Below are 51,700 nucleotides of genomic sequence, written 5' to 3' on the forward strand. Positions count from 1 at the left end.
CCCCCCCCCAGGTAATATACCCCTTTTCCCCTTGGGCAAGCAGGTCATGGTGAGATCCCTCATCTGCAATCTTACCCTTATCTATGGGATCCCTTCTCTATGGCATCTATAATCCCTCCCACCACCAAGGTCTGCTGTTTTATTATAAAATGGAGTTTCAAAAAGTATGTGATGGGTGCGATCATACTTACACTAATGCACAAGATCCCATCAAAACTCCATAGTTAAGTGCGCTTGGGCGAAAGTAGTACTAGGATAGGTGACCCCTTGAGAAGTCCTCGTGTCCGGATCATTTTTTCGCTTCGAAAATAAACCGAGTCTGGAGGCTAGCGGTGCCATGCAGCATAGTAAGCCCTGCGCATTGAGTTCTGCACCGAAACGGCCCCGACGATGCGACTGCCCTGCTGGTAGGCCGACGAGAGGGCAAAGCTTGCCGAAGACAAGATTGAGTCGGCAAAGCCGAGGCCTCGGCCGTGTAGACTCAGAAGATGATCCCGAACACCCGCCTATCCACATCTAGCGAGGCCTTCTTGGCCGCTGAGGAGAAGGTCCAAGAGCATACCGTGTAGCTTGGTCAGGCCAAGTAGTGGGCCGCCGAGGCCGAGGAGAAGGCTTCTGAGGCTATGGAACAGGTTGCCCGCACCAAGGAAAAAGCCGCCAAGGCAGTTGAGGAGTAACTTGCCTCGGAGCAGTTACAAGAGGAGACCATCGAGAATGCTACCGACGCCTTCAAGATGGGCCTCGAGGAATGCCGAGCTTAGGCTCAGTGGCTCTTCTCGGGGATAGACTTCTACGGCCTCCAACTTGACCTCAGCAAGGGCGACGACGACGATGTCAATGAAGGGTGAGGCAACGACGACGATGTCGATGAAGGGTGAGGCGATGAAGATGGCGGTGGCAGCGAAGATGGCAATGGCGGCGACGGGGAAGAATGAAGTCTTTTTTCTTTTTCTTTCGCTTTTTGCTCGAATAAATCGAGCTCGATGTACTTCATTTTTTGCTCAGTTTTTACTGAGGTTGATACACATCTCTTTTTGCTTGGCCTTTGCCGAGGTCAATATATATACTCAAAAGAAATAAAAGTAAAAGTTTTTAAAAGTACCTAACCTCGACTTTTGCTTGCGTTGTTTACTTTTCTTTTGAGTTCGGCTCATCGTGCCAAACTTTGATTCCTCTTCTTATATTCGATTCTGACCAGAGAATCGGCGAGGGTCTATCTTAAGCTCCCGATAGGTCTTTAGATAGTTCGAACTAGAGGATCAATAGGGATTTTTGGCCCATCTGGGGCACCTCAGTTGATTTTCTGATGATTTTGATTGGGGGATCATCGAGTGGTTTTGGCCCATCTAGGGCTCCTCGATTAATTTTCTGATGTTCGCCTTTGGATTTGCTTCGAATTTCGAGTGAGCTCGGCATAAGGAGGTCTCGAAAGAGTCCGAGGTGTCTCCATGTAGTTGGTTTCATTACTAGACTATCGTTGACCTCGGAGATCTTAAGTCGAGGCCCAAGTGTTCTCAAGGTGTCTCTTAGGTCGAGGCCTAGGAATTCCCAAGATGTCCCTTAGCTTGGGGCCCAAGCATTCCCATGATATCCCAAATCGAATATGCTTGTCATAATTGTCCGCTCTGAAAGATGGAAACACAATGGGAAGATCTTCATTAGGAATAAACTTGGAATACAATGAACCTTACTAGAAATAGATACAAAGATTGTCAAAATTCCAAGTCCATGGATCAGAGTGATGTTGAGGTACTCTAGCCTATATGTTCCTAGTCATACTTCTTTGGCTACCCGATATGGGCCTTCACAATTTGGGCTTAGCTTTCCAAAATTCTCTGGCTGTGACACTTCAGTCTTTCTCGAGACTAAGTTGTCAGGTCGAGTGAGATTACCCTTAACCCTCGAGTTATAGTATTGAGCTGCTTTTCGTTGGTATGCTGCCATGCAGATTTGAGCTTATTCCCTAGTTTCTTCTAGCATATCAACATTAGCTCAGAGCCAATCTAAATTTATTTGGTCGTTGAAGCTTTCCACTTGAAGTAACAGAAGCTCAATCTAACTAGTAAAATCACTATCTTCGTTCCAAAAGTAAGGTTGAAAGGCATCTTTCCGGTGGGAATCCGATGTGTTGTCCAGTATGCCCACAAAACACTGCACAACTCTTTGGCCCACAATTTTTTGCTTGGTCTAGCCTTCTAGAAAAAGTCTTGAGCTTTCGCCTCGATAATCTATGCCATTGGCTCGACTTCTCCCTATTTGGTGAACTAGTCCACTACCACAAAGAGGAACTTATGCTGCCTAATTGCCACTGAGAAAGGTCCGAGGATGTTGATTCCCCACTATGCAAATGGCCAAGAGGCACTGATTAGTGTTAATGGCACAGCTGGTTGTCGTTGGATGCTTGCATGGCATTGACATCGGTCACATCTCATGACAAGGTTGGCCGCATCCTTTTGCAGGGTCGATCAGTAGTATCCTTCCCGTAAGATCTTGTAGGCTAAGGATCTGCCCCCCAAATGATTGCCACAGATGCCCTCATGCACTTTTCGAAGTGCATAATGTGCCTCAATCGAACGAAGGCATGTGAAGAGCGGCAATGAAAATGATCTCCAATATAACTTGTCGTTGAAGAGAGCATAGTGGCTTTAGTCAAGTCGGCAATCTCTGAGGTGGCTTGTTTTGACAGCAGGTCGGCCCTTGCATTCTCCGTCCTAGGGATCTGTTGTATGTCAAAGTTATGAAAGACTGAGGTGATGTCCTTTACCTTTTGTAGATATTGGATTATCAATGGCCCCGAGCCTTAAATTCTCCTCGTACTTGGCCGATGACTAATTGTGAGACGCTGAAGATATTCAATTGTTGAACCCCAAGCTTCTTAATTTATTGTCTTTCTGTGGCGAAGTTTCTCTTCTTCTGTCACACAAGTCGGTGAGTCGGGTCCATGTTGAGCTCGTGAACCATCACCTTGGGGCTTATACTCAGCATATCAGTGGCCGACCAGGTGAAGAAGTTAGCATTGTTGTGGAGAAAACTGATCACCTTGGCCCAATTCTCTTCATCTAGTCTCGAGCCTATCTGCACAACTCGGTCAGGTTCATCTTTTCTTAGGGGGGTCTGCACTAACTATTTGGCCGGTTTTCCTCACTGCCTCTTAAGTTCGTCCCTTGTGTCTAGCCCTTCAATTGGTAGAGTTTTTACTGTAGTAAAATAATAGATGGAGAGAAGGAAGAACTTATCAGTTGAGGCGTGATTTCACTGTTCTTAAGAATAGATTACGCCCCTCGGAGAATGAATCTCGGTGGAGCAGGTAATAGCGGCCTATCCTCCAGGATACAACAACTGGATCACTCCAAGTGCACACTTGCAGATGCAGTGATCTTGTCGAACAGCCCAGAAGATGCGACGTTTTATCAAGAGATAAAACAAAACAATTCAAAAAATAAAACGGCAAAAAGAAACCTGACTCAAGCCCACACCCGCGGTGGGGGGGGGGGGGGGGGTCTTGGGCCATCATGAGGTGAGGCACTCCTCGACACCTCTCGCTCCTCGCATCCTCTTTTGTCCCCTCGGGGAGGTCTTCTACTAGCAGACTCATGATGGGAGGCCATGGCTTCCTCTGCGTTAGCATACTTTTTAGCTCATGCCAACATTTCAGCGAAGTTGAAGGGAAGCATTTTCCTAGGAGAAGAGAAAATATGACGGCCATAAGCCGCCCTTCATTATGGACATTGCGACCAACTGATCCAAGTCTTGAACCTCCAATATCGCTGCATTGAAGCAGCTAATATAGTCTTGGAGGAAATCTTTCTCTCTTTGCTTGATGTCGAGCAATGCATCTAAACCATAATGCCGTCTTCAGCTAGGGACAAAGTGTGTCACAAAAATCAGGCCGAGCTACTCGAAGAAGTGGATAGATTCGGGCTGAAGCCCTGAGAACCAAAATCGAGCCACCTTTCGAAAGGTTGTAGGAAAGTTCTTGCAAAGCACGGCGTCGGTGGCTCGATGTAGCATCATGAGAGTTTTGAAGCTCTCTAAATGATCGAGAGGATCCAAGGTACTATCGTACGACTCTACTTGGGGTATCTTAAACCGAGATGGGATCGATTCCCTCATGATTTGCCTGGTGAAGGAGGGTTCCGAGGAGAAACTGAGATCGTTGTTTGCCCTTCGAGCCTATTCCCTGAGGGTCTGAATCTATCGGTTCATCTCCTCGACTCTTCTATCTAGGACGGCATCCTGCTGAGGTGGGGGCTCTGCATGGAGAGGAGGTGAGAGGCTTGGAGAAGAATTCTTGTTGGAATGGGGGCTTGGAGTACGATGTTTTCTATCTTGACTAGGACTTCTTTGTTGGGTGTGCTAGCTCTGGCGAGACTGCTTCGAGTCCTAGCCTCGAGAGTGGAGGCTAACCAGGCAATGTGGCACGTTGGTTGCTGAGAGTGGTCGCTGGGTCGTCCAAATTTCAGCAAGATTGGTTCCAGTCGTGCTGCTGCTTGGCTTAAGCCCTAACTGCTGTGGTCAGTGCATGCACGTGTTGAATGAGCAGGTTGAACTGCTTATTGTTCACCGGCATGGCGGGTTGTTCTGGCGGAACATGTTCTGGAATTTGCAATGACCCTCATGAGGCTGGAGCACGGCATTGCAAGGTATGAGATGCACCACAAGCTCCTCGCGACCTCATGCTGGTGATTTCTCTCTTCACTTGATCTTTGGTATAGTTGGAAACCTTCCTCTAGTGCTAATCTGTTGCCACTGAATTTCAGACTGAGGTCAAAGTGCATCTCGGATGACCTTGAGGTCGGCAGCAATCAAAATGGATGGGGTATGAGAAGTCGATTTTCTTGGCGAATGGCCTGCAAGAAGTCCACTTATCAGAGAGTTTTCGACTAGAGACCCTCTGATACCTAAGTTAGGATAGAGGGCAACAGTGGAAAGAAGAAATTTTAGCAAAGTTGAGTTCTCTAGATGAGAACTATATAGCATAATATGAGCTTACCTGAGGGCTTCTGGACCACCCCTTTTATATAGGGTGGTCTGTTTTGTTATTACCTGGGTTGATATGATGCACGCTAGTGCTCAGTCATACGTTTATAGCATGGGCATCATTCCACGCGGGAGGTGTGCAACATCGGTCGTGCGTCGAATACAGAGTTGCCACAACTGCTGGTTATCGGAACTGTTAGTTCTCGTCGGCACGTGCCGATTGATTTCTCGGCTAACTGGCTTCTTGACCGAGGCTGAAGTTGTTCACCTCGGTTTATACCGAAGTCAAGAAGGTCGATCCGGTCTAAGGTCAAGGTGTCCAACACTTCCCCCATCATGTTAGATAAGCAAAATCCATCTCCTTGAACCTTGTAACTCCAGTGATCGTTTCTGGTCTTCATCTGTGTTAGAGGAATCTATCTTGCCTTTGTTAGATTATGGCCCCACAATTGTCACAAATTGGGCCTTTAAACTAAGCCCATTAAGCCAAGCCCATTATCTAGAAACCTGTACTACAGTTTCTCATACGAATGAGATTAACTGTACGGGCAGTTTCTTTGTATGGGATAGAAACCGCGGATGGAAGTTCCGTAACTTCCATCTTCCTCTTTAAAAACCCACCCTTGATGGGAGGATTCGGATCAGTAGTACGAGAGGAAATCAGAGAGAGTTCCCTGGCCTTGCAAGCAAGAAGCCCTGTTCCATCGTTGGCGCTTGAGAGAGGCTAGAAGATTTCACCCTTCTCTGTCGAAGGATTGAGGCCGCATCCCGCTTGTGGATCGACATCTCCTTCACGGCTGGAGGTATTTTCGACATTGAGATTAAGTTATTCATCTCACATTTGGTATCAGAGCCATTCTTCCTCCCCGGCCTTGCCTTCTCTCAATGTTGCCTCAGTTTCCCCACCTCTATCCTTTCCTCACATTTGGTATCAGATCCATTCTTCCTCCCCGACCTTGCCTTCCCTCAATGTTGCCTCAGTTTCCCCACCTCTATCCTTTCCTCACATTTGGTATCAGAGCTATTCTTCCTCCCCGGCCTTGCCTTCCCTCACTGTTGCCTCAGTTTCCCTGCTAATGTCCACAAGTGAGCCAAAGCCTCTAGCGGACGCTGGCGCTAAAATTGTGGCATGGCGTGATGGGAAAGGGGTAGGTCACGTCGAGGACCATGGGGACAAGAGAAAGGTCGGATGTTCATATTCATGATGAACAGTAAAATCTGATTTCACTGTTCATCGTGAATATGAACAGTGAAAATCAGACTTCACTATTCTTATTCATCGTTAATATGAACAGTGAAAATCAGACTAGATTTCACTATTCCCGAGATGAACAGCAATACCGAATGAATTTCACTATTTCCAAATGAACAGTAAATCAGATTTCACTATGCATTAGGGAACAGTGAAATCACGTTGGAAATCTGAGATAGTAATCATGAAATCGCGATGTGAAAAGTCGATTTCACTAAAATCAGATTTTACTATTCATTCACGATTACTGTTCATTCATTATTTTACTGTTCATGTCTCAATGTTCGTGATGAACAGTAATGCTAGTGTATATTGTCAACTTATGTTATACATTCAACTATGCACAAAATCAACATGCTAGGGTAAAATGCAAATATATATTAATCAATTTTTATCACTAGAAATTAAGTTGTATATTTGATTGGTCTAAGAGTAGCCAAAGCATCTTAAACGATGATAATATACATATTCAGTGCTTTTAGTGGAATCAAAATTGGGATTGTCTAGAAGTTTGATAATTTGGCCCCAAAGGGAGATTGTCAAATTTTTTATAGATGTATTTAGGTTTATTATTGAGTTTTCATTTAGAAATTTGTGATCTAGAATCCATAACATGCTTTCTTACAAAACGGTGTCTAGAAAGATCTGTCTAGGTAGCTTAATACTTAAGTGAGCCTAGTGCTCCACCTCCTATCTGGGATCGGCCTGGCTGTCTAGTACTTGAGTACTAACCAAATTTTTAGAGATCAAATATCTAGCAAGATAACTCTATTAGGTGTTAATAAGATAATATATTGACATTATATTGGAAAAGATACCTAAATACCCAAAGGTAAAGGGTCTTATTCCTTTCAATATTAATAATTTGGGTCTTATTAACATTCGGTCTTTACAAATAACTTGTGTGTTATAACTTTTACCCAAAGGAGAGTTATAATGACACTGAATTTTTGTTTATAGAAATCTCAACATGGGTTGATTTTTCAAACTAAAGTTAAGATGGAATTTTGTGTTTCATAGTACTTAGTAAGCAAGTTTATTTGTTTGCAGTCATTACACTAAATGAGTCATCACGTCTCCTTATACTAAGTGGTGATAATTTTTCGAAATGGAAAGAGAAAATTCTCCTAACTTTAGGGTGCATGGATATTGATTTGGCGCTCCGTAAGGATGAACCACCAATCCCAATGGAATTAAGTGCGACAATCGAAAAGAGTGCATATGATCGGTGGGAGCGGTCAAACCGCTTGTGTTTTATGTATATGCAGAACTATGTGGGAAAGAGCATTCAGGGTTCTATCCCTAGATGCACTAAGGCAAAAAAATTTCTCAAGGCTGTAGAGGAACAGTACGAGACTTCTGATAAGGCCTTAGCTAGCACTCTAATGAATAAGATGTCATCCATGAAGTATAATGGTACTAAAGGGATCCGTGAGCATATCATGGAAATGCGAGACATCGCTATACAACTAAAGTCTTTGGAGATTGAGTTTTCTGAGTCATTCCTTGTCCACTTCATACTTAACTCCCTTCCTAAAGAATTTGGGCAACTTAAGATATTTTACAACACACATAAGGAAAATGGTCTATTCATGAATTATTGACCATGTGTGTGCAAGAAGAAGAGAGGTTAAACCAAGATAAACTGGAAATTGCCCATCTAGTGACTTGTAAGACCGGACAAGGCAAAATGGAGAAAAGTGACGCCAACAAGAAGAAAGGCAAAAAGGTGAAGGGCAATAAAGATACTTCAAAGTGCTTTTTCTATAAAGACAAGGGTTACTACAAAAAGGATTGCCCCAAGTTTAAAGGATGGCTCGAGAAGAAAGGTAAACCATTCTCCTTAGTGTGTTTTGAATCTAATTTAGTTAATATACCTCATAATACATGGTGGATTGATTCTGGATCTACAATCCATATTGCCAATACCATGCTGGGTTTCATAAATCGAAGGAATCCGACGGAAAGTGAATGATGCATCTATTTAGGAAACCGGATGCGTTCACATGTCGAAGCAGTTGGAATCTTTAGGCTTGTCTTTCACTCCGGTTTCGTTTTGGACCTTGAAAGAACTTTCTACATTCCATTTTTTTTCCAGAAATCTTGTTTCCATTTCAAGACTAGTACCTTATGGTATTAGTTTTTCATTTGTGTGTTCTATTTGTAACCTTGTAAAAGATTCTGTCATTATTGGAAATGCAAATTTAGTTGATGGTTTGTTCAAACTCCATTTGGATTTAACTTTTGATCTTACTCTTATTACTACACATGGTATTATTGGCAAAAAGCGTTGTGTTATGGATGAGAATTCTTCTATGTTATGGCATAGGACATATCTCCATAGAAAGAATCAAAAGGTTAGTGAATGAAGGAGTACTTAGTGCTCTTGATTTCTCTGACTTTGGTACTTGTATGGAATGCATTAAAAGAAAGCAAACCAACAAAACCAAGAAGGGTGCCAGGAGAAGCTCTCAAGCATTAGAGATTATACACTCTAACATTTGTGATCCTTTGGTCTATTTATAATTAAGATCCCGAACATTTTGAGGATCGTATCATTACAAACTCAGCATCGTGCTGCAACAACTTGTTGACATGGTGTAACAACTCAGGGATGTGGTATAACCACTTGACATATGATGGAATTGTTGGGACCCCGTAAGCATATGGGCGAAGGGATCGAGCTGTCTCTGTTGTGAGAAGGTACTGCTTGGCTTGGGTTGGTTCGTCTGACCGAATTGAAAGACTTTACCTTTGAAGGTGGGCTATTTCTGGTCTCTTCGTCCCAGCTTTTAGGTCAACTAGGGGATCTTTATCACTTTAGAGAATCTCTGAATGTGCCTCAATTGCCATATAAATTATAAGCTAGATGAATCTAATGATGCCGCATCATTTTGGTCACTTATTGCAGCATCATGATTTATAAGTTCTCGTTATTAGACTCATGCTCCAACAGGAGAGAGAACCGTCCAAGGATGAAGATACAGACGTCTAAACTGATTACAATCACGGCCAGAAAGTTCTGCACAAAGTCGAGAAAGATAGGGGAGTCGTGGTATAAGCGATTCTTGCTGTCTCGAGGGCTATTTCAGTGTTTAAACTTAGAAGACCCTTTCACAGCACAGTAAGCTTTGGAATTCAAAGCCTGGTCAAGCCAAAGATGAATCAACTCAGGCAGCATCTATCTATTAAACGACGTACAACTTCTATTCCGAGAGTTTATAATAAGAGCATCATCTTTCAGTATCCAACGCTAAACCTTTTTCTAGCTAGCGCATGCACTAAGAGATGGGATGGCAACCAAGGAATGGGGAAGCTAACATGGCTTTCCTTTGCCACTGATAAAAAGCATATATGGCAACCTTAAATCATATGGTGTGATATCTGTCCAAAATCAGGACCAACAACTGGGATACCAGAGCAAATCCTGCTGATATCATCATACCTAACATACTAAACTTTTTTGTGAGAATTGTGGTAATATCGTGGAGACCATCAAGCATGTTCTTCTGCAGTGTCCTAGAGCACGAGAGATATGGCGGAGTTCTCCGGTCCCCTTACCTGACGCGGTGGGCTCAGTGCAGGATCTGTTGCGGGTGTTGAGATATTCCATATGTAGGCCCAGATTGGCGGTGGATGGGATATTGAGGGCGTACCTGTCCTATCATATTTGGTTGGACAGGAACGCCGATATTTTTAAGGGGAGGCGGTTGCTTCCGAGGATGGTGGTGGACAGAGCGGCGCGACACGCGAGGGAGATTATGGCGGCTGCCACTGAGTTTTCTTTTGGGATGGCTAGGGACACCTGGGGTACTCCTCACGCTGCTTCAGCACCCCGTTTTGCCCTTGTCTCTTGGGTACCCCCATCCCTTGGCTATCTCAAAGTAAACTTCGACGGCAGCAGGTCATTGGATGGTGTGACTGGAGGGGTAGATTTTGTGATCAGGGATCACTGTGGTAGGTTGATTGCAGCAGGAGGGCGGTGCACACCAGGGCTTACAGTTGTTGGGGCGGAGTTGCGTGCTGCATGGGAGGGTTTGTCCTACGCTAGGCAGGTACTTGGCGTCGAGTGGGTGCACCTTGAGGGAGACTCTGCGGTAGTGATCGACTGGATCCGAGGGGCAGACAGGTACGGTGATGGTCATCCCCTAATTCGGGAGACTTGCAGGTTGGCTCAGCTGATGAGCGGTTTTCAGGTTGTCCATATATTTAGGGAGGCGAACAGGGCCGCTGACTGGATCGCCTTTTTTGTAGCCCGGCATTCCGGAAATTTTCTGTGGACGTCTACTTCAGATGCTCCTTCTCCTTTGTTGTCTATCCTTTGTTGATCCTTAGTTCTTCCTCGTTTTTTTCTCTCTAGAAGCAAGGCGAAGAGAGGAGAACAAGATCCATTTGGACTGCACCAACCAAACAAACAACTTCTACCCTTTGGACTTGACCGAGCTCACTTCAAAAGCCATTACAACTACGCCCTCGCACCATGAGGTGAGAGGTGATGCCCTATATACTTGGATCTCTTATCTCAGCCACATGGCTCACATCCTTTTCCTCAGCCATATATCTTAGGCCAGCTCCAGCCCACAGCACATTCAAGAGAGAGAGAGAGAGAGAGGAGGCCTTCTGAAGACAGCTTGCCAAAGAACCCACTAGTACCAGCACCACAATTTGGATGCTTCTAAAAGGCCTAGTGCCACAACTTAGAACCTCACCCAAAATCACTAATCATAAGATATTTTTAGATTCCTTAGTTGTGTATGAGTACTCAAGATCTCTCCGACGAATAACTGATGTGGGATTAAACATATATCTATATAAATCTGAACCAGTATGTAATTGACCCAGATCTGAACCAAAATTGGGTCAGATCTGAACCAGTATGTAATTGACCCAGATCTGAACCAAATTGGATCAGATCTGAACCAGTATGTAATTGATCCGGATCTGAACCAAAATTGGGTCAGATCTGAACCAGTATGCAATTGGCTCAGACCTGAACTAGAAACTTGGATCAGACCTGAACCAGAAAATTGTTAGACCAAAATCAGAGCGTGGGTCAGACCCAAATTGAGGAATTGAATAGACCTAAATCAGAAATTGAACTAGGTTAGAGACCTAAGAATGAAATTGAGTCCTATAGATGGATTGTAAACTGGGTAATTAAGAAAGATGGTAATTAAATGAAGTCGAATGTGTAATTAACAAGTAATTTAATGATGTTGTTAGGTAATTGAAGAATTGGCACTCAAACCTAAGGATTGGTGGGCCAACTAAGGTAAGTAACCTTGAAATAATCTTATGGTTTATCAAATACTTGTGATTACATGATTATGAAATTTGTATATGATTATTTATGTTTCTACAAAAATTAGGATCAAGCATGAGTTAGCAATAGTTGCATGATTTTAATTAAATGACATTCATCATGATTACCATATTATGTATATAAATTTATGGTGGTACATAAGTTGCACGAAAATCAAAGTTTTCAACATGATCATGAATTCTATTTATCATGATGCCATTATCCATTTTCCAATGTTTCTATGAAATAAGAATTATGAAAAGCATGATATGTTTTTAAGAACTCTCAGATCGCTATGTATGACCCCCGCCAGTGGGTAACAGTAACTAGGCATATAACCCCCGCCAGTGGGTAAAAGTAACTTGGCTTTACGACCCCCGCCAGTGGGTAATAGTAACTGAAAGATGATCCTGCAGTGGTAAAGGCCTTGCCGTGGGAATAAGAGCGGCCATAGCTGCACTACTATCTGAGAGTACGGATATCAAAGCATGGAATAATGGCAAAAGTTTTTATGATGCATAATCATATTTATGAAGTTGCATGAATGGACATGCATAGTTTTATGAGTGGTTTTAATATAGAAATGCTTTCTTTATTTAAAATGTTTGTTCTTCAAATGGTGTATTAGCATATTATGCTTGATCCAATAAGATTATGCTTGTTTACCTACTGGGCTTTATAGCTCACACCATTTTATTTATGTTTTTCAGATGAATAGGAGATGATAGGAACAAGGAGCGTGACATGCTCCAGGGTTATGAGAAAGACAAATGTTAAATGTAGATATTGTTTTTAGAAGCTTTGTATGCATTTTAATACATGAACATTTAATGACTTTCATGAATATAGTTGTTTACAATTTGAAGTATTAAAGTGGATGCGTGTTATTGTATGCTTAACTTGGCAATAACACGGCCGTGTCATGAACCGAATTCGGGGCGTGACACAAAGTCTTTCCTGAAATAGTAATATTTGTAACTGGCTCTACATAAAAAACCATTAAAGTTGTTCCAACTTACAATCTCAATGGGTCCAAAATTTTTATCAAACTAGATTCAATGTAGGATCCTTAAGTTATGTTCCTGCTCAAAATAAGGCTCAAAAAGTCTCAGCAAAATAACCCTACTAGGAAGTTAAACATGTCTACACTTCTCATGAAAGAATTAAAGAAAAATCCTATATTAACTGAAAATCAGCAAATAAATACGTTATTTGGATTTTCTTTCACCTAGATCAAATATAGTTTGCCATTAATGCTTGGTTTTTTTATCTTGATTGTGTCAATTTTCCACAGCAAAGGAATTTTCCATGGCAAGAAAAATGCCTTGGCTTGGAGCTCTTCTTCACTTTGGTGTGACTGATGTTGTTGGGGTCTTGGTTTCCTTGAGAAGAAGGCTAATGTGTTCCTCCTCTCAAACTCTTTAAATTTACTTGGTATCTCTTCATGTTCTTTAGAAACATCATCTTGTTCCTCATCTTTCCAAATGGGATGGGCCAAACACTTGGTTTCTTATCACTTTCTTTTTTAATTGCAGCTTCTAGGAAATAGTAAAGCATTAGATTCGCGCAATAAGTTTGACCCACTATAATAATGTCAAAAGCAAGCTTTTGTTCTTTTTAGAGATTGGTCAGGAATGCAAGAGCTAAATTAATTTTGCAAATGTTTTTCTTGTAATATCCTTAAGCTAATTGAGAAGGTTGAATGAGAAACATGTGTATAGGAAGACCTCAGTAAATAATATTTTTGATGCTTCTTTGATACATGCATATATATTATCTTAGTTAAATTTATTTTCTACATATACCTTCTTTTTTCTTCTTTTCATCAACTCAAATACTTGGACATGCGTCCAAATCCAATTCTTGTGTCCATGTTCATGCAACACAATGCCTTGTTACACTCCAGATTAGCCACCATTTTGTAATTTTTTGAAGAAGCCTTCATTCTTGATTGGACCTCTTGTGGAAAGCCTAGATCCGAAAATAAATAATGAGCAGATTCTTTCCATGATCACTTTCTAGTTCATATCAATGGAAGACATCAAATCCTAGCACATTATAAAGATTATTTTTTGCAATTACTTCCCATATGTTTAAAATTTCTTAGTTTTTGGCTAAGAATGCATGTGGAGATATTCACATGTAGGTTCAAGGTAATTCTAACTTCTAAATCCATAAATAGAGGTGTCTTAGTATTGTGAAAGCCATCTTGAGTTCCATTTAATTGTAAATATTTTTCTTTAACTTCGCAATTTTTGAAAAAAAATTCTCTGTTTTTTCCCTCCTATCTTGCTACCCTATTCCTGAGTATATAATCTTTTGCACTAAATATATACCTTTATTCCTTAGTTTTGAAGCTATTTTGTTGGATTTTATCATTTTTTATTTACCATTTTAAAAGTCTTTAATTTTGGCAGGTTCAGGAATACCTTTTTGTTTTACCGTGTTGCCATTTTTTTTGATGACTTAGAAGAATGGTGCATCCTCTTCGTACTTTGTGAAAAGCGGTAACTTTTTTATATACACCTTTTACGTATTCAGGTTGATATCATATTATCTAAAAATGACGTTCTTATGTTATCCATCTTCATGGCAATGTTAACTCTCCACACTGGAATTTGTGCTGTTAAAAACCTACAGAAGATCAAGATTCACAGTACTATTCCAATACCATACTGCTACCCAATTGGTAGAAGAGAATATTGAACGATCATGTCAATAATAAATTACTATAACTTTATAATGGGATGCTTATCTAAGAATCCTTCTTTAGACTTAAATTTCTATTCCCTGAGGTTTCAAGGATTCATCATATGGTGGATTTGATATTTTCTCTAGCTTATTATGCTGAAAAAAAAGTGTGCTTTAGTTGAAATGTTGATGAGTGAAGGATACAATTATTGTTTATCTTTTCAGGTGGCCACCTGAGCTATGACTAGCAATGTCCACTTCAATATGACTTATCAAACTTTACTTGGTAGTTCCACCAGTTGAGTAGGGTCAAGCAAGGCCACCTCCCCAGTTTTTGTTTTCCCTCCTCTCTACTCCTCACTGTCTCCTTTCCTCTCCTGCCCCATGGTCAGGTCTAAGTAGGTCAAGACTCATTAGAGATTGTATTTGACCATTGGTGGGTTAGGTTGGTTTTGCAGTCAAACAGATCAGGCTGATAGAGATTGATCCAGCTCGTACCTGATTTAATCAAACCCATTCCCATACGCGGCCTAAGAGGTTGCTTTAGGTGTGTGGTTCTTCAAGTGCCCTGCCTAAGGCCTAGGAAACTTATATAGGAACCATAGACATTGGGCTGCCTTAGCGCTCTGCTAGGCATAATATGGGGACTTGGAGAACTCAAAAAGCCTAAATGGATTGGTGGACTTTGATGGGTTCTGTTGGCTACCAGCAGCTCTTTTGGGTTATTTTGTTGTTCTCTTGGCAGAGAGCAAACTTAGCAAAGAGAATGGAGAACATAGGCTGCAATGGCAATTGGACAACCAATCCACTGGCTATCAAAGCCATTGGGGATTGTAACTGTTGCTGCTGCAGCTGCTGCATTAGTTGAGATCATGTTTCTTGCAACTACTGCAATAAGCCATGATCCATGACTCCAAACCTTTTTCATCCAGTCTGGGGGCTGGCATTAGTGGTGTTAACTGCTGATGAAGGGGAAACTTTTATCAAATCCTTTGATGCTGCTTCCATTCCTCTTACCTATGCCTTTTTTTATACTGTGTATACATGCTGTAATGGACAACTATGGATAAACAAATGCATTTATTCTTCTTAATGTATTTTGTGCGAGATTAGAACAATCTCACAAATTATTTTTTATTTCTTTTTGATTTCATTGTTTAGTTGTTTTAGTAGGTAATTGTCTTATTTAGCACAAGAAGATGTTCTGTATGATCAGGTTATAATTGTTTACTTCAATTAAAACTTAGTCTGCCCAACCCCACCCACAACATCAGGTATCTACTAAAAGGAGAACAATATATTGGAATAATTCCTCTATAAAATGAGCTTGTTCAATAAGATGCTTACGTGATACATCCAACGTGCAATGCAATTCACATTTCTTTTTTTGGAGTCATTCATGATGGTTTGTTTCATTTTTTCTCTTGCATAAAAATTTTCAAATCTAAATGCTAACTCCCTTCTAGTACATCAGTTGCCTTTACCGGCTCTTGTATCTCCTTTATCTTCTTTGCCTTGTTCACTTCACCCCATTTATGTAGTCCAAAGTCTCATTTATCACCTCAAGTAGGATGTCCTTGCAAGAGGTGACATCATCTCCTATACTTGTCAAGTGACTTATTTGAAAAACATCCTTAGCATGGTTACTGAATTAGGCGGTACGGAATGTACCGAATCCGTACCGGTACACGGTGTGGGGGGCATACCAAGACACGGTACGCCGAACCGGCTTCCATATTAGGTGTACCGACACAGTGATAGGGTGGCACCGGTACGGGCTCCGGTACTAAGATGGCATACCATGGTCCTTAGTAATTGCACTTGAAGTGATTGCTATCTTTGTCTATCATTCCAACTTGAAACCTTTTCAGTATCACCATCCAACGCTGCTAAAGGCATGAATCAATTTAACTTGACAGAATCAAGACCAATCAGCAACGTTAAATATTTCTGCATTAATGAAATTGTTATTGTGATAAAGTAAGATAAGGACAATGAAATGCATACCAAATTGTCAATACAAGAAGACATGAATTCTTATGGCTTATGACTGTAAATTGACAAGTCTTTAAAAAAAAACAAAGAAAATTTACCCCAAATTCATGGCCCCTTACCCTCTCATTTACTGCTATTTACTTTTGAATTCAAATATATGACCAGTTATGAAGGAATAATGTCCTTTGGGAAGAGATTCTCGGAAGCCCGTCCACGAAAATTTTGGTGAGGGACTGCCTAAACCTGAACGAAGGCTATTAAAATCATGCTCTACCAGCAGCAGATATACTAAACCAAATAAAGAATGCAATCACTTATTTCAATCAATTCTATCCTTGAGAAAGGAAGACATGTTCTCCCCTTTCAATCAAAACAAAAGGAAAGAACAACGAAAGGAATAACAATGAGAGAGTCATGGATTCAATGTAAGATTTCAGGTGCCATTCCAGTTACCATCTATGATTGTTGGCAGATTATATTTAAGATCTCCATGCATCTGAATCACACATAACAGAATAAAATAACCAAACAATGAATTTGAAAGGGAAAATTATTAGATGTTAATCATTTTCTCTCTTTCTCTTGTGCATTCATCTTCTAGCTTGAGATGCTAGACTTGGAGGTTAACTTAGAAGTGATTGAGGGCAAGCAAAGCGTCTAAGTGCTGCACTGATGCTTGTGGAAATAACAAGCCCATGAGAAGTGGTATCAAAGCCAAGCTCAATGTGCACCACAATCCTTGTGAGTCATTTTAGCCCCTCTCTAGGGGATACCTAGGTCGAGGAGGACTCTTTAGGGTCGAGTAGGACCCAGGCTATGGGTGCAACCCCCTCCCCTCCTCCTTTTTTAATCATGCAAATAGAAAATCAAATTCACCATTATAGCGTAATAGAGGTTAAGATTAATCAAAACAATAGCATGTCATTTTGTCACATCTTAATTTGCCAAGTCAAATATAGGTGTTCAGAGTGACAATGATATCACATTATTAAAATTTAAATATGAAAAATAAAAATATGACAATTCTTTGAAAGAAACTAAAGTTTATAACTTATAGTTGAAATCCTCTATTTGCATTAAAAATTGCAACTAGGAGAAAGAAAATAGAAAATAGACAAAAGTATGGATGAAAAGGTAGGAAAAGAGGAAGAAGAGGAGAGCAAAAGATATTCCATATGAGAAAAGAAAAAGAGAGTAACATGAGAAGAGAAAGAGAAAGTAATGTGAGAAGGGAAGAGGAAAAGGAAAGGAAAAGAGTAAGTATGAAAAAAATAAAATGAAAAACTTTTAGGGGTCTTTGGACTAACAAAAATTGCTGAGTGCCTCCCGGAGAGTGTTGGGCTCCACAAGAGCCTCTGATTCAAGGTGCATAGGTGAATTGGTTGATGATAGCTGATTGAAGGCTAGTTACTTGCCCTAGCATTGAAGATGAGGGAGGTGTTGAGTGGGGAGAGATGGGGGAAGGAATGACAAAACCAAAACAAATATAAAATTTTGCTGACTGCACTTCTAGTTTAACTAAAATAAGTTTATTTTAGTCACAACAGTGAAAATAAGATCAAGTGAGAATAATAAAAGTGGAGCCTATGTAACCTTTAGCGTAAGAATGCCTAGTCGGACACTGCCTAGGTGCCTAGGCAATAGCTGAGATACATAGAATTATTTATCCACCATGACATGCAACACAAAAAGGTAGGATGTATAACATTGCTCTTCAAGAAACAACATATAACACTGCATAGAACGAAAAACACACATACACAATCATGCTCTTCAGTTTGCTCATCTTCGATGCTCTCATCATCATTATAATTGCTTTCAGTTGTGCACATCATGGTCTCAAAAAATGGTTTGTCAAATGAGAGATCCCCAACTTCAAATATATAAAAACACATATCAGAGGCTTCCACAGCATGCAATTAAGGAAACCTTCCTCTTTCTCTGGTCTTCTCTTATCTTTGCACATACAACTTGTCTAGTGAGTGAAGAGATGGAAGGGATGGCAAATGCAAGAGATTTTGGTGCAGAGTAAATTGGTTTGTTGCTGAGCTATTCAGTACTTAACCTGCCTTACCTGTTAAACCTTTCTGAGCATTTTGGACTGCCTAGTTGCCCTTTTGAGCCTATTCGGCTCTTTATGCATCAGGATGGGTTCTCGGCATTTTGGGCTGTTTGGTTGCCCTGTTGAGCCTATTCGCCTGCTTAAGCATCTAGAGTAGGTATAGGTCTCCTAAGTTCCTAGGCAAGGAAACAGGTCCCCATGGAGCTGCTTGGGCTAGCAATTAAAACAGTATGGTTTCTTTAATGTCTGTCCAATGTCTACATCATTTACTCTTGCTTTCATCCTAATCCCTGTTCTTGGGTGAAGGAACTCTTAGTTGCACTGCAGGTAACTTGGTTCTGTGAAACTTCTATCCACTACGTAGTCTGCATTATAATATTCATTTATAACATTGTAAGTTTAACCTTCTACAGGTTCTTGTAATGAGAGAACTTCCTCTTCCACAACTTTGATGCTGAAAGTATCAAATTTTATTGGAGACATCTATGGATTGAAAAGGTGGGGCTACTCACATTATAGCTGCTTCTTGGTTATTAGATATTAAATGGAATTTTTGAATGTTTATGGCAGTGCAAGTAAAAAGTTGTATTTCATAAATGTAAGAAAACACATGAAGAGTTGTTGATGTTTCCACTTTTTCCAAGGATGGGTGGGTAATTCATTTGAAGCAGGTGCCTCCTGAAAAGTAATAGGGGGGTGCCTAACTTTGCTGAAGTGTTTTTTTTACTCATATATGTAATGGTGTAAGCCTTTATATCCATTTCTTCAAAATCGGATGTGTTAAATGAGATAGGTTTTGCATAGATGAGTTGACACCACCAACTTGGGCTTGGTGTCACTTGCAAAGATATGTATTGAACCAACGATGTCTCAGGTGTTCAGGCTAATAGCAGATTTTAAAAAATTATAGCTTAGGAAAGAGAAATATGCTAAAAAACAAAGCACAATGAGGCAACTGGAAATACTGGTTTTGTTGCATGAAGGTTTTGATAGGTTGGATTAATTGGAGACACTACTTACTGAATATGCTTTCTAAAACACAATAGGCAGCTGGAGTTGAATGTTCTCTGATGGCATGCTCATTATTTTTTGGGACTTTGGGCTGCATTGAAACTGATAGTTGCCAACATTTTCGAGTTAATTTATTCATAGCCCCGACCAATTAACCACTGAAGATTGTCAATCATATAGTAGATGCATCCTGCAACGGTGTAATTACAAAAACTAGTAAAGGAGTAATTATGTCCTAAAAGCGTGCCATGGTTTGCATCTCTTCTTTTCTAAAAGATTTTCTCACTTTAAGTAAGACAATTGCTATTCTATTTTGTGGTTCTGAATTGCTTTTCATGTTCTTTCAGAAAGAAAGATTGGAAAGAGAAATGGAGATAAAGCGGGTTACAGAGGAACTGTTGGCTCAAGCAAAACATTACCCTTGCTGAGACATCCTATTTTGGTTCTTTTCCTTTAAAATTTTTGTATGCTTAAATAAGAGTTTCCTGGAAGAGTGATCCCTGATTGCCACTAAATGCTGGTAATTAGCTCACATAGGTTGTTCTGTTTCCTAACTTCATGCTTGGATTTGCATGATATATCAGCTTTTCAATGCTATCAGACAGTCTGAAGAACATAACTTCTGTTTCCTTTATGCCTGTCCACCTTCTGCTTGTTTTGTATAAGACAAGACAAGGGTGTAACTGATACATATCATGCATGATAAAATGTTTGATCTGGGAAATTATCATGTGGTGAATTTGCTGATAGGAACTATAGTCTGTCAGGGCAGATGGTGAAATTTGCATTGGCTACATGCTTCACCTACCTGACATGCTTAGCTATATCCATTCATTACTCAGTTTATCTATTTCTGTTATTATGAAAGAATTGTTATATAACGTACTATTTATGTTCCACATATTTAGAGTTATCTACTGTTGGGATTCATGCGAAGAACTTTGATATTCACAAAATGCAGATATCTACAGATCTATATGGGGTTCGACGGCATAAGCTGGCTTTGAAAGTTGGTAAACAACTATTATACTTCAAGGTATTTTAAACAACTAGTTGATGAGTATAATGTCATGATAAGCACCATAACTTTTGACTATTTAGATGTGTTCTCAATTTTATATTAATTCTTATAGATAATATTTGTTATATCTTTAGAAAATGCTTGCTGTCCATTATATATGATTATTTTTCTAATTCTCTTCATGGTCTAGCTTGAGATCCTAATTCAAGAGATGTCAAACGAGGCATTTATGGATTGGCTATGTGGAGCTGGTTCAGCTGATGGCATCGTCAGGAAGTTTAAATGATGTTGCTTAGCTATTTTGTCCTGCTAGAGAATTCCTAAAAATTAAAACACCTTCCCTTCCACCTCCCCGGCTCTCTCTTTCTAATTTATAAGCTATAAGTTTGTAGGTTTCTTGTTTACTTCCACCTCCCCGGCTCTGCCATTACCTTTTACACACTGTGAGTTTATAATATAACTTAAATGATTATGGCGGTAAAAGGTACTTCAACTTTTTTTTGAAAAAAAAATTGTTACTGGAACTCGAACCTTAAATGATTCAGCAGGTCTCAAGTAGACTTCAAATTAAAGCTTTTTTTATTTTTTTTTATTTTTGGAGGAGTCCAAAAGACATTTCAAAATTTTTGCCAAACATCTTAAAAACATCAAAAAAGCATTTAGCCCTCTAAAAAACACTTGTTGGTCCTTCAAAAACAAATGGAGCCTAGAAATAAGAAAAAGAAAAGAAAAAGTTTAAAAAGATTCAAAGGGGGGCTAAGTATTAAAAGTAGAAAAGAAAGTAGTTTGAGTAAAGATTGAAATGAAACAATAAGAGAAAAGTAACAGAGGTATCAAACTGGCATCTAATAGCCTATGTTTGCTCTTGTCATATCGGAAGGAAAATATATAACAGAGGTATCAAACTGGCATCTAAGTCACCCATTCGAGGAGTAGAGTGATGATGCTGCAATTTTATAACATGAGTATTGTTGAAAATAGTCTGGTTAGCCATCGACACCAAATAGTTAACTGAGCCAAAGAGTCCCATCCCTTTCCAAGATTCGGTGGAATGGTTGCAGACTTCCAGCTCATCCAAATAAGCCACCGATCTTTTAACATTGTAGCTAGGACTATTGAGTAAACACAATAGATCTTGCCACATTAGAGTTGAGAAATGGCAGGAGATGAGTAGGTGTTGGTAATTCCCTGAAATCCATTGCAAAGAGTGCATTCTTGTGGCGTTGATCGTCCTTGTTTTGTTAGGTTATTAGCAGTTAGTATTTTTCCTTGAATTGCTAGCAATGGAAGATCTAAACTTTTGTTGGTGTTGGAGATTCCTACAAACCAATTTGCCTAATCTAATTTCTGGCATGCAATATTGAAGAAGGTGTTATATGACTTCATACGAAAACTCGGGATGTCCACAGCCATATAAGCTTGTCAGCATCATCTTGTAAGTGTATGTTTGAAAGAAGAGGGCACAAGTGTTGGTATTCATCCATTAGTTGTAGTTCAATCTTCCAATAAGTGAGCAAACACATAAATGCTGGCTAGATGATAATGAAAGTAGCCTTGGATAGGAGTGCTACAAAGAGTAGTTTCCGGGCCAAGAAAGAATCCTTCATCCATCTTCAGGCAAGAAAAGAGAGCTTCATAGGGAGCTATTATGACAATGGAGGACAGATTTGTAGAAAGACAGAGTTGGCTTGAAATTATTCAAGAAGAGTGGTCTTTGTTTGTAATATTTATGGATCAGTGTTGTTTTTTGGAGTGTTGTAGGTCTACCATTCACTAGCATCAAATTCTACTTCCAAGCAAATCTAAGTTCATTTAGTGGAGGTCTTTTATACCTAGTCCTCCTTCATATTATTTCTCAGGCAGCATTGCTGTCAAATTTATCAAACAAAAACCCCCAAAATTGAGTTTCTTCCTTTCTCAAAAAAAAAAAGGCCCATGTCTTTAATCAATATGTTGAACTAACAAATTAGGTAGAGAAAGACAAACATAAGATATTTTAACATGGTAAATGGGATAAAGTTAACAAAAACCAATCTCCTTTAATTGAAATGGATGCTTCCCTTTCAAGTTGAGAGTCATAGGTCAATTTTGTCGAGTGGCTACTAGAGTCTTTTAAATAGTTTATTGTCATGCAGATAAACTCCTACTTATCTCCTAGAGAGCTGCTCAAGATTGTAATGGAGAATCTCCGCGACCTCTCTGTTGTGCAAGTCCTATATAAAGAAGAACTGATTTTATATAGTTGATGTTGGAAAACTTTGATAGCACTGGCCTATTATTGAGAGGCTTTTCAGAATATAGGAATAACATCTACAAATTGAATAAGGGAGATATTCTCAATAATTGTGCTTAGGCTTTAAGAAAACTCTAGGCATTTTCTCCATGCTTCCTTTTCAAGTTGAGCGTCCTTAGTCAATTTTATCAAGGAGTGGCTACTAGAGTGTTTCCAGTACCTTCTTGTGATATAGAGAAACTCCAATATACCTAACAAGAAGCTGCTTAAACTTGTAATGGGGAATCTCTATCAATAGCAGACCTTTGCTAACAGGTCCCATATAACAAGACTTGTTTTTGAGTAGTTGATGTTCAGACCAAAATTTAGCTCAAAAATATTTAGGAAAAATTTGATAGCAGTGACTATATTTGAGAGGCTTCTCAAAATAGGAGAGTGCCATCTACAAATTGAGGGAGGAGATATTCTCAATAATTGTGCTTAAGCCTTATAGATAGATTTGGGCATCTTCTTCATGCACTCTCTTGCTCAGAAGATTCAATATCATTTTAGATAAGATTCAAGGCTCAAAATTGGTTCAAATTCTAGTTTTCCACCTTTTTAGCCTTTTTATCATTGGTTCTTGGTTCTAATAATTTCATTGATGCTCATGTTTCCACCTTTACCATTCAAATGTCATCAATAGAACTACTAACAATCCACCTCCATTATTAGAAAACAAACTCTTGTTGGACTTCACTTGTCAAACCTGTGACTTAAGTTTGAATACCAATGGATTATCTTGCAAAGCATGTAGAAAATCTTGAATGGGTCCAGCTTTGTGGCTAGACCCAAAACTATATAATTGATCTCACATATTGTCCCCTTAATTTATATCCTATAAAGCTATGTTACGATTTTTATCTAAGCTTCCATCATGGCCGAGATATTAGGTTTTGTTGGTGTTGGGCCCCAGTGTCTTAGCCAATATAAACTAATGTCTTGATACATTGACCAACATGACATGAATGTATGGGATAAGACATTTTGAATATTTTCTATTTTATAGGTATGAGAACCCGTGCGAGTGTGTGTTTAGTCCCACATCGGTTATTCGCTGGGTAGATCTTGGGTACTTATACAAGATCAAGGAATCCAAATAATACCTTCCGGCTAGCCATTTTGGGGGAGATCCTGGGTTGTTACAAATGGTATCAGAGCGGACCCGGTCCATAACCTATGTGGACTAGGGGACACTGCAGCACGGATCTATTGGGGCTGACCATGGGCCAATCGTGGTGTTTGTGATTAGATTTGAATAGATATGAACCCTTAGCCTGACGAGGACGTCAGGGCTTGAACGGGGGGAGTATGTGAGGACCCGTGCGGGCGTGTGTTTAATCCCACATCGGTTATTCGCTGGGTAGATCTTGGGTACTTATACAGGATCAAGGAATCCAAATAATACCTTCCGGCTAGCCATTTTGGGGGAGATCCTGGGTTGACAATAGGTCAATTGGTTGAGTTGGTAAAATAATTATATTTGATACAATGGTCTAGGTTCAATCTTGCTTAAAGGTGTAAATGAGCCAATGGGACCTATCTTGACTTCAACTTGTTTTGATAATCAAGCAAAGCTCGAACTAGCTCATTTAATTCCAAAATGAAATTGAGTTGTTCTAAGAGATCTGGTGAGATTGGAGGTCTTTCAAGACTTTCCTATATATTTTGCATTAGTTTTCCCAATTATATTTTGTTCTTATAATTGAAATATATACTATACTTGATAAATTATATGTATTTAATTAAATTGATAATGGTGAAAAATAATGCATATATATATATATATATATATATATATATATATATATATATATATTCATATTTCTAGCTAAATCAAGTCAAGCTCAAGTAAGCTAATCCTAGCTTTAGCTTGCTTTCTCACTAAGCAAATCGAACTTGAGGCAAATTTTAATTTAGATATGAGGTGGCTTGCAAATATCTCATTCATGTTGTGTCCTGTTCTCACTTCAATTTAGGTGGGTTTCCTGTTATCCTATTTCTTAATAAGAATAGTAGTAGAAATAGTAGTAGAATAGTAGTACTAGTTGCAGCAGCTGTTGTAGATGGATATTGAATCAAAGACCAAACAATAATTAATCTAGGTTTTAATTACTAAATTAGCCCCAAGGTATCGATAACTTGTATCTTATATATTAGCCTAGATGTTGGGATTATACTTTCCAAACTTGCCTAACTTTCATCTTGATCAAGATAAACTAAGATTCCATTTCTTCTGAATCAAAAATGTTTTAAATAACTCAAAATTATCACTCAAAAGTCACTCAACTAGTGTGGTGAATTCTCATTGCCCATTTGAATGAATACCGTAAAGCATACAGTCTAATGAACCAAAACAATTGGTGCAAGATATCTGAATAACTTCTTTGAGTGATTTTTCATTGTAATTAATGCTACACAACTGTCACGCCCCAAATTCGGATCATGACACGGTCGTGCTATTGCAAAATTAAACATACGATAACACGCAACCACTTTAAAACTTCAGATTAATTATGAACAATGTCATTCTTGAATGTCATCAAATGTTTCATCAGTAAAAGTCTGGAAAAAATTCAAATTCTTCATGCAATTTAAGTTTCAACCTCAACACTATTGACAAATGACCCTAGATCAACTTATAAACCCAAACTTTCAATTGAAATTTCATATACATCACATAGTCTACGATAGATAAGAATAAAATTTATTATTTGGATCCAAAGATGATGATTAAGTCAATTAATAATTTCACCAAGATGAATACAATAAAATCAATTCTTCAATAAAAAAGCTAGAAGTAATATTACAATATATCCCCATATCAAAATGAACTTCCAAATTGATTAATAAACAAATAATTACATTGTATGATAATATTCCATGATCAATCCTCTTTCATTAAATTTTGGTCAAAATCCAATTAATCATAACGTGAAATATCCACTGAGAGGGCTCCCAACATAGCTGATCCACACTTTGGCTACGAGCCCAGTAAGCAAGCATTCCAATTTCAATATCTATGTCCAAAATCAAAGTCTCCACTCAATAACAAATATCCCTTGTCAAATCATAAACTTAAACTTGAGGTTAAACTAACACATCCAATAGTGTCCAATAATTATGAGAAAGATCTAATAGTCCAATCCAAAAATGAAAATTCAAATAATTAGAATTCCTCCATTAATATGCATACTCTATGGCCTTAAGAATTAAATTCCCCAATAGAAATACAATTATTTGCAATATCCAAGTATGCCAATACCAATTATAATCCACATACGGATTTAACCTTGAAGAACAATCCTTTATGATATTATATTAAAAAAAATCTTTCTTGGCTCATTCCAATTCTATGACCAATCCATGTACAAATCACAATCTAATAATCACATCCAAATCCTTACAAATTTTAAACTTTCGAGTCATTTAAACAATATCTGAACATGGTATAACTGCTATGCCGTGGTAAACCTTCCTACACTTACCTTAGGTCAAACATCCCCCATCCTGATCAAAACCATCTTATCCAGTCCTTCATACTCATCGAATACCAATCTCAGTACTTATATTTTATCACAATGCTTAGTGATTTTTCACTTAAGCACTGAATTTAATTTTACTACTTTTGTCATGTCCGAGGTGATCATAATCTTAAGCTATGATACATTTCTATTGTAAACCCTAGTGATCTTAAACTTATTCTTTGGTTCTAATTTTGGTCATAATCTCATGTGATCATAACTTAAACTCTGGCAATTTTCCAATCACAATTCATAATGATCTTAACCTAAGCTTTGATAATTTTTCTGTCACAATCACGTCCCTAGAATGGCTTGTATTAGCCCTACATTCCTTCTTTTTGTTGCTTATTGTCACCTAAGACAATATAAACCAATATTATTATTTTATTTTATTTTTTAATTTATTTATTTATTTATTATTATTATTATTATTATTCCAATTATGTGAAAGCCAACTTAGCTACCCATTCCCATGATTAAATTTTTGTTGCTCATATAATCAAATCAGACGTAAAACTTTTATCTTTATTTCATGCTTTGAAATCCGTACTCGTCATTATTCTTGCTTTGAAATTCGTACTTAGCATTATTCATGCCTTGAAATCTGTGCTGTCATTATTCTTGCTTTGAAATCTGTGCTTGTAACAAAGTAAACATTTCATATAAACCAACAGTCATAAAACTATGCAAGTCCATTCATGCAACTTCACAAATATGATTATGCATCATAAAACTTTTGCTATTATTCCATACTTTGAAATTCATACTCTCAAATGATAGTGTAGCTATGGCCGCTCTTATTCCCACGGCAAGGTCTTTACCACTGCAGGGTCATCTTCCAGTTACTATTACCCACTAGTGGGGTTCGTAAAGCCACGTTACTTTTACCCACTAGCGGGGGTCGTATGCCTAGTTACTGTTAGCCACTGGCGGGGGTCATATATAGCGATCTGAGAGTTCTTAAAACATATCATGCTTTTCATAAATCTTTTTTCATAGAAACTTTGGAAAGTGAATAATGGCATAATGATAGATAAAACTCATTATCATACTGAAAACTTTGATTTTTCGTGCAACTTCTATACATCATAAATTTATATACATATTATGATATTCATGATGAATGTCATCTAATTAAAATTATGCAACTATTGATAACACATGCTTGATCCTAATTTTATAAAAACATAAATAATCATATATAATTTCATAATCGAGTAGTCACAAGTATTTGATAAAATATAAGATTATATCAGGGTTACTTACTTTTTCCACAATTCATATACCCAATTCCAATTGCATAAATAATACTTTTTCATCTTATAAAACATGATACATGATCCATAATAAGATTAAGACAGGTTACTTACCTTAATTTGCTCACCAAATGCTAATTCTCCAATACCTAGCAAAATCATTAAATTACATGTCACTTGCACATTTAATTTCTATTTATTTATAATCTTAAAGTCATTTACAGCCCATCCATAGGACTCAATTTCATTTTCGGATCCATAGTCTAATCAATTTCTGGTTCAGGCCCATAGCCCAATTCAATTTCTGGTTCGGATTTGATTCCATTTCTGGTTCAGGTCTGGGTCTATTGCATACTGGTTCAGGTCTGACCCATTTACTGGTTCAGGCCTGGGTCAATTGCATACTAGTTCAAATCTGACCCAATTTCAGGTTCAGGTCTGGGTCAATTGCATACTGGCTCAGATCTGACCCAATTACTGGTTCAAGTCTGAGTCAATTGCATACTGGTTCAGATTTGACCCAATTACTGGTTCAGGCCTGGGTCAATTGTATATTGGTTCAGTTAATTCTGGGTTTAAGAATGTTGGGCTCGGACCAAGGCCTAGCCCGGCCTCGGGCCTTTAAAGCCCGGTTCATTTGAAGACCACCCCAGAATCAGGCCCAATTCGACCCACAGAAATTTTTATTTTATTTTCCTTTCTTCTTTTCTTTTCCTTCTTTTCCTCTTTTTCTTTTCTTTTCTTTTTTCTTCTTTTTCTTTTCTTTCTTCTCCTTCTCTTCTCCTCCCTTTCCGAACCTTCTTCTCTTCTTTTCTTCTTCCCGTCTCGATCTCCTCCCCCTCCTCTTCTCCTCTCCTCCCATAGGGCAAAGGGGCGAGCCTGAAAGTGCTTCGGAGGAAGCCGGCGGCGCTGCAGCCAACCAGCGGCACCCGCGGCGCCCGCGGTCCGACCTGCAGTAGCCGCGGTCCGGCTGGCCGCTCTCATCCTCCACCTACGGTGGAGAAGTTGGGGCGCGTGCACCTCTGAAGGAGCAGAGGAACCGGCCGAAGCTAGTGGAGCTTGCGTAGCGCGCGGCCGATCGCCACGGTCGGCCTGATGGCGTCCACAGTGCCCCGATCCGGCGGCGTCTACGGCCAAAATAGGGAGATCCCCCCTTCGGCTCGTCTTCTCCGATCACCTCCGGCCGAGATCAAACTGGTTCCACCCTTGGGAACTGGATTTGCACGAGCCGAGGACCATTCCCATGAATCGGAAGATAGGTTTGCATTTTTGGATTTCTAGATCTAAGATTTTAGTGGAAGGAAAAGAAATCGGGTGAAGGAGAAAGGACCTCAGCCAATGTCAGCTCACAGCCGATCTAGACCTTTCTCCTCCCTCCTCTTCATCTTCTTCCTTCTCTCCTTCACTCTTCAATCTCTTCTATTTTCTTTTTTTTCCCTTCTTGGTTTTGTTTCATAGCCAGACTGGATCCTACTTGAATGAAGTATGAACGATACAAGAGAGAAGAGATCAAGACTTACCTAGCTCCGGGACAACTCTGTGATGTTCCCTCCGGCGGCTCGGATCCCTACTCCGATGATATTGCTCCTGCTTCAGTTCCTTGTAGCATAAAAGAGGGGAATGAGAAGAAATGAGAGGGTGATGGAGTTCCTCTGCGAGGGATCCATGGGCCTTAATAGCCCTCAGCTGGAAGAGGAGAGTGGTGGTGATCGTGGCTGTCAGGCCGTTGTAACCATCTCAGCTGGCGATCACCACCTCTGGGTCTTCAGATGGGCCAGCCATATTGGGCTTGGCCCATTAGCTCACCGTATGTGGGCTGGTCCTCACAACAACTCCCTTTATGCATGCATGATCTATTAACTTTCACGTGTCAAGAGGTTATTTTGGTTTTCACTTGTAGATTTGTTGCCAAATACATCGGGTTAATTAATCATGGAGCTGCCAAGTCAGTTATAGGCTCGACGAATACTTTGGGTGCCATGAAGCATTTTTCTTTTCTGAGCTGAATACCACTTACTAAAATGGCTAATATCGTAGTATATTATAGTATAGATAATATTTTGCATCCCTAAAACTCATATACATAGATACTACTCTACATTGATCACTAATAAATGGCAATTATACTAGAGTACATAAACTAAACTAAATAATATACTTATTTAAATCTCCTGCAAATAACCATGCATTAATTCCACATGCCAAGATCGATTTTGTCATGATCCAGATCAAAAAGAAAGCAGCTGATCAGAAGGTGGATGGTCACTCCAACAAACTTCTGAAAGCACTCAACATAAGCTTGCACTCTCAGTTAACCATATACATGTAACAAACCGAACAACTACATCGGATTCTACGGAACCTTTATACGGTTTAGAAAGAGGACGAGAGCCGTTATATAAAAAGTGAGCTTCTAGCTCTCTCTCCACCATTTCACATGACGTAGGTTAATTAGCAACACCAATTCCTAAAGCAACGGAATCACAGGCAAAAGTTATCCCTCCCTCATCTCAACTTTTTTAACAATGCTAAAAAGAATGCTGGCATCACTCCACTTGCTTGCACCCATTGCCATAGAGCTATAATTTGAGAGCATTTCTTCTTCACTCGCCCCCACTCTTATCTTCATATCTTCTCAGTTAAGTTCTATTGTTTGTCCCCACAAGAAACATTAGCTCTCCACTCCATCTTCGGTTCACACTATTGGGGGTCCTTTCATACACTATAAAACACTCACGCATCCCCTCTGATCTCCCATACTCATATCCTCGTAGCTAGAAATGGGGAGGGTTATCTTGCTAGCCATAGTCTTTGCACTGGCCTTCGCACTGACCGAGAGCATTCCCTTCACCGAGAAGGACCTCGCATCGGAGGAGAGCTTCCGAGACTTGTATGAGAGGTGGCGGAGCATCCACACGGTGTCGCGGGACCTCGACCTCGATGAGAAGCACAAGAGGTTCAATGTGTTCAAGGAGAATGTCAAGTTCATCCATGAATTCAACAAGAAGGACAAGCCCTACAAGTTGAAGCTAAACAAGTTCGGGGACATGACCAAGGAAGAGTTCAGGAACACGTTTGCTGGGTCTAAAGTGATGCACCACCGGATGCGCCGGGGAAGCCTGCGTAGCTCCGCCAGGACGTTCATGTATGAGAAGATAGCTGACTTGCCTCCCTCTGTGGACTGGAGGCAAAATGGTGCAGTTACAGGCGTCAAAGATCAAGGCCAATGTGGTAAGATCTTCTATAAGCTGGATCCTCCTGTGTCCAAACTAGTAGAAATTTTCACAAAATATATGTACACAGCAGGGTTTGATAGGAGAAAATGATAAGCTGTTATCTCATCTAACTAAGCCTTAAAACCAAACTAATTGTTGTTGGCTACATGAATCCTTTCTCTCCATTCTGCTCTATTGTACTAGTGCTCTAATTATTAATAAAATCTCCACTGACCAAATTATCTTTCCAAATATCAGAAGTAAGTTCAAGGTATTAATATACCACAAATTTCATAAATAGTTTGGAGACTAACTATCTACTGCTTATTTAACTCATAATCACAAATATGCTGCTGATTAACTAGTCTTAGTGGTTTTTGTTGTAGCTACCATCTGGAGCTGCCTTTCTCATATTTACTTCTTTTCCATGATCTTGCACCCATGGCATCATATCTAATGATTATTTTAGTTATGCATTTATTTTTTTTTTATCCCAAACTTTTGGTGAACTTGGCCACCTTTGCAAGAGTTTCATATTTCTCCCCTGCTGAACTACCATTGGCTGCTTCATCATGATGGTATATATACTTTAAGTCAGAATTCTTACATGCCATTGCTGATATTGTAGGTAGCTGTTGGGCTTTCTCAGCAGTTGCTGCAGTGGAGGGCATAAACCAGATCAGAACCAAAAACCTTGTTTCCCTCTCGGAGCAAGAGCTGGTCGACTGCGATAACAAGGATGACAATGGATGTGATGGAGGTCTAATGGATCATGCATTTGAGTTCATTAAAGGAAACGGGGGAATAACAACTGAAGCAAACTACCCCTATGTAGGGAAAGATCAAACATGCAACTTATCCAAGGTAGCTCAAGTTCAATTGAAGTAGTAGTTCTTACATAGATCGCATACTTAATCGATGATTCCAATAGAAAATTCAAAATATACCCTTAAAACCAATGCACTGAAAAATGACCAGATGTTACAGTTCTCGTGAGGAATATGTTGATCATTTAATTTTAGATGATGCAAAGAACAAGTTGGGTCTTCAATAAGCTATTGATAACAAAATGGCTGTCTTGCCCATTTGCATAGTTATTAAAGGGCCAGAAGCATTCATCTAATGTACATTTGGAACAAAAAGGAGTAATTGTTGCTGGTCTTGCAGGAGAATTCTCATGTGGTTGTGATTGATGGACATGAGGATGTTCCCGAGAACGACGAGGATGCTTTGATGCAAGCAGTGGCCAATCAGCCTGTCTCTGTCGCTATTGAAGCAAGCGGTTCAGCTTTCCAATTTTACTCTGAGGTTTGTGCACATATTTGTTATGTTTGCCTCATGTTATATATCTGAAATAGGCCTAACTCACCAAGGAAGATCATCTTATGATATAGGTGATGTTTGCATCTAAACCAATTTTTTTTTTTTTTATGTATATCATGAATCTTTTGACTATATGATGGAGCTTTATCACTTTTATACCAGGGTGTTTTCACTGGAGATTGTGGCACAGATCTGGATCATGGAGTTGCTGTCGTAGGATATGGAACAACAAGGGATGGGACAAAATATTGGATAGTAAAGAATTCATGGGGTTCTACGTGGGGTGAGAATGGCTATGTAAGGATGGAGCGTGGTATCTCAGCAAAACAAGGGCTATGTGGTATAGCTATGCAGGCATCCTATCCAACCAAAGCATCTCCCGAGAAAGAAGCACCTCTTAAGGATGAGCTTTAGGAAGTTAATTCCTTTCACATTCTCCCTGGAAAAAAAAAAACTTAAAGGTTTCTGTGTTTTTAATTTCTCTTGTAAGACAATTCCACTTAATATTAATGAATAAATGAGCGTTTAGCTCCATTATGCTTTTCTTGATCAAGTTTAGAAGGAGAGTTTATTTTTCAGAGAAAGAAAGGGAAAAAAATCTAAATTAAGGACCTATGTCTTCATTTTGATAATAGTTTCAGCACAACCTGAAATCTTATTGAAAAATTATAGTATCCAGCCATTTTTCTGAACAAAATTAGTAATGCTCAGCACTTCTTCCCAAGATTGCAAAACAATATCTAAAATGCCTGTTTTCAAATTGGCATTGTAGTATCATGGCAGCATTTTCCTGAATAACTATGATTTACATGGCTGTCATGCTCCTGCCTGTGCGGAGCATGTGAGGCATCTAGTGCCCATGTGGGGGCCACATGAGGGGGGAAATACGGAGCATCCCTGCCAGATATTGTCCGGTTCCGAGGCTTCATGCAAACGTCCTTCACCCCTCTCCGGTTTTGTTTTCCTCCCAAAATGCATCTGCAGGATTTGGAGACACCCACCTCATATGCCCAGGCTCTGAAACGATCTGATTGGAAACTATTGGGCCTTACATCCTTCCCACCATCAGACAAGAGTCAGGATTTAGAAACACCCGCCTCATATGCCCAGGCTCTGAAACGAGTCTTTTCGATGTGGGACTATTGGGCCTCACAATGGCACCATGATATACTAATTAATGTGAAGAGCCAATAAAGTAACATCTGTTGCTATATGGATAGAACCTAACACAATATTGAAATGCTCTGATTTTTATTTAGACACGTCATTACCCTAGAGGGCTTACATGCATATGATGATACTTTGGTAAGAAGAAACACAAAGTTGAATGAAGCATATCATGTCATCCATAGCACCTGATGGGGTCATTGCATGCTTTCCTAGCAGATTGTTTTACTCCTGTTCCACCCCCTTTCTCCAAGTATTGCTGATGGTACTCTTCTGCCCTGTAGAACTTCTTCGCTGGAAGAATCTCTGTCACAATTTTCCTGTCCTTAATCTCCTTTTCCTTCTCCTCTAGGGATTCCCTAGCATTTTTAGCTTGCGCCTCATTGTAGTAGTATATGCCTGACCGGTATTGGGTGCCCACATCATTCCCCTTTGGAACAGAAAAATCAAAAGTCATTGTTAAATACTAAATTATATATAAATATATATATATATATATATATATATATATATATATATATATATTAATGGTATTATATGGAAAATACAGGAAAAATAAAAGTATTTTCCAAATCACTATTCACTCAATAAAAAAATATTTTCTAGGCCTTACTAGCTTTCTTGGAGGAGAACTTGAAACAAAATTTGAATTTTGAGAAAGATATTGTATTAGAAAAGAAGAAATGGTAAATATATATTGGCAACTATATATAAAACAGCCATTGTAACGATATAATGGTAAAGCAACGATCGTTAATTATGCATCCATTATTAATATGTATAACATAAAGGACTTTCCAGAATGGTTAACAATGGTCATTGGAATATTATAATTGTCGTTATTTTAAATCATGAGCAGAATGCATGCACCGACAAAGTATACATACAATAAATTGTTGTAATGAATATTATGATGTCGTATAAGACTTCAAAGCAAAAGCACTAACTTAGGTGGTGTTGGTGGAGATGACATGGGTGAGATCAAGCCAGGATATGAATCCCACCATGGTTGGAGTTTTAGATCAAGTCGAATCACAACTTTGACATGTTACGATTCCTTACCAGGCTAGACTCGAGCTTGCCTCAACAGTTCCCAGTCATATTTCTTATGTAGTAAACTAACAGGGCGCGAGATCTAAGATTGCCAAACAATATTTGTAACACCAAACTTTTTAGAATATATATATATATATATATATATATATATATATATATATATATATATATATATATATATATATATATTACAGAATGAAATAGCATTTATCATGTGCTATGTAGCAGTAAATTTTCGATAGCTACAAGGTATATTGTTGTTAGAAAAAGCTTTTTGGTGGTGGCTTTTGATGACTGTGGAATCAACTTTTGACGTAGCAAACAGTTTTGATCACTGCTCAAAACCTTATCTGATGGCAGGTTCTTGTAGTGGTTGATCAGGGATAAATACAACGCAACTTACCAGCATCTACGCAGCAGTTTGCATGGATACAGTGAATGACTTTGTATTCATTCATGAAACAACATCAGAACTTTGATGAATGAATTGATTCATTTGTCATATACATGTGTCGGCATCACTAATTACATCGCAATACATAGCCAAATAACTGATGTTAGTGAACACAGTATAGTGATTTTTTTTAGTTGGTGTGATTCTTAGAAGTACCCTTGTGTTGTAGCACAACATGAGCATGCAGTACATGCGTGGGCTCAAATGAAGGGAGCAAGAGAAGAGAATAGGTCAAGAAACTTATGAGCTATATATATCTCTCAATTAAAGTTGGGTTAGGCTTCTAGTGTTTGTTTTTTAGCAATAGGTTTCTAGTGTTTGTAGGCTTTGATCTCGTAACATCATGGCTCTACTTTAGCAAGTAAAAAAGTCAAGAGTCTCCATCCATGAGTTCTTAAAACAATCCTTGTCAAATTATAAACACACCTCCTCCTGAAAACACATTTCACTCAGTTCATTCCCCCTCCCCCCAAACCGGTGTTATTGTAGAAATCTAAATCAAAATATAATTGGGCATAGCCCGTCTTTGACAATATTAGGGCTGGAAAAAGAGCAACCTGTTCATGAGTTAGCTCAAGTTCGACGCAATTTATCTTCAGTCGAAACTAGTGAAGCTAGAGCTAGGTTTAGCTAGCTCCTGTATGGCTCTAATTAACTTGAAATACTAATATATAAATATATTATATATAATATAATATATAATATATTATATATTATTATTATCTAAATAAATAATTATTTTTGTAATTATTTATTATTATGTTAATATTAACCATGTGGAATAGAATGCATTTCAATTATAAGATTAAAATATAATGAAGATTATTATGGCAATCTATAGAAATGAAAGTCTCAAATGACTTTAATCTTTTATTATATCTCTTAAACATTCTATTGATGGACAACTAGAGCTTGGCTCGATTATAAAATGATAATTATAGTTGTAACCACGGGCTGTTGTTTAACTATAAAAAAAAGCCCCAATGCTTATAATTGAAACTATAATTAAAAATTATCGCAATTCCCACTACAAAATCTTGTAACCAAGAAAGACCTTGAAAGGAATCACCTCGCTCCTCTAACTATCAAACTTCTCCTTCTTCATTGCATCGTTCTAGGGCTAAAACTGGGTCTGGCTGGGCCACTGGGCTACACTACTACTCGAACCCAATCCGAATATTTCTTTTGGTCTTTGGGCCGAGCTTAGGTCCGAAAATTTTTAGATAATTCAAGCTTGAGCCTTGCCTCAACCTGATTGGTCTGGCTCAATTACCTATTTAGACCAAAAATAGATCTGGCTTAAACCCAATTAAAGTTTAATATTTTATAATATTGCTTTACAAGAAAATTAGCTAGTTAAAATTTAGGTTCTCTCCTATAAAAGTAAATGATACATGATACATTATTCTTAGCTAAAACTATTTTAATTTGTCCTTTACTTCCTCATTATTCTCTCTAAATAACAACTTTAAAAAAAATAATTAGGGCTAAATTTGGGCCTTATTCGAGCTCGAGCTCGAGCCAGGCCCGAGCCAGAATAGTGACATACTTGAGCCCAACCCAAAAGATATATAGGCTCGATATTTAAGCCCAAACCTAGTTTAAACTCTTTTGGACCGAGCCCGAAGCCCGACCCAAAGTCAGCCTAGCCTAATAGGCTTCGGGCCGACCCGAGCCTATTTTCAGCCCTATATCCTTATTACTAATCAATATTATCATTCTTTCTAAATTAATATTATATTATTGTAAAATTATAATTGGTAGTATTATAATAATAACATTATTATAACATTTAATAATTTATTTCGTTATTATGATAATGTTATAATAAAATAATATCATGTTATTTTATTTTTATAATTATAACATTATAATACAACAAAAATAATAATTGTTATAACAAATAATAATATTATGTAGTATAATAATATATTATAGAACTATAGCAGTACATTACGAAATTATAATATGTACTATAGTATTGTAATAATAATTATAATTACATATAATATATAATGTATAATCATTATTAGTTATTATAATGTATATGCGAGATAATATGTCTAGTTATTACAATATCAAATTTATTTTATGTTTTTGTAACTATTATAGTAATTATTCTTGTACTAATTCAATACCATATGATAATTTAATCGAAATATGGTTTTCTCAATAGTAACCTTACCACCAACTCAATTACTGGGTAACTATATCTCTTTCCACATTAAACAACCATAGATGTACTTATATTTGCAGATTTCAATTACAAATAACCAAATGAGGCCCCTTTTCACTACTGCAATTCCAATTACAAATAATTAAATTGCAGCCTGTAATTGAATTGCATTCAATTGAATTACACAACCAAACGACGCCAAATGGAAAGTTCTATTTGTATCTAGGCCATTGGACCAGATGGGCTACTAAAAGTACTGTGAAGAGGCAGTTGGAATACTAAATGAACACGGCCCAAGATTTGGTATGTTGAAACTAGATACGTCTGAACCTAGTACGTGTCAAATGTTTGGTGCAACTCTGGTGAAAAGAGGTTCCAAAAAAGTGACTCAAAAGTTGTGTTGATTCTACCCAACCCACTCGTCTAGTCTCTTCTTTTGGACTTACTATTCTCAACCCAAAACAAGCTCATGACATCTACAATATTGAGGTAAAATTTCGACTACATGCTTGATGTAATGCTTCAATCAGTGATTTAATTTTTCTCAATATCATGCCATTATACATAGGTTAGAAGTCTAGAATATTTCATGTACAAAGACTTCATGCATCGATGTCAACTTCTGTTTTTATATGAACAAAAGCAAATAGAGATGGAGTGGTAGGTATCACATACTCGGAAAGTAGGGATTAAACAAGCATACCATGCATTCATAAGAAAGAAGTGTGATTAAGACCATAAATTTTGATTTCTATAGACAGCATTGAACAAGAGAAAAAATCCATTTTCTTTTCTGACTTTTATTTCTTTTAAATAATAATAATAATAGTAATAGTAATAAGCAGCAAGCAATCAATTCCAAATTTCTCATCTATTTGTTGATCCAAGTATAAGAGATAAATAAGAAGTCAATCGCTAGCTGTTGCATGACTATTCTTCCCGTCATTATTAAAGGGCGAGTTGATGCGCCCCAAGTAGTCTCCTAAGTAGTTTTCAATATAAGGTTTTCAATATTATGACCTATGCTAGGTCCATAAGTTAGTCAAGCTTACGGTGTTTTCAATATAAGGTTTTCAATATTATGACCTATGCTAGGTCCATAAGGTTTTCAATAATATGTTTTATAATTCACCTCCGAATAATGAGAAGGTAGCTCGATCCTTTTTAACTCTTCTCTTCCTAGTAAGCAGGGATCTAGAACAATAGATCGAATTACTATATAAAGAAGACTTGTACTATCCTAGATATCTGAAATGTCCATGTAGTTACTTGGCTCCTAGCAGTTATAAAATGTCACCCAAGCTGTTGTATTTGGTCAGAGAAGACCAAGAAAGAACTAATTCTAAAGCCCACAAGTGTTCATATCTTCTGTTTTACTTGATACTTTCAGACCAGTACAAGTCCTCTTGTACTACTTGAGATTAGCTCCCAAGAGAAAATTGTAGTTATTATTATAACTATCTGCAAAAAAGCGTCACTCTCACTTGCTCCAGTTTGCTTGGAACTTATCCACTATAGTTGCTTGGCCAATGAAGTCTACCTAATGGCAAGTAGGCGAACTTGTATTTGTAAATCTACTTATTCTAATAACTAAAAGTAAAGACAAACCATAGTTATTGTTATCTAAGACACAGTCCACAAGCCATGTCATGCTGGCCATGTATGTCATATGGCTCATCTTAAATGAATGGCTTGAGGAGCCACAGGAGGACTCTATTAGCCCAATGGACATTCATTAAAATAGCAGACACTGCATCAATTTAACAACTATTATAACAGTTCTCATAGTTCATTTTGAGAAGAATAATATTTTAGATTAAATCTTAAGAAAGCAATGTTTCATTCTATGAATGACATAATAACTTGGTGGTGTTAATATTTTATTGTTGTTTTTTGTTATTTTCGGTTTCAGAGTTTACTAACATAGACATTAGGACGGAAATTATTTTTTAATGTTAACAATATCTAGTCAAATATCAACTTGGTAAGTGAGGACCATTTCTTCCCAAGGGGGGTTGTTAATTATTAGGTAAACTACTGTTACTAAGAAATTGTGCTAGTTCGCTCTCACGACGCAGCAGATGGGGACATGGGTGCACCATATAGGATTCAGCAGCTCTGTAAATTAAGCTAGTAATTGGTGTGAATTTAAAGTAGGGATGCAAATGGACCAGCCTGTGGATCAAGTTTTATATTTCTGACTGTTTTAATGCCTGATGTGGATGGTGTTGGAGGAAATATACAACAATATTTTAGAGGCAAAGAGACTAGACTTTTTGGCCAATAAGAACACAATATCAAATTTTTAGAAATTTAAATAACAATTTTTTTTTTTTGGTGAATTGAAAAGTTTCTACTCCTTTAAATTTTTTCCTTTCCCTCAACTGTATTCCAAACAAATGAATGGTTCTACGTCTACTGACTCGGAAAACACTCACAGACTATCTTCAAAGACATCTCTATGTAAAAGATTTTTCCCAAAGGTCACCGTAGATGTGATAACCCAGAACCAAAATGGCTTGCTGGAATATATATTTTTAGGGTTTCTTAGTCCTATATACATACCCAAATCTTTTCGGCGAATAACCAATGTGGAACTAAACACACGCCCGCATGGGTCCTCACATACTTTTTTCATTCAAGTCCTGACATGCTCGTCAAACTAAGAGTTCAAATCCATTTAAATCTAATCACAAGCACTACGATAGGCTCGTGGTCAACCTCCATAAATTCGTGTTGCAGTGTCCCCTAGTTCACATAGGCTATAGGTCGAATTTGATATTATTTGTAACAATATAGGACCTCATTCAAAATGGCTAGCCGGAAGGTATTTATTTTTGGATTCCTTAGCTCCCCAAGATCCCCTTGACGAATAACCGATGTGGGACTAAACATTCTTTTAGATCATTTAACCCTTTGGAGTTGATCAACCTCAGCCCAGATCCCCACCACCATATCAAAGATCCCCTCTAGTATATGCCTAAACATCCAATAACCAAAGGCTAAAAGATAAAATTACAGAAAGAAACAAGATAACCATACCTGGCGATTGAGAGTGGTGGGATCATGGCGGCCCCAAAAGGCTGCAAGAAGCTCGGGATACGGACAGGCAACAGGATCGAAGTGGATCCTCACCACCTCTGCATGGTTTGTGCCTCCCATGCGCACGTCCTCGTAGCTGGGATCCGGGAGCTTCCCCTGGGAGTATCCCACCTCCGTCTTCGCCACCCCCTCCACCCTCTGGAACGCCAGCTCCACCCCCCAGAAGCACCCCGCCGCGAACTGCGCCAGCTCGAGGCCGGGCTTTTCCGGCGTGTCGAGATCCGGAGCCTCCGCCGGGTTGCTTGCACTGTTCTCCGCCATTCCGCTCTTCTTCTGTTCTGGTCTACCAAGAATTGTTCTTAATCAGCTCTGGTGGTTAATATTTTAAAGGTGGAGGAGATGCAAGTTGTTATTGCTTTATTAATATATTTCAATGTTGAGCTGAATTTGGTGCTGAAATGCGGGCAGGTTCAAATTTTATAGGTGGAGCAGCTGCAAGCTATTATTACGTATTGAATTGTTTGGCTGAATTTGGTGCTGAAATCCAGGCGGGTTCACATTTTATAGGCGGAGCACCAAATTGTTATTACTTTACCATAAGTCAATGTTGAATTGTTGTGGTGCTGAAGTCTGGGCATAAAAATATGGTGAGATTGACAAGAAGATTCCCTAGGGTTGGGTTTGATCATTTGTTTATAACTTTGGAAATTTGCCAAAAAGAAAAATAGGGTCCTTCTCTCCTCATGAAGATGTGTTGGCCTCTAGATGGATTCGTTATCCAGTCCACATCTCCAATGGAGAGAACTAATCAAGTAGGATACCTGGCATATCTTAATTAGGTTAGTTAATTTGCTTTGGCCATCATTGGATGTGCAATGGTCGCTTTGAGATCTGTGCAAATAGAGGAATGGAGTTCGGAGAACTTTGAGATTTGTGCGATCCAATGGTCGATGTTGCGAAAGAAGAACAATCGTTCTTTCATGCAAGGATCGTACAATAGATGCTTAGAGATATGTGCAAGCGGATGAATGAAGGAGTTCGGAGTGCTTCGAGATTTCTAGGGGTGTAATCGATGTCATGAAAGAATATTGATCATTCTTTGTATGAAAGATACAACCAGAACCAATTCAAGAGATATGAAATGATTGCAAAAGAAGCAGTGAATGAAAACTTAATGGTTGAACAGAAGGAAAAACTAGAAGCTAATTTTCTAGAAGCTACAAAAACCGATTGAAATCAGAAAATCGGAACCTGAAGGATAATGTCAGCAATAAAGGAATAAAAGTTCTTGACAACATTATTATGATAAATCAACTATGGCAAAAAATACAAAATAATAAAGGAAGTCTTCTCTCAACAAGGTCAGTTTGTTGAGAGGGAAGGAAACCAAAAATGAGAAGAGAATACATGATTAAAAAAAACTTCTCTCTTAAATTCATTACGAGAACCAGACTTTAAATAGACAAAGTTAAGCCTAAAACATAGGACCACTTAGCAACAACCTAACAAATTTGACTAATTCAAATGACCATATTCTTACTCCAACTCTAACAAACCAAGAACAGAAAACAAGTAGTGGGCATGACATGTTGGTCTTACATTGACTTGGTCTCTTGCATTATTTCAACACTCCCCCTTAATGCAGAGACTTTCACAACTCCTAACTTATCTCTGAAATATAAAAAACTTTCTACGGGCAATGCCTTGGTGAAGATGTCGGCTACTTGGTCCTTGGTGTTGCAATATTCCAGCCCAATGCTTTCATTTGCCACAAGTTCACAGATGAAGTGGTGATGGAGTTCAATGTGTTTAGTGCGTTAGTGATGCACTAGATTCTTTGTCATGGCTATTGTTGACTGATTGTCGCAGTAGATGACTGTTGGCCCCTCTTGAACTTGCTTCATGTCCTCTAGAATTATTGTTAGCCAAACACCATGACAAGCTGTAGCAGTAACAGCGACATACTCGGCTTCCGAAGATGATAGCGCTGTCGACTATTGTTTCTTTGAACTCCATGAAATTACTCCCGAACCAAGATTGAAGATGTAGCCTGAAGTACTTCTTCGATCATCAATGAAGGCTGCCCAATCTCTATCAGAGAAACCATGTAAATTGAATTTGTCAGTGTTAGTGTATGAAATACCATAGTTATCAGTTCTTCTAAGGTATCTCAACACCCTCTTTGCTGCAACGAGATGAGCCTTGCTTGGATTTTGCATAAATCTTGATAACAAACTTGTTGCATATATGATATCGGATCGAGTGTTTGTAAGATATAATAAACTCCCAATAAGACTCTTATAGATATGAGCATCAATCTTTTCCTCACCATCATTTTGACTGAATTTTTCACTAGTGTTCATCGAAGTCTTCATTGGCTTGCAGTTTCCCATTGCAAATTTTTCTAGAAACTTTTTCATACTTCTCTTGAGAGACAAAGATACTACCATCAAATTATTTCACTTCCAACCAAAACAAGTAACTCATCATTCCTAAAGCAGTCATCTCAAACTTCTTTATCATATTGTTTTTAAATTTAGCAATCAATTCATTATTGCTACCAGTGTATATCAAGTCATCTACATATAAAAAGACTATTAGCACATCTCCATTACCTCTTGATTTAATATACAAAGTTGGCTCACTCATGCTTCTTTGAAAGCCATTCTCTTGAAAGTATTTGTCGATCCTTTCTTACCATGTTTTAGGAGCTTGCTTAAGGCCATAAAGTGCTTTCCGAAGATAATACACCTTGTGTTCTTCATTGTCAACTTCATATCCCTACGGTTGCTGTACATACACTTCCTCACACAACAAACCATTTAAAAAGGCTGATTTCACATCAAGTTGAAAAGCATTCAAATGATAATAAGCAGCTATAGCTAATAGAGTTCTAATTGTATCACATCTAACTATCGGAGCATAGGTTTCATCAAAGTCGATACCTTCCCATTGCATATAGCCTTTTGCAACAATTCTTGCTTTCAATTTCTGAACTGAACCATCCGCCCTGTACTTTGGCTTGTATATCCACTTCAAACCAATAGCCTCTTGATTAGGTGGTAGATTCACCAACTCCCAGTTGCTATTTCTTCTCAAGGCTGAGATTTCATCATCCATGGCGGCACACCATTCCTTGTGTTTCACAGCTTCTACAAAACAAGTTGGCACCTCTCATATATTTCCTGCAAGGATCTCATCTTCGTAGGTGGAGAACTCATTAAAAGAGAAGGGGAACTCATAGAAAAAGCTGTTGGTGAAGTAGGATTTGAGTCCACAAGTTCTCCACTATTATTGTCATGAGTCATTGATGCCTCTTCTATTTGAACTTCACAAGTATTCTGCAAGTCGATCCATTTCCATGCATTCTGCTCATCAAATACCACATCCCGACTAACAACAAGCCTTTTGGTTAGAGGATCATAAAATCTATAAGCTTTGCTTTCAATACTATAGCCAATAAAAATGTTGTTGGCCTTATGGGGGGTCAGCACCACCCATTGCCTTGGGAGAACGTAACTGACTGTGGACTAACCGCCCGACCCGTGGCACCCACGTGGTGCAGCCCCTCTTGCCCACCTGTCGCTTAGTATGGGGCTTTGCGCTGCCTTTGTTTAAGAAAATAAAATTGCATTTTCACTATCAGCAATTGCTTTTGGTGTAATGGTAGCGCTTGATCCTGATAATTGGTATCAGAGCGAGGTTGCGGGTTCGAGTCTTCCAGGCTGGAGCTAGGGGGTGATTGTCGGCCTTATGGGGGGTCAGCACCATCCTTTGACTCGGGAGAATGTAACTGGCCGTAGACTAACCGCCCGACCCGTAGCACCCACGTGGTGCAACCTCTCCAGCCCACTTGTCGCTTAGTACAAGGCTTTGCGCTGTCTTTATTTAAGAAAATAAAGTTGCACCTTCACTATCAGCAATTGCTTTTGGTATAATGGTAGCGCTTGGTCCTGACAAATGCATTTCATACTGTTATCATCTAGCTTTTGCCTTTTCTGAGATGGAACATAGACATAAGCGAGGCACCCAAAGACTTTAAAGTGATTTACCTTAGGCTTCCATCTATTCCACACTTCAAACGGTGTCTTACCATGGAGTAAAGAGGTAGGACTTCGGTTAAGGATATATGTTGCAGTATGAACAGATTCAGCCCAAAAATTATTAGAAAATCCTTCATCCTTGAGCATGCTCTTAGCCATCTCAACTAAACTTCTATTCTTTCGCTCGGCCACTCCATTTTGCTGTGGTGACTAGCTTGCTGTCAATTGCTTGTGAATGCCACGATCCTCACAAAAAGAAAATAAATTCTTTTAAGAGAAACTCTTCTCCTCTATCAGTTTGCAGTATCTTGAGTGCATATCCACTTTTCTTTTCGATATAACTTTTGAATTTCTTAAATATGTCAAAACATTCAAATTTTTCTGTAACAAAATAGACCCATAGAAATCTGCTGAAATCATCAACAAAAACAACAAAATATCGATTATTGCCCAAGGATGGACAATAATCAGCATGCACCAACTCAAGAGGCTTTGAAACTCACCAAGCCTTTCCTTTTGGAAAAGCATCTCATCGATGTTTCCCAAGCACACAACTTTCACAAATCTGATCATCTTTTATAATTCGAGGCAACCCTATTACCATATTCAGTTTTGATAAAAGCTCCAAATTTTTAAAACCTAAATGCCCATATCTATGATGCCACAACAAGGAGTCATTTGACAATGTAACAGTCAAGGCATGTTTCAAACTCTAATTAATTCTTAGAGGAAACATTTTATTTTCAGTCATGGGAACTTCAACAATGAGCCTACTATTAGTCTTATCTTGATAAACCTTGCATTTCAAATCTTCGAAAATAAGAGAATAACCTTCTATCAAGAATTGTCCCACACTTAATAGATTTAATACCAATCAGGAACATACAAGACATTTTTTACCAGCTTCCTGCCACAAGAATCAAGTTTCACAGTACCTTTTCCTCGAGCTTCTCGAATAGTGCCATCACCCATCTTCACATTTATTGTAACAGATCTGTCCAAGCAAGAAAAGATTTCCACACAACCTGTCATATGATTGTTGCATCCATTGTCCATGTACCAAACATTATTAACACATTCTTTTGCAATAAAACATGCAAGAATAAACTTTCATTTGATTCCTTTTGCTCTTCTTCTACAAAGTTTGCTTGTTTTTCCTTCAATCTGCAAACACGCTCAATGTGACCATCCTTTTCACAATAATGACGCTGAGGAGGATGCCGATACTTCTCATTACTTTTCTTAAGCCGACAGAACCTTTCAATATGACCATACTTCTTACAGTAATTGCACTGAAAAAGTTTAGAGTTCTCACCTTGACCATTACCTTCGTTACAAGCTTGATGGGTTTTTCCACTATATCCTCCACCTCTACATCAATGGCACTATCAATTCATCCTTCCCCATCTTCAAAGGTGAAGGATATGATTTCTGGAGCAAAAAGATGAAGACTCTTTTCATCTCAATGGATCCGTGGGAGTTGGTGGAAAAAGGCTATGGAGATGAAGGAGCATCTAGGGAAAACATCAAGGAGATCAAAATAAAAGATGCCATAGCTCTTTTTTTCATCCAGCAGGCCATTGACGACACGGTATTTCCTCGAATCTCTGCAGCTACAAAGTCAAAAGAAGCTTGGGATCTCCTACAATCTGAATACCTAGGCAATGCAAAGGTATTAACTGTTAAACTTCAATCTCTTTGTCGAAAATTTGAAACCTTGAACATGAAGGATGGTGATTCTATGGATAAGTATTTTTCTAGCGTACTAGAAATTATTAATCAGATGAGAAATTATAGTTAAACCATACCTGAACAAAGAGTTGTTGAGAAAGTTTTACGTAGTTTGTCTGCTAAGTATGATCATGTTGCAGCTGCCATCGAAGAATCGAAGGACTTAACTAGTTTTCAATTAGTGAATTGCTTGGCTCTCTACAATCTCATGAGGATGGATTGAAAAGATCAAGTGAAGGTTCAATTGAGAAGGCCTTCCAATCTAAGGTGAATGTTTCAAAGGAAGGTAACAATAAAAATTTCTCTGCAAGAGGTCGAGGAGGGAGTTCCTTACAAGGATAAATCAACTATGGCAAAAAATATAAAATAATAGAGGAAGTCTTCTCTCAACAAAGTCAGTTTGTTGAGAGGGAAGGAAACCAAAAATAAGAAGAGAATACACGATTAAAAATACTTCTCTCTTAAATTCATTACGAGAACTAGACTTTAAATAGATAAAGTTAAGCCTAAAACATAGGACCACTCAGCAACAATCTAACAAATTTGACTAATTCAAATGAACCTATTCTTACTCCAACTTTAACAAACCAAGAACAGAAAATAAGTAGTGGGCATGACACGTTGGTCTTGCATTTACTTGGTCTCCTGCATTACATATTATCCCTCTCTCTCCAAATCAACCATCAATCCCAAGTAAAATCATATCCAAATCTTTCATGAGATCTCTCTTCACCAAAGACTTGCTCCAATTCTGCCAAAGGCAAAGCATATAATCCAGCCAGGAAGAGATAAAAAGTATTGTCAGGAAAACGTTATAGAATCTATCCTGCGAAATAAGACACACTCCAAGAAGAGTAACTAAGTATACAAGACTCTGAGCATTCCAGTTTCTGGAGAACAAAAGTGGCAGAAGAGATTAGAAACAAAGTTTGGAGAAAAATCATTTCCCTTTTTTCCTCTCCTGACTTGCTATCCAAATGATGGATTTTAACTTTGTCTTCTCTTCTATTAGATGTGTTTTGCTTGGGTATGTTTTTTTTCCCCTTAGCTGTGCATTTTTAAAATGTAACAACTAAAAAAATGCCGGATATACCTCATATCGTATAAACTGTTTACGACTGGTAAAGTATCTGAAATTTTTTATACATTACAGGTTATGTACATAACTTTTATTGAGACCAATTTGATTTCTAATTCACATAAAAACTTTCGACTTATTCCCAATTTGAGTCCCTCCGTCTCACAAGCATATGCGCCTCTTTTCTCTACCCCCATGCCCTCTAATAAAAGGAAAATATATTGAAGAAAAACTCATTAAATTTCTAATCAAACAATAAAAAAATGAGTTTCCCTTCTCTTCTCTCCCAACCAAACAGGGGATTCTAACTTTCTCCTCTCTTTTTTTTATTCTTTTTATTTCTCTCAATCCAAATAGAGTGTTTGGCAGATTACTTAATGGAGCAATCTTAGTTTTATATCTCTAAAAATAAATTTTTAAATTCAATTTTGTCAGATTAAGCATTAAGGATGTTAGATTTGGTGATTACAAAATTAAACCGTGCAGAGCACAATTGACCACTATTTCCATCATGTGACAGTACAGATTTTTTTTTTTTTTGAATAGTTTTATAATTACTTATAAATCTATCATACATGTATACAGCATGAGGAGCCAACTTGTGAGGACCCGTGTGAGAGTGCATTTAGCCCTATATCGGTTATTCGCCGGATAGATCTTAGATACTTATATAGGATCAAGAAACTCAAATAATACATTCTGGCTAGCCATGTTGGATGAGGTTATGGATTGTTACAAATGGTATCAGAGCAGATCTAGCCTATAACCTATATGGACTAGGGGACACTGTAGTATTGATCTATTGAGACTAACCATGAGCTGATTGTAGTGCTTGTGATTAGATTTGAATAAATTTGAACTCTTAGCCTGACAAAGATGTCAGGGCTTAAACGGGGGGAGTCTGTGAGGACTCGTATGGAAGTGTATTTAGTTCTACATCAGTTATTCGCTAAATAGATCTCGAGTACTTATATCGGATCAAGAAACTTGAATAATACCTTCCGGTTAGTCTTTTTAAATAAGGTCCTGAATTGTGACACGACTCCTTCGGAAAGAGAAATAGATTTGAGCCACAGCCAAGCGCATATGCCTACAGTTCTATCAGCAATCCAACGCCTCCCACTGTGTTCAATGCTCTTAAGCTTGTAAAGATTATCTCACCCATGCCGCTTTCAGAAAGGAAATGTTACTATGACATCCTCACAAGCAAGCCTGAAGAAATTTAGATTCTCATGCCCATCTCATGTCCCAGGTCCACAACATGTTACATGCGGATTGGCCAATCGACACAAAGAGCTCAGTTGTCTAAAATGAGTGGCAGAGGGATTATTATTAGAAAGTACTTGTGGGGATGCTTATGTTTGGCCACAAATTTCATATGCTGAGTATACGCTGCTAGCAAGAGCACCAATACTTGACTTCAAACTGTGTAATTCCAATCTATGCCTTTGAGAGAGGATATAAAGAAAACCTAGCAAATTATGACAGAGGGAGGAAGGAAAATCTAGCAAAATGTTGTTATATGGGTGGGAGGTGGTAATAATTGGTGGCTCTCATCACATGTTTTATTTGAGCATGAATTACTCATGGCTTGTTTGAAAAATTTATCTTCCAAGTTCCAACTTGTGGTTGGATCAAAGTGGAACCAAAAGTCTCCTGAAAATCGCACTCCTGATCCTTTTTTTTTTTTTTGTACAAGGTTCGGCGGCAATGCCAGGACTAAAGTCCAGAAAAGTTTACACCCATAGAATCAGCTTACAAAATGTAATCCTAGCGAGTGCAGGATAGCAACCTGGTTGTCAATTACAAAGCCTCTGCTGATAAAATATATGTTGCTTGAAATGCAAAGCAAGCCCGTTTCCACGCAATGTCTTTGAACAGGATTGGCAACCTGTTTCACTAAGCGATTTGGCATTCATCCTCGAAACAACTATGTTAAGAGTCTGCCTCAAGCCATAGTTGTGATACCTGAAATTGGAGAGTAGCACTGCCAGTCAGCCCAAGCTGGCATCATTTCAGCCAATGGCACATAAAATGAATGGCAGCAATTGCATTCAGCCCTTAACAACCAGATTTGATGGCCCTTTAACACAAATGCAGCAACTGCATTAGAGCCTCGAACTAACACATCGAAGTTAATTTTAGTGACACCAAGGGGATAGGGCTAACAACACACATATCAATTATAATTTTGATCCGGAGATTATGCAGAATAGCCACCCCAGGACCTTGATTGTGTCTGAATGAAATCATTAGCATAGGAAGCAATAACATCTATCATATAGCAATATGCAGATCTTACCAATTGATTTGAATTAGAAAACAACTGTTGAAAAACTCCTTCAATCTTAGCTATCCACAGCCTCCATGCTATGCAAGCCATTAAAGACGGTGGCCTCGTCTCTACCAGGGTGTCGACTAACATAATTGGTAGTAACAGGAAAGAGAAAGGCTGAATTTGTAAACCTAGCCATGCTAATAGAGATGAAAGTAGATAGGATAATATCCGTCCGGATCTATTTTCGTATCCAAAACCATCCAAATATGGATAAATATTTGAGCATCCGACTAATATCGATATCTATATCCATACCCGTCAAAGAAAAATAGATATGAATATAGATAAACAACTATCCGATCCGTATCCGAATATTCCATTCCATTTGTGATTTTATTTAATTTTATATAACACTCATGTAATAAGTTAATAACTTGATTTATCATCCATTTAGTAATATTTTTGATTCTATGGTCATAAAGTTTAATTATCCAATTTATATCCGTATTTATATGCATACTTTCAATATTTGATTTGTATCCGATCCGTTTAAATTGTATAGATATAAATTTTTACATTTAACTAATATTCGTATTTATATTTGTGTTCGTCAAACAAAACAAATATGCATATTGATATATTTGTATCGTATTCGATCTAATTTCAGCACTAAATGCTAAGAAAAGCAGCCAACAATATTGGTTGGCAAAGGAACACACGACCACCACATGATTGCAATCCTCCACAAGTCCTCGATTTGCCTCCTGAAGAGGGCAAAAACAAAAACGTTGCTCCTTTCTCTTTTCTGGACATCGATGCGATTTTTTTCATGCCCTTTAATAGAATTTTCCTACTTTCTTTTTCTTAAATGACACTAATACGGTGCAATTGATAATACAAAACAGCAATATGGATGCACATTATGATTGTGGGATATCAGTCGCCTATTCTGTTGTCTTCTTCATTTTTTTTTCTTTTAATTAAAAAAATCAAATCAGTTATACAAAAAAAAAAGCATGATAATTTCTTGCCATACTCGAGAACCTTTTGGCGAAAGAACCAAATATTTTTTTTTTTTTTTTTGCTAAAGAAAAGGGGTAGGGGGGAGGAAGGGACAAGCCCACCCCCGCGTAGCAGCCCCACTGGGCCCCCGCCCGCCAGGAGAATGTTCGATGCGGGCAGAAATGGCCGTGTGTTGGGCACCCCGACCGGTTTTACTCATACCCTCCCCACCCGTAGGCCCGGCTCAGCTACTCCTCTGAGCTCTGGCTCGAGTCCCACGTGTGAGTACGTCACACCCGGCACCACCCCGGCTACTAGCGATTCAAGAGCGGTCCTACACCACAAGTCCAAGCAGTGGCCAAAGTAGTGAGCTCCGGTCCACAATTTAATCGTCGCCGCAGCGATTCGAACTTGGGACCTTGTGGTTAGAATTGCTGCCAAGTACTATAATCCCGTGACAGGGTTCATATTCGTAGTCGACGAGTTTTATAACTTATTCTTATTCGTTACCAACTTTAACCCGTTGGCAGAGGGCCATATTCGTTGGATGCTAGCTCCAGAGGGGTCGACTGACCTCTATTTCTAGAGGTGGGCATAGCTATCTGAGAGTTCATAAATCATTATTCTTTTTCATAAGTCATACTTTCATATATAGGTTGGAAAATGACAAATGGCATCGTAATGTATAAAATTCATGATCATGCCACAAATCTCATTTTCATGCAATTCATCATAACCATAATTCATCGTAATGTATAAAATTCATAATCATGCCACAAATCTTATTTTCATGCAATTTATCATAACCATAATTTATATTGAAATATTTATGAAGGATGCAATTTAATCAAACTCATTAATCATATGCAATCATATGCTTGATCCTATTTTTAAGAAAATACATCATAACAAATATATTTTTCATTATTTTATTCTTACAATTAAACAGTGATTTTTAAATTAATAAGATCAGTGCTAGGGTTACTTACCTCAATTCGCCCACACAATCCTAATCTCGTCCGTCAAATTCTCTGTACCTATCAAACAGTTCCAGATGCATTATTAAATTAAAACTCTAACATGGACCTGAATAAATCTCAAGTCCCAACCGGATAATTTGGACTAAAATCCTACTTATTCACTATTTATTTACGTATTTTCTTTTTTTTTCTTTTCTCCTTTTTTTTTTTATTTTTTCCTTCCCAAAACTTCTTCTCCTTCTTTCTTCTTTCTTTTTTTCTTCTCCTCCTCTTCTCTTCTCCCGACTCCTCCTTCCTCTCTTCTCCATTCTTCTCCCACGAAGGGAGGAGGGCGAGGTCTGCAGGAGCTGAACCATGGCCGGCGGCGTCCATGGCGATCGACCCTCTCCTTCTTCCCGCGGAGGAGACGCGCACGGGAGAAGAAGAAAAGCCGCCGCAGTTGGCCTTCTCCTTCTTCCCTTTTTCTTCTTCTCTTCTTTTCCTTTCACGATTCATTAGATCTCCTCTCTTTTCCCGCGAAGCAAAGGGGGAAGACCTCCATGCCGGATCGCTTGGGAGGTGATCGGCCGAGGCCGACGACGCCCGCGACCGGCCAGCAGCGCCCGCAGGACGGCTGTGGCTGAGCCTGCGACCGCTTCCCGCGATGGATCCGCCGTCGAAGACCACAGGTAAAGCCCTTCCCCTTCCCTTCCTCTTCTTCTTCTTCTTCTTCTTCTTCTTTTCTTTTCTTTTCTTTCTTTTTTTTTTTTGTAATTGATCTATCCTCCCATGTGGATCGGGAGGAGGAAA

The 51,700-nt window shown here is 38.5% G+C and overlaps 2 protein-coding genes and 1 long non-coding RNA gene across 3 annotated transcripts; 2 read left to right on the plus strand and 1 right to left on the minus strand.

Annotated features, from left to right (window-relative positions):
• The first annotated feature begins 17,429 nt into the window (after positions 1–17,429).
• LOC103718186 lies at positions 17,430–20,017 on the plus strand. The gene is made up of 2 exons (XR_605789.3): positions 17,430–18,780; positions 19,641–20,017. It is a non-coding gene; the product is annotated as an uncharacterized LOC103718186 (long non-coding RNA).
• A 10,002-nt stretch (positions 20,018–30,019) lies between these two features.
• Positions 30,020–32,445, plus strand: LOC103718187 (vignain-like). Its single transcript, XM_008806891.3, has 4 exons — positions 30,020–30,597; positions 31,210–31,445; positions 31,749–31,889; positions 32,067–32,445. The coding sequence occupies exons 1-4, from the start codon at positions 30,147–30,149 to the stop codon at positions 32,316–32,318; spliced, it is 1,080 nt and encodes a 359-aa protein (XP_008805113.2). The 5' UTR covers positions 30,020–30,146; the 3' UTR covers positions 32,319–32,445.
• Positions 32,446–33,084: 639 nt separating this feature from the next.
• Positions 33,085–40,150, minus strand: LOC103718188 (peptide methionine sulfoxide reductase-like). The gene is made up of 2 exons (XM_008806892.4): positions 39,800–40,150; positions 33,085–33,501 (listed from the first exon to the last, which is right to left on the minus strand). Exons 1-2 carry the CDS (start codon positions 40,118–40,120, stop codon positions 33,247–33,249), a joined length of 576 nt encoding a protein of 191 aa, XP_008805114.2. The 5' UTR covers positions 40,121–40,150; the 3' UTR covers positions 33,085–33,246.
• Positions 40,151–51,700: the final 11,550 nt, after the last annotated feature.

This window comes from Phoenix dactylifera, unplaced genomic scaffold (assembly GCF_009389715.1).
Source record: "Phoenix dactylifera cultivar Barhee BC4 unplaced genomic scaffold, palm_55x_up_171113_PBpolish2nd_filt_p 000876F, whole genome shotgun sequence".
Taxonomy (NCBI): domain Eukaryota; kingdom Viridiplantae; phylum Streptophyta; class Magnoliopsida; order Arecales; family Arecaceae; genus Phoenix; species Phoenix dactylifera.

Bases quoted from the DNA above. Each gene is read 5' to 3' on its own strand.
- LOC103718187 (XM_008806891.3), top strand. From the start codon at position 30,147: ATGGGGAGGGTTATCTTGCTAGCCATAGTCTTTGCACTGGCCTTCGCA. The intron at 30,598-31,209 runs GTAAGATCTTCT...CTGATATTGTAG, and splicing joins CAAAGATCAAGGCCAATGTG to GTAGCTGTTGGGCTTTCTCA. The intron at 31,446-31,748 runs GTAGCTCAAGTT...CTGGTCTTGCAG, and splicing joins AAACATGCAACTTATCCAAG to GAGAATTCTCATGTGGTTGT.
- LOC103718188 (XM_008806892.4), bottom strand. From the start codon at position 40,120: ATGGCGGAGAACAGTGCAAGCAACCCGGCGGAGGCTCCGGATCTCGAC. The intron at 33,502-39,799 runs GTATGGTTATCT...TCTGTTCCAAAG, and splicing joins CCACCACTCTCAATCGCCAG to GGGAATGATGTGGGCACCCA.